This window comes from Squalius cephalus (genome assembly GCF_949319135.1).
Source record: "Squalius cephalus genome assembly, chromosome: 7".
NCBI lineage: Eukaryota > Metazoa > Chordata > Actinopteri > Cypriniformes > Leuciscidae > Squalius > Squalius cephalus.
The window spans coordinates 18,644,786-18,696,956 of NC_137128.1; the positions used below are offsets into that span (position 1 = coordinate 18,644,786).

The 52,171-nt window shown below is 38.0% G+C and overlaps 1 protein-coding gene across 1 annotated transcript; it reads left to right on the top strand.

The window, feature by feature from the left end:
* The first annotated feature begins 1,981 nt into the window (after window positions 1–1,981).
* Window positions 1,982–37,300, top strand: ephb3a (eph receptor B3a). Its single transcript, XM_079876651.1, has 16 exons — window positions 1,982–2,441; window positions 6,049–6,113; window positions 9,520–9,804; window positions 10,974–11,361; window positions 17,265–17,420; window positions 18,791–19,126; window positions 19,511–19,635; window positions 20,031–20,187; window positions 20,999–21,107; window positions 23,062–23,114; window positions 23,747–23,869; window positions 25,260–25,507; window positions 29,606–29,821; window positions 31,602–31,751; window positions 33,218–33,411; window positions 36,040–37,300. The coding sequence occupies exons 1-16, from the start codon at window positions 2,378–2,380 to the stop codon at window positions 36,146–36,148; spliced, it is 2,778 nt and encodes a 925-aa protein (XP_079732777.1). The 5' UTR covers window positions 1,982–2,377; the 3' UTR covers window positions 36,149–37,300.
* The last annotated feature ends 14,871 nt before the right edge of the window (window positions 37,301–52,171 follow it).

Here is a 52,171-nt window from a genome sequence, read left to right on the forward strand (position 1 = left end):
GTGTCGCATGTCAGCAATTGGTTCTTGTCATTGGCTAGTCTCTAAATCATAATTGAGGTTCAGTGAAGCCTTGATGATCTCTACAAAGAAAGGAAAACAAAGTGTGTGATGAGGTGTTTTAAATAGCGAGAGGAAGTGGGTCACAGCTATATGGTCTGTTGCTTCTGTAATGATCAAATGCTTAAACGACTGAAAAAATATCCATTATCTGGTCGTAGTTTGCCAAGTTCAGGGCTAAAGAGAAGAGAGCAGTGACCTTTGCAATAGCATTTACCAGCTCTACTCTTGGTTTCAGAGAAAGCTCAATATTCCTGTGATTCGCAGGCTCAGCAGTGACAAACTGAAAGCTGTTTTCATCGCCACACCTGTCTATTGCACCCGTGTGGCCCGAGCAGCTCTATATTTCAGCAGTGTCTTGAAAGCGAGCCACGAAGGGGGAGTGCTTCATCCACCTCTGTCAGCTTACTGTATTGACTCGGCGCATAGCCCTCCGGTACCCTCCCTCTGTTCCCCTTCATCTTTCTCTCTTCGTCCTGTCTTCTGTTCCCCAGCCAACCTCTGCCAGTGGCTAACTGTCCAAACACTAAAAAACAAGCTCCTGTTGACATCCGCCTCTTGAAACAGATGTGAGGATGCCCAAGAATTTGAAGTATTGCATGCGTTACAAGGGTTGAATTTATGTAGCACATGGTGAGATACTTTGATCAGTGTATTTCAGCATTTGCTGGTGAAAGCAGGACTAAATCAAATGATCAGACGTTATCAAATCCCTGAGATTTAAGCGTTCTCTGAACCAGGTAATATTTGCATCATCAAAGATTGTCTTACCCGAAGATCGAAGCCGTTTCCCTCAAGAGTCTGAATTGTGTTCCGTTTACCGCAAATCTTTGAATGATCTCCCCTGATTTCCCAGTTACCATGATGCAATGATTGGGTTAAAGTGTAGTGCAGTGCGTCTGCTGGGTTTTATTTCAGTGTGTGAATCAGATATTTTCCCAGAGATTATATCATGTTCTTTGCTGTTATGACTTCAAACTGAAGTAATCACAACGATCTTCCAGCAAGTCGAGGTGTTAGAACAAAATCTAAACAAAACATATACTAAATACATCTAAAATGCATCTCTTTGTTGTCCCCAAGTGGCTTTTTGTTGTTGTATGGTTAATTATACATTGTTGCAATCCTTCCTTTCAGAAAATGTATGTCTGAAAGTTATTATCATGACAAAATACTCCTTTTTCTCACTAATCTTACTGTTGTTTAATCAAATGTATTTGTACTTGATGAGTGTTAATTGGTTTTTATAATGCACTTTAAAATTAGTAATTAGACTTTCATGAAAACATAAGTAATGAAATAATTTATGGAAGACACACTTTGGATTGATACGAGTTTAGTTCACGGCATACGTTCCTCTCTCTGTTTCTCCTTTCAAAACTGTAGGTAATTTCATGTGAAACCAAATAAAAAACAGTAAGATCAAAATGAATCCAAAAGATAACCAGATTGGATTAGCTAAAAAATGTTGTTGTGTAATAAGTACAAGATTACATTTCAGAAGTAATATGTCTAGCACTGTCCAGCAGGATATCATTCATTTACAGCTTTGAAGATTGTTTACAGTATCCCATAACCTTCCTGTCAACATGCAGCCCATTATTTAATCAGCAGAAAGCTGGATGGTGATTTTTTTTTTTTTTTTTTTTTTATTGGTGTTGGGTGACTGTTACACAAATAGTCGTGGCCATTTGCCAAGTCTCTCCTTTCTAAAATACAGAACACCAATTCCTGCAGTAAACAAACAGTGAGTGGCGCTGTGCATCAAAGAATACCCATACATTACTGATTTGCCACAAATTGCCACTGGGGATTCTGTTTTCCCTTATAAAGGCATTTTCAATCAAATGGATACATGTCGATTTAACACTCCCTTAAAAAAATGTATGAACTGCATAAATAAAATAACTTGGGGGAGTACTTAGTCTGTAAGTTAACAGCGGAATCCCGCAGGGTTTTGCCTTGGGACCAGTAGAGCTTTCGCCCCCCCATCATTCCTCGCAACTGACACTCCTCCGTGCAGTCGCAGAGAATCAACAGCTTCTTTCACACTGAGGATGAGGATGATGCCACACATGTAGAAGACCATGATAGACTGCGCTCACGAAAGAGGTCGTGGATTCCGTGGTGCGAACAGTTGTGAATGAAAAACCTGAAGACGACCAAACCAAGAGGAGCTGGGCTTTTTTTTTTTTTCTCAGGCTGTAATTTCTCAAGGCGTGAATTCGCCCCTCCAGTCTCTGTATGCTGAGATTTAACGAGACTTTCTGTCCCGGTGACATATAGACAAAACGCTATTCATGTTGCAACCTCAAGCTTCATGACAATGGATTATTCGCTGTTATTATACAGCCTTTGGGTTCCCGTTATTCTCGCTGTTGAGGGTAAGTGTAAACGCTCTTTGTTACGGGGCTAGCCTACTCGGTTTCCGACCTGGTGTTATGGTCATCAGCTGGCTATTCCTTTTATGAAATAAATAAATAAATACATGCAGAATATATAATTTAAAAAAAACTACTGGACTAAAGCTTTACGTACCGCGCGGACGTTCGTGCTCGAAAACTTCGCGTTCGACCAAAACTTACATGTCTTGGTGCGATTTTGCCTTTTATTCTTCGGACAGGAATGCAGTTGAATATACAGTCGGCTGCAAATATACAATATATTTGTGCGTTTAAAGTGAATAGGCTACATGAAAAGAGGGAATTCGATAGCCTTTAGCAATATCAGGGTTTATGTGTCAGTTACTGAGTCATCATTAAATTTGTTTCCCATTATTCTGAAGAATTCTGATATCCAAAGGTATGTTTTATTCCGTGTGGAATTCTATTTCTGAAGCTGTACCAGTGAGATGACCAGTGAGATGTTTGTGTTATGGCATGTCCATGTATTGATACAGACGATGCTGTTTGTCCACATGCTCCTTGCCTTTGTTTTTATAACAACCCGTAAAAAAACACAGACTAAATCAATTTTATTAGTATTCGTTGCGTTAAATGAAGACGTTATTTACACATCCAAGCATCTATTTAATTTGCTTGCAAGTGTTGAGTCTTGTGAGCTTATGATCAGTGTTATGCTTTGATCATTTCTGGGGAAAAAATCGCATGTAGTTGTTATATTTTCAGATGTGCTTTGTGTTGTTTGTGACACATGGTTTAGGACTGCTGAAAGCCCCCTGTTGCTCTGGTGTGACACATTTCACCCCAAAGGCTTTTACCCAGATAGTGATGATAGCAGCATCACGATCAGTGTAATTGCCACACATGTTAATTGGCTTGCATGATCACAGCTGTTCAAAGGACTATAGGCTAGGTGAGAAAAAGGAGTCGCTTCAAAGTAACAATGCATTTTTAAATTAAATCCAAGTTGCTATCTTGAAAACAGTGGTGAGGTGAAATGTGCCAACATTTAGCCAAGGTGTGGTTTCGGAATAGCTATTGATACCTTTGAGGTTTGTTGACTTCACACTACGTTCTTGTCGACGACTCTTATGAATAGGTTAGTCTCCTCATCATACGTTCTCCCAAGCCCAAATATAATTTAAAATGATACAGTATATTTATATATGCATGTGTGTATATACATGTATATAGTCTCGTTTTCTCGTAATTTAATGCTTGAAAATGATTAATTTCACATTCAAAACAAATTGCTGCTTGGCAATGTTACATGTTACAAAATTTCAGTCTCAAGGCAGGATTTTGTTACATATTTGTATATGCGCTGATACATGCATAGCTGGCATCATTATGCACCTTGGTCATGTCCCAGTAATTCTTAACTACAGTGAAGCCCGATACTCCTTCACCTTGGCCTTGACTACCTCGATTCTTCATCAGTTTCAGCGTCAGGATCTCAATCGATAGTGTGTGTGAGTGTGTGTGTGTGTGTGAGAGAGAGAGATAGAGAGTGAGAGAGTAGGTGTTTGACTCATAGGTTAGTTTCTGAGCTGGTTTCTTAACAGACTATATTAGTTACACTTCCAATGGAGGTCAAGTGAGCCAGGCACCTCATGACAAGAGGAAAAGTGTAAAGCTGCATCCAGGGTCCCCTGTGTCAATTCAGTCCATCTGTCAGAAGCCTTCCAGGCACAATGGCATATAAATATAAAACGAATGAGAAGGGTTTTAGCCCAGTTAGTGGTTGTCATTACTGTGGATTAAAATAGGGTGATTGTTTTACTGATTTTGTTATTATATTGTTATTACATGATAATAACACAGTTATAATCAAGCACCGTTTTGTGCATTATGCTAAATGAATGTGTTTGACTATTGCGCTCACATCTTGCGTCTTTTGCAGTGTCTCGTGCATGACAGGGTTATTAAAAGGCTTCAACTTAACTGCGCCCCCCCCCCCCCCCCCCCACCACCACCATTACACTATACCATCTCATATTTTTTAATGCAAAAACTCTGTGTGAATGGCCCTTTAATCTGACTGACAGAGAACATATTGCATATAACGCATATACAAATAATTGATACGGATTTGTAGCATACCTTGCTTATGTTGTGTCCGCTGCACATCACTTTTTTAAACACCTAATGTTAAACACCTAATGTTAAGTCCAATTGTAGTCCGATTGACATGTACACATTCTGGTTGATAACAAGCTACAATCTCATATCGATTTTGCAAAAACTGGATTGGTATGATTTCAGTCGGACTAAAGGCTCGTTCATCCCAAGAACAGTAACTATAATGATAATATTCCATACCATGTCTTGTCATCTGTTTGCATTGCTGTTATGCCATCTGTCGCGGTGTAAGAATTCTGATTTGCTAATTGGCTGATTGGTAATTTTTATCAATAGCATTCCTCTGTGTCGTTACCGTTATAGCTGTGATGTGTATTTCACATATTCTCATAGCATTAAATAATTATTAAATTGTTATGGTTATCGTCCTTGGTGTGAACGGGCCTTAAAGCATTTGCATGAGTATTTTCTGAATGAAAACCAATTTTTAAACTGCATGTGAATATACTTCTTGTAATAAAACAAATAAGCGCCATTATTATTTTCCTCCTGCAAACACTGTAAAACTGCCTTTAAATGTTGTTTGCTTTTCTTTATAGTTTTACATTCTAAAAGTCTAGTGGAGTTACAAACGATTTCAAAGGATAATGAGGTGTTTTGTAAATCTGCTGACTGTACAGTACAAAGTTTCAAAGAACATCCTGTACACTCATTTGTGTGAAACAGACAGCAATAAGCTCCTTTGTGTAAAACTGATGAAAATCTTGACTTTGTTTTCCACGATGCAGACAACTGCACAGATGCAAAGAGCCTTGAGGAAAGACTGAATGCGATCATAAGGAATTGATCAAAGCATCAAAAGATCGCCCCCCAAATTTATGAATATTTCACGCAGCGAGATGCCCTTACAGCTATTTCATCACACAATTAACTCTCTCTGTGATTTACAGCACCATATAAGCGAGGTGTAGCCACAATCCACATAAACACCATGTGTGTGTTTGCCAGTGCGCGACGCATACACGTATTTACCGGGGCCTTAATCAGCTAAGTTGATGTTCTGCTCTAAATATTCCATGGATTTGCTTGCAGATGTGTGCGTGTCACATTAATTTGAAGTAAGCGCTAGGCTTCATCGGACGGCGACTTACAAAGTGAATAAAACATTCGAATGTGCGGTTAATTTGCGGAAGCTGGCTCATGCAGTTTTGCTCCACTGATCGGAGTGTATTTAGAGAAACAGCGAGCATCCCTGCGGCACGCAACAGGATCTGTTCTCAGATCAGCCACAGGCCAGAGCTGGAGTGGGTAGATAAATGCGGATCGCATTATTAGTGTGCGGAGTGAAAACAGTGATTAGGCCCTTCCACATATGCAGAGAATTCAAACGAGTGAAGTGCTTTGATTCGTAGCCGGTTAAATTACAGTTTTCAGCACCATGATGCTCTGTTTGTGTTTGGAATGGAGGCTGCTGTTGTCGGAGCCTCATTGATTGCCTGTTTTGCAGAGACTCTTATGGACAGCAGGTGGGCAACTACAGAGCTGGCGTGGACCACCTATCCAGAAAGCGGGGTGAGTGTTGTAGCGTTTTCCTGTCTGTGATTGACCATAAGGGTGGATATTAATCAGCACATGCACTGACTGGAAAATGACACTTCTAATTACCCTAACCACCGACATAAAGCAAAACTTTTACAGTGAGAATTCGGATAGCACACGTACATCACGGAGACGTCTATTTGATGTGCGTTTACCTCGGGAAGACGTATTTTTTAGAGTGTTTGCTCATCTGCAATACGTCTATAGGACGTTTCCTGTCAGATGTCAAATAGACGTTTAGAAAATGTCTTTAAGATGTTTATGATTTAGAATGTTGGTTAAACTGACATCTTAAAGACGTCTATCAGATGTAAGTTAACAGCAGATGCTTTCCAGATGAAGTGATCTTTAACAGACATCTTGCAGACGTACCTGTGCTATCTAAATTAATTTGTTGGTCCATATTGAACGGCAAAATGTGCCACAATTTCACAGCCAATCCCAAAATATGAGATGTTGAAATATATGGATCCATGACAAAGATTGTGAAGGTTTTCAACCATTTTCAAGAAAAGTTTCAATTTAATGACTTCCTAACATGAAGTACAATTTAATGACTTTCTAATGACTTCGTAATTCCTAACATTTTGAATACATGTGAGTGTACAAATCTTTAAAAAAAAAAAAAAAATTTCAGTTTAAGGCAAGAAAAGTAAACGTTTTTGTTTTTACAAATGAATTGTTCATAGGGTACAACAGAAACATTTGCTTTTCACTACTCCCATAGTGTATAAAAAAATTATATATGTTTGTATTGAACAGTGATGTTATGAACAGTTTATATTATTAAAAAATCTGGGGTAAAAGGCTCACCAGCATGGGAAAAAGGCACAAAGGATTTACACAAATACTTTAGCTAAAATAAATTTGTTTTTAATAATGTCTTAGTTAATACTTGTTAATAGCAAAGTTTGTACTATTTTCTGTTTATTTTGATATGCTGTCATTAAAATATGTTAATAAAAAAAATACATTTTAAAAATACAGAAACAAAATGATTTAAAAAAGTAAAGATTTTGAAATCATTGAAGAAGATCCCAAAATAATTTAATATAGATTTACAAGAGTAACAACAAATGGTATTTTATTATATGATATGATTTATATCTTATATATACTTATATATACTTATATATATATTTGAATGGTTTCAGTATGGTAATTAATATATTATATTAAGGTAGACACCCAACTTGATTTATGATATTCACCATCTGAATCTAACCATGTAATATAAACAAATGGAAAACTCATAATATTCTTCCGTTATTGAAAAGCTTTTGATTTAATTACCTTAAACAAAACTGAAAATCATTAAGAAGACCTTTGTTTCAAAGGTGCCTTTTACCCCGGTGCACTTTTTGCCCAGTTGTGCCCTATACATTTAATGAGAGTTGCACCACGTGATATTTTAAAACCTGAATATTGAAGGTCAAATTACCAAATATTTTTGGCCAATTGATCTTGACACACAGTCAAAAAGGTCCTCTCTATAATGTGTTGTTAACGGCCTCCTTTCATTTGTCTTAACAAGACAAATGAAAGGAGGCCATTAACAAGAATAATCGCTCTCAACCTCTCTGTTTGCAAGAATGCACTTATGTATGCTGGAGACTTACAGCAGCAGTTTATTTTACACATGTGACTGGTGAAGAAATTAACCACAGCGATTCTGACCTTAAGCCTGACACCCCCCACCCAAATCCACTCGCTCCCGTTGCATGATTTGTCTTTGGAATGTGCATGCGAAGTCAGTCAATGGAAATTATGGGTTGCCATGGCAACAATCTTAAGCAGCTCAGCCCTTTCCGCAGGCTTGTGCTCGATGTCTGGCATCTCAAAAGGCATGCATCATCATAAGTAATGTGTTCCTTCACACCTGGAGATAAACACATGCTACCACTCGCTGTGATGCCTCTTAATTGTGTTGTGAGAAGTTCAGGGAACCCAAATGTCACTTTTGAGAAAGCATTTCTATTTACCCTAACCACCGACATGAATTTAATTGAGCATTTGAGTCGTTCATTATTCCTGCTTCCATTTAGTGCTGCTTTGTTTGGGGCACAACTTAGAAGTATCAATCAATAGATCTAGATTTGATGTGTTATTTTTAATGTTTTGTGTGACATTGTGTCCCAATCAGACATGATGCAACACTTTTTCCAGTGAGAATTTGTTTGTCCATGTTGAACGCCACAATGTGATGCGATTTCACGGCCAATCCCAAAATATGAGATGTTTAATATAGTTATCAATGAAAAGTTTGAGTTTAATTACTCTAAAATTGGCATTTTCCATCAAGTAAAAGTTCCTAACATTTTGAATACGTGAGCGTACACATCTTAATCATTATTTTCATTTTCAAACATGTTTAAGGCAAAAAAAAGTTAATGTTTTTGTTTTTACAAATATCATGAATTAATCATTCATATATAGATTTTTGGGGAGTGCATTTATTTTTGAATAAATGAATAGAATATTTAATAGAATCTCAATATTGAAGATTATGTATATATTATTGAATATAATGAATAATGCAATGGGGGAATAATTGTGGGTCCTGAGAGTTCCAAATGTCTCATGTTACCAGTAAAAAGTGGCCTTCATTATTTTAAATATATCTAATCAGTGACAGAGTGCAAGCATATTTGTCTAAAATAATTCTGTATTTTAAGCTTCCGAATAATGCTGGTGTCACCATTGTCCGGTGCCTTGGGTTACCAGCACCAAGTCCAAGCCTATTCATTTACACCCCCAATATAATATCAAATTTTGCATTTTAATCAACAGTAAAAATTTTGTTAACCTTTTACAATATGTCTTGGAGTATCGCAATAATATCGTATCGTGAGTTCAGTATCGTGTTATATATTGAATCGTAACTTGAGGGTATTGTTACACCCCTAGTATCTTTATTACATTGCGCTTGATCAGGACACTCAGGTCGTGTCTCATTTTGAAGGCTGCGTCCTAAAAAGGATTAGAGTCTTAAAGTCTTATTTCAGAACAGTAACCCTTATCAAATTGATCGTTATTCCCAGTGAAGTGTAAATTGTTGTAATTTCTTTATGAGTTTTGAACGTAGTTAACTGAAATGAAGCAGCCTCAATGACGAATGTAGCTAACAAATGCGATGCAGCCTTTGCAATGAGACACAACCTCTGTTACATTCAATAGAAACTATATACAAAGAAGGATTTCACTATAAAGAGTGAGGAAGGTCACAAGTTATAACCTCACTGGGTTCCATGTTTTGCTTGTTTCTTTGGTAGGAAGCAACGCAGTAAGACTTAAATGGTAAATTACACTGCACTGGATGCAGTTACATTTCAAGAAAGTTGATTGTGCAGTCAGTGACAGTGTGTTGTGCCCTTCTCAGTGGGAGGAAGTGAGTGGATATGATGACCACTTGAGCCCCATCAGGACATACCAGGTCTGTAACGTACTGGAGCCCAATCAGAACAACTGGCTCCGCACAGACTTCATCCCCCGTCGAGGAGTCCTTCGGGTCTACGTGGAGCTCAAGTTCTCTGTGCGGGACTGTGGCAGTATTCCCAATATTCCCGGCTCCTGTAAGGAGACCTTTAATTTGTTCTACTATGAATCGGACGGAGACACTGCCACAGCAACCATCCCACATTGGAGGGAGAATCCCTACGTGAAGGTCTGATTTTTAATTTAACACTTTGCATAACGATACATTTTGCAATGTTTTGGTGAATAGTGGCATTTTCACTATTTATTTGGGAATATAACACATATTTAAAGGGATAGTTTGGCAAAAAAACAAACATTCTATTGTTTACTCTCGTGTCATTCCAAACCTGTTATGATTTTCTATCTTTTGTGAAACATAAAATAATATATTATGTTAGTGCCCATTTAATGAATGTCAGAGGGGTCCAATATTATTTTTTGGGCTCAAGAAAGTAAGTCTTACAGGTTTAAGGTGTTGTCACGTTTACCATTGTTTCAGCAAAAGAGAAATCCAGTATTTCAAATTAGAAAATCAATCAATAGGGAATTATGTAGTAAGTCATTTTTTTTTTGTCAATGAAATAATTGTACTATATATTAGTTTGCTAATGTTTTTTTAATAATCCATTTATTCACTTTTTAAAGCATAGACCTGAAAATAAAATTTCCAACTAAAACTGTCGTAAATCTTGAATGCTTTTGAGCACAGACTTAAGTTTGATCTCTTTTCAAAGACGACACTTGGCAGATTATTGCTGAAGTGAAAAAAAAGTTTTAAAAAAAGTTAACTTAAAAAAAGTAGCAGAATTGTACGTATATGGTTATGAAAAATTCACAAAAATACTATTTCATTTATGTTATATGAAATATATATATTTTCAAAATCATGTTTTACTCTAAAACTGCAAGACAATCAAAGCCATAAATCTATTTTTGTGTTCCAAATTTAAGCTTGATATCTCAAAAAATGAGCTTTCAGTAAGATTTTGTTTGGCTGCAGTACTAAAAGTTTTCACTAGATAAAATTTGTCTCCTATTTATTTCCAATGCAGTCATTTTAGACTGTGTGACTATATTTTTTACAGGACCATTTAACCTTTTCGAATCATGTCCATAATTTTTTTTTTTTTTTTTTTTTTTTCACATGGCAAGTGCCAACACCTTTACCAAGTTTCGTATTCCAATGAAGTAAACAAAAAAAAAAAAAAAGAAAAAGAAGAAACGTATGACCAAAGAACACCAGTGGGTTAAAAAGACTAAGTAAATGATGACAGAATGAATAGGTCCCTTCCAGATGTGATTGGACACAAACGTCCAATTGAATGTCTTTACCTAATCCATTGTCTTTTATCCCAGGTGGACACCATTGCCCCCGACGAGAGCTTCTCATTGCTGGAATCGGGAATCGTCAACACCAAAGTACGGAGCTTCGGTCCTCTGTCCAAAGCTGGTTTCTACTTGGCCTTCCAGGACCTGGGCGCCTGCATGTCCCTCATCTCAGCCAGGATCTTCTTTAAAAAGTGCTCCACCACCATTGCCAACTTCGCTGTCTTCCCTGAGACGGCCACTGGTGCGGAGGCCACGTCTCTGGTCATCGCTGCCGGAGCCTGCGTGCCAAACGCCGCAGAGGAATCGGTCCCTCTAAAGCTGTACTGTAACGGAGACGGAGAATGGATGGTTCCCGTGGGAGCGTGCACCTGCATGCCGGGCTTTGAGCCGGCCAAGAAAGACACTCAGTGCCAGGGTAAGTGTTTGGCTTTTTAAATCTGAGTAAAGCGGATTCTGGTTAAAGCTTTTGAGTGTATGCTGGCAGATGCTACAATACGGATTATAAAATCTGCATGGAAGCAACGCAAAGGTTACTTGCAGGTCAGAGAGGTTTTATTATCCTCTTTTAAGCAGTCACTGGCAATGCTAATTTTTTACATAATTAAAACATACCTCACACAGAATAGCATTTTTATTTTTTATTTTTTTTGCTACATTTTTCACATTAAGTGGTCTTTTCTTAACATTTGAAGATGATGTGAACTAGTTTTTTGATGATTTGATCTAATTTCACATTTAGGGCCAGATTTACTAACAGCTTGCGCAAGCGCAAACTCTCTTTTGGCGTTAAAAACTTCTGTCAGGATTTACTTAAGACATGCAGTGAAAAATTTGTGCTGAAAAGGCATTATTTTTGCAGCTGGCCTTATTGCATATGCATCTTAGGAGTTTCCCCTTTAGACGCACAATTTTTGGGAGGAGAGTATTTAAATGAGCCACACAATGCGATTTACTAAGGTTTGCGCTAGTCAATTTAAAGGTATATGCACCATTATTTACTGCCCAAAAAGCATGTCTTAAACCAGATGCTAATTTGCACTGCTCTTTGTAGAGTGTGTTGGTTAGAGTGCGTCTGTTCTTTAATTTGCACGTCGTCAGTAGATCATGCACAGAACTTTCCACTCCCATCGGCGCTTTTTTTCGATTGCGCTCTCACGCTAATTTGCCCTGTTTAGTAAATCTGGCCCATAGTGCTTTGCATTACATATGTGGCTCAATATGCATCATGTGACACTGAAGACTGGTGTAATGTTTGCTTAATATATTCAGCTTTGACATCAAATTAATATATTTTAAAATATATTAAAATAGAAAACAGCTATTTAATACTCTACAATATTACTGCCACAGTATAATTGCAGCCTTGATGAGTATAAGAGACTTCTTTCAAAAACATTTAAAAAATCTTACCGACCCCAAATTTTTTGAACAGTAGTGGATATTTTATAAAAGCTACACCCTAATTATATTACTCAAATACTTTCAATTGAGCACGCCTTTAAAGGAAGGTTTTGTCATATTGCAAATTTGTCTCGTAAGACCACAAAAGTGAACTTATAACACGCACAAATTAAAATTCATTTTCTATTTTCCATTTAATAAAAGTAAATGGGAATTCCTTTGTGAGTAGTCCCATTAACTACTTATATGAAACATTTATGGAGCTTTTTTTTTTGTCGTTAAATGAAAAGGAGTAGTCAGTGCATTCTCCATTTCTATTCAATAGAAGAAAGAAAGTCATATGGGTTTGACACAAGTTATAAGACTATTCGCTAATTGGATTCCTTTTTGCATTCTGGGGTTAAAGTGCCAAAACTGCTAATAGGGTTTTTAGGTGAATATGAAAAGGCCAGAATATAGGAGCTCAACAAGGCTAGTATAGCCTGCCAGTCCAGAATCTGGAGTCTGGAGCCGTACTCATCCACCGTCTCTCCGCAGACCTTATCTGGGCTCAGCACAGAAGAGAGAGAGTCTCAGTAATGGGTGGAGGACTGCAGTGGTGTCAGAGAACAAAGCTGCCAACAGCGCAGCCCACAGCTTCCATTGACACATCTGATAGGGCCCTAACAGAGCGATATACCAGAGACGGATGCTGCTGCAGAAAGCGAGACCAATTCTCAAACGCGAGTCTGGGAGAGTAATGGGGAAAATTAAAAGATAGACTACAGAGAGTGGGGGAGGAGAGAGGGAGCGCGAGCGAATGATGAGGTGGGCTCGGAGTAATAAAATGTGAATTGGACGGGCCTCCTGGACTGTTCTCTGGGAAGGAACTGGTGGACAGAGGGGGAACTTCCTTTGAGATTGCCAGTATGTGGCGGCTCATTTGTTTCCATCTGGTTGTTCAAGGTTAAGAGCTTGCTTTAAAGGACTGATAAACGACTCTCCAGGGCCGCGCTATACAGCCGTGAGATGCGCCGTGGCCAATGGAGAGTGCGTCTAATTTCCTTTATCACCTTCCAGCATTAATCTGCACACACACATAAGGGAAACAGCCAAGCCCAGTTAACGTTTATCTGTCAGGTTGGGTATGTTCTCACTTTTTTCTTTCTCTCAAAGCTCTTCCCGTCTCATTCTCGCACTCGGTCTGAATGCGTAACGCCACGCGTGTTAAGGTTTGAGAGCAGGGGCCACTCTCTCGGATTTTCCACTGTCTTATTACACTAGCCGTGAAGCGATATGTGTCATGGGAAGGAATACTGAAGATGGGTTTTTTTCTGTATGTGCTATAATTCACTGACGGTGTCACAAGCAGGACACGATTCTCAGCATGTTCCTCATTAACTGCAGCGTTTTGTCTGGAGATACGGGCGTGGCGGCTTGTTTACAGGGAAAACAGAGCTTTGTGAAAGCTGCAGATTCCAGCCAGACTGTTACATCAGCCATTTTCTTTCAAAAGAAACGGACTGAGTTTAGCGCATCATTATAAAGCTCAGTTTGGCCTCGGCGGCTCGGTTAGCAGACTAACTTTATCTGAGCTTGGGTGATTCGTTATTATTATGAATGTTTCGAATCGTATTCTGAAGTGTGCCATTTTTGCAATGGAAAAATAATTTATTCCAGTGATCTGCAGCTGGTTCGTGACCCAGATTTTACTTTGGATATCAAGTGGCGACATGGTACACTGTAAAAAGTGGTAATCTTGAAGGAATATTTCAGGTTAAGATCAACTGACAACATTTGTGGTATAATGTTGATTACTAAAAATCAAAGTTTATGTGGCGGCACTTACAATGGAAGTGAATGGGGGAGTGTTAGTTGAGCTTGTAAAGTTGTTCTTGTTATTTTGTATGGTTGTTAGGTTTTAGGCGTTACATCGTCAGGTCAATGAAGTTATGGTCAAGTCAAGTCAAGTCATCCTCATTTATATAGCGCTTTTAACAATGTAGATTGTTTCAAAGCAGCTTTACAGAGATAAACGTATAATTTAAGGTAACAGAGATTGTTTTGGCTTTATAGTGGTTCTTTAATAAAGTTATTTTCCAGCTAAAGTTAGTTTTGATTGACTTGCTTCCGTCGCAACGATCATTTGTTCTTAAATTAGGGGCCGCTAAGACGACACCATTATCTCTACATAGACTTTAAACGCGAACCTGTGAGAAACTCTGATGGCGTTCACATGCGCATTAAGAATTGGTTCTATAGTTATGTGCGTTTGAATGTATGTGCACAGGTTTGGAATTCCCTACAGACCAAGCCTAAACAAAGTACTGGTCTTTCCTTATAAATTTTGATACAGAATTTTATTTTATTTTGTCACTTCGGGGGAGGTACGCGAAACGAATTTTCCCGACAACGCTTTATCTGTAGAGTGGTAAAGGGATCCTCCATAGGGAGAGACTAGTTGGCACTTCAGCACTGCGTTGACATCGGGTCCAGGCGAAGGTCCTTCGTCAGATCTGGATACGGCCTGGATCCGGCAGGCTGCGGGAAAACCTCGGGATAAACAACGACACTAAAATTAGCGTAGATGCCATTCTTCTTATGATGTAACGAGTACATCAGGATTTATGGGAAGTGTTCCCGGTTCCGGCTGACCTGATCTATGCAGCCTTACATTGAATTATAGAAGTCTATAATGTGTTATGTGAATGCTAGGTCAAAGAGATGTGTTTTTAGTCTAGTTTTGAACTGACAGATTGTGTCTGCTTCCCGGACAATGGTAGGAAGACTGTTCCAAAGTTTTAGTGCTAAATAGGAGAAGGATCTACCGCCTGCAGTTGATTTTGATATTCTAGGTATTATTAACTGGCCGGAATTTTGAGATCGCAATAGACGTGAAGAACTATAATGCGTTAAGAGCTCGCTCAAGTACTGCTGAGCTAAACCATTTAGTGCTTTGTAAGTGATCAGCAATATTTTAAAATTTATGTGATGTTTAATAGGGAGCCAGTGCAGTTTTGACAGAACCGGGCTAATATGGTCATACTTCCTGGTTCTGGTAAGAACTCGAGCTGCTGCGTTTTGAACTAGCTGTAGTTTGTTTATTAAGCGTGCAGGGCAACCACCCAGTAGAGCATTACAATAATCTAGCCTTGAGGTCATGAACGCATGAACTAATTGTTCCGCATTTGTCATTGAGAGCATATGGCGTAATTTAGATATATTTTTTAAGATGGAAAAATACGGTTTTACAGATACTAGACACGTGACTTTCAAATGAAAGATTGGTATCAAAGAGCACACCCAGGTTCCTAACCGACGACGAAAACTCGACAGAGCAGCCATCAAGTGTTAGACAGTATTCTAGGTTATTACGTGTGGAAGTTTTTTGTCCAATAATTAGAATATCTGTTTTTTTCAGAATTTAGTAGTAGGAAATTACTAGTCATCCAGTTTTTTATATCAGCTATGCATTCCGTTAATTTTGTGAATTGGTAAGTTTCGTCAGGGCGTGAAGAAATATAGAGCTGAGTATCATCAGTATAAGAAGTGAAAACTAATGCCATGCTTCCTAATGATATCTCCTAATGGTAGCGTGTACAGAGTGAACAGCAGTGGTCCTAGTACTGAGCCTTGTGGTACACCATACTGAACTTGTGATTGATAAGACATCTTTTCATTTACTGCTACAAACTGATAACGGTCAGATAAGTTTGATTTAAACCATGCTAGTGCAATTCCACTAATGCCAACATAATTTTCGAGTCTATTTAAAAGAATGTTATGGTCGATAGTGTCAAATGCAGCACTAAGATCGAGTAACACTAATAGCGAGATACAACCACGATCTGATGATAGGAGCAAATCATTTGTGACTCTGATGAGAGCAGTCTCGGTACTATGGTACGGTCTAAATCCTGACTGGAAATCCTCGCAGATACCATTTCTTTCAAAAAAGGAACATAGTTGTGAGGATACTGCTTTTTCTAGTATCTTTGACAGAAAAGGTAGATTCGAGATCGGCCTGTAATTGACTAATTCTGTAGGATCAAGTTGCGTTTTTTTAACAAGCGGTTTAATCATAGCCAGCTTAAAAGTTTTGGTGAGGCGCTTACAATGGAAGTGAACGAAGGCCATTTTTTTTAAGGTTTCAAAAGCAGATATGATATGAAAGCACTTACATTAATGGTTCTATTAAAACTAGAGTGTTATTTGAGCTGTAAGGTTGTTCTTGTCTTTCTTTAGGGTTGTTTAGGGTTTTAGTCTTTTCGTTGTCGTAACAATGAAGTTACGGTATGGCACTTAAAATGGAAGTGAATGGGGCCAATTTTTGTAGTATTTAACAGGAGAAATGTAGAGCTTATAATATAAAAACATTAACATTTATGGTAAAGATTGAGTATTATTTGAGTTATAAAGTTGTTCTTGTTTTTTTTTTTACTGGCATTTTGGGGTTTTAGGCATCATGGCAATGAAGTAAACTGGATATAACTTTACATAGCTTTCCTATGTTTTCTTTAGTAAGTGATGTTTCAAAATGGTTTAAAATCATGTTAACACACAGATTGTTTTAGTTTTTTTTTTGGCTAGACTTTTGATTGGTTCCATTCTGTTCCATTGCGTCTCATTACAACCAAGATTTTTTTCTCTCTTTTAAAAGAAATGTAGGGACTCGTTGTGGTAATTTATGCCACAAATGCGGTGAATTGAGCCTGTATTGAATCTTGAATGGTCCGTTAATGAGCTTAATGTGTTTAGGTTGATCCAGTGATGTTATTTTTATTTAAAAAAAAAAAAATCAATTTAGAAGCAAATGTTTTAGGTTAACCTTTTTTTCCATTGTACTAAATAAAATTTCACTTGTATTTCACTTTGCATAGTATTTTTGCAGTTAATTTTTGAAAATGGCATGACTTGACACCTTTTTCCTTCCTTTAGCGTGCACACCAGGGACCTTTAAATCTAAACAAGGCGAGGGTTCTTGTATGCCGTGCCCTCCCAACAGCCGGGCCAGCTCTAGGGCGTCCAGCATGTGCCCTTGTCAAAACGGCTACTACCGCGCTGACAGCGACCCCCCTGACACGGCCTGCACTAGTAAGTGATGACCATCAGTGCCACTTGTTAAATTAAAATAGCTCCCACATTGTGTTAATTGTATGTTGAGAAGGTCTGCTCTGTGCATTCACCCCGTTTGATGTGGCGGCTAATGACACAGAAAAGCGTGTTTACAAAAAGGTCATGATCGCTAATGTAAGCCTGTCGGTTCTCAGCATCTAGTGTGCGATTATAACTAGTTAGCTTCAGTGCTGCTGAGTCTTGACACATGGATTTAATTGGAAATATCACATGAGTTCACACATTGATGCAATATGTTGCAAAAAACCCCGGTTGGAGAGCATTTTTGCAGTGGAGGTCTTTTGAAACATTTTCAGGAAGCCTGAATGTTGTTTATAATTTATGTATTTAAAAAAAAAAACTGAATTGTGTTGGAGGTATGCAAAATAAGAGGGATTTTTGTTTTGTTTTTCCTTTTCAATAATTGTAACCAAAGCTTCCAGTTCCTTAGGCAGTTGTGCAATGAAAATCCAGCTTCTGGATTTAATTAGTTTAGATTATGATTCACTGAGCAAGATTCATTGGTTATAGATTTAACCCTGACAAGCTAACTATGGAGTGCATTGTAAATCCCAGTGAGACATTTTTGGATAATTTATAGATAATTTAACCGATTTTTTTAATTAGTGTTGAATTACTGTGTAATGATCTACAAAACTAAGGTGTTTTTTATTCCTGACCAAACATGTACTGTAGGATATGTGCAGAAATTGTTTCGCTCCAGGACATCGTATTAACTCCTTTACCCGCCAGCGTTTTTGAAAAAAGTTGCCAGCAAAGTAGCATTTTTGATCATTTTCATAAAATTTTCATGGCCCCCAGAATATTTTGTTGGATGAATATATGAAAAGTAAGAACAGAGCCTCTGCTTTTAACAAATAACCTGTTTTATTATTTTATTTAACACTTGAATGTGGGTAAGTGTCATTAAAAAAGCAACATTTTGAGCAAAAAGTTGAGAAAAATGTGTCAGGATCAGATGATGATCAATGATGATCAAAACATACAGTAGATGGAGTAGATCAAGTAATTTTATCCAAAGCTTCATAGTCCTATACCTTGTCCTAGATTGACTATGATGGATCGAATGTTGAAGATCGCGTTATTTTACGTATGCATCTGCTTACATATGCTTTTGCTTGTTTCTGCTTCTTCTTTACATGTCTTTTGAACAGGATATTCAGTACTCTTTCAGAAGATGCGTAATAGCGCCCCCTACAGCATAACAGTGAAAACACAGAAAGCCGGAAAATTCCGTCTCATAAATGACAGAAATTTCGGTCAATGGTGGGGAAAGAGTTAAATTATACATATTCCACAAGCATAACACTTTACCGTTGTCTTCCTAGCTGTTCCCTCGTCTCCTTTAAACGTGATCTCCAGTGTGAACGAGACTTCAGTGTTACTGGAGTGGTCCGAGCCACGGGATTTAGGCGGGCGACGGGACGTGGTGTATAACGTGGTGTGTAAAAAGTGCCTGCACGATGGCGGGTCCTGTGCAAGGTGTGACGATAACGTGGAGGTGTCTCCTCGCCGACTGGGTCTGGCCGAGAGGCAGGCGGCGCTGAGGAATCTACAGGCACACACCCATTACAGCTTTGAGATCCAGGCTGTCAACGGGGTGTCCCCCAAGAGTCCAGCCTCCCCGCAATATGCCACTGTCAATATCACCACCAATCAAGCAGGTGAGAGATTCATTTTCAATTGTCTAATAAACCAGTAAACCACAAGAGACTGTGCTCATATTATACCCCCCGAACAGGTAAACTCACAGTAAAGCACAGCCTCAAGTGGCTTATTGTGTTTATTAAATGGTGGCACAAGTATCAAAAGACACTATTATAAAATTGCAGAATTGTATTTATTTAATTAGGCTAAAATACAGTAGAGATCGGGTGTTTTCGCAAACAAAGTGTTTTGTCTTCAATTTTTTTGTTCAATTTTAGCATTTTATTTCCCTGCTGTCCGTGCAATCAGAACAGACAATATACCTTTCATATTTACAATCTAATCTGTTATTCTAATAAAGTTATTCAACTTTTTCTCTCTCCATCTCTTAAAACCTCCAGCTCCGTCCGCGGTCCCCACCGTCCACTTAATGCGGGCCACAGCTGGCACTCTCAGCCTCTCCTGGCTGCCCCCAGAGCGGCCCAATGGCGTGATCCTGGATTATGAGATCAAGTACCAGGAGAGGGTGAGGAACTGCTGCGCATCTAAATCACCCCGTACTGAAGAACTCTTGAACCTGAGCCAGATGACATTACACCAGGCACCCAGCATGGGTTTAACTGGCGTGAGCTCAAAGTAACCCTGGCTCGACTTAAAGTGGAGTACAATGGAACAACAGATGGCCACTGGTCAAAACCCAATGGCTAATGCTAAAAAGAGTGGAGCTTAATTCCGTCTATAGGATTTACTTGCTGCCGCGTGTTTGGATCACAGTTTTAGCCGTGGAATGTCTTTTCAAATACTTTTGATCCGCTAATTGCAGTGAAAACTGTTAACTAAACATTCACTTTAAACATTGAATGACTCGAGTCTATTGGTCTAGTTTTGGCCGTTCAGTGTGTGTGTTTTTCTTTTTCTCAGGGAGAGTTGTTCTCGCACACGGTCACCGCCCAGCACACCTCGGCCAAAGTGGAGGGTTTAAAGGCTGGCACGGTGTACGCCGTGCAGATACGGGCTCGTACGGTAGCCGGGTACGGACGTTATAGCAGCCCGGTGGACTTCAGTACGAGTCTGTATGGTAAGGACACGTACTTTTATTTCTTTTGCATCTGTTGCAAAGATACTGAGTGGCCAAGTGCAAACCATGTAAACCTACGCATAGGAAAGGATTATAACAAATGAGATCTCTGTAATATCCAAATTGTTTCTCCAAGACCCTGTTTACATCTGGTATTAAGATGCATTTTGGTCGATTGGATCACAAGTGGACGATGCTAAATACAGATGTAAATAGGGCCTAAAACGTTTTGAGCTTGTCCACTTTCGACCACTTCCAGAGGTAGTTGAAAACGCATTTGACCGGATTGCTTTCGTAGTGTGAACGCTCATGTGATTGAATGAGTTCAACCAGCCACTACAGACCACCTTCTCCGCCTACTGAGTAAACTAGCGCGCTAGCCAGACGGGATTTAAAATTGCTAGGTAAGACGACCCAAGTTTGGTTTGAAGACGAAAAACATACTAACCACAATGTTCTCTCACTATTCCTGATTTCTAACACACACTCACCGTGTTCAGCGTGATCTTGCGGCTGTCAGAGTAGAAACGAAAGCTGATGCTCTTCATATGTTTTTTCGTCGTCTCCGGGAGCGTTCATATGTAAATTGTGTGAGCTTATTTTGTCCATTAGATCGAAAGATCTAATAAAACACATACATTTACCCGCCCATAGACCCACCCCTCGAAGAAATCAGGACAGAAGTGGTTGGAAGTGGTTCAGTACTCTTACAGCTATGTCTGTTTTTATTGTTTCTGGTGGATTTTAGAAGAAATATCATGAAGCTTTGCCTATATTTCTCCATTATTGGTATTGTAAATTCATCTGACAGATGACCCAGAGCGGTCAGTACAGGACCTGCTGCCGCTCATTGTGGGCTCCGCCGCGGCTGGATTTGTGGTCATCCTTGCCATGGTGGTCATTGCTGTTGTTTGCCTTAGGTAAGTTTTATCATTATCATTTATATATATATATATATATATATATATATATATATATATATATATATATATATATTTGGAATTGCGTGAACTGATTGATTTATGCACAATTAAAGTGCGGTCACATTTACTGTTGTTTGGCTAATTTTTGCGGGCGAAATCCAGCCTTGGACCCTTTTCACAAACTGTGATGACGCATTTCCACAGTCATTAACATCATAAATCGAGCAGTTTTTTATATCATTGTAATGCACATTTAAAACACTATACTTTGTGTTATATTATGTTCGCATTAAATTACAGAGAACTAGTTAACGCTACTGCATTTCTAATTCAACTGCAGAGGGATCGATGGCAAATTTCACATCTTTCTCTCATATGACCAACGTAATCAATCTCTCGCTATTTTTTCCTCTTTTGGTGCAATGGTGGGTTTTTTCCTGAAAAAATGCAAATGCAAAAATTATATTTGCTGTCTTCTCCCATTCACCGCTATAGAAGTTTACTCAAATCTGACGACTTCTGCCTCTGAGAACCCCTGAAATGTAAAAAGAGTCCATTCAAGTAGGAATTTCACGTGAGCGCGAAAGATTTCCAAACACAGATTTCACAACATATTCAAGTTGATTCGCCACATTGACCAACAGAAAGCTGTTTGGTTTGAACGTGACTTCTGAGCTATGCTTAATACATCGCTACACTATTGACAATAGACAATAGACCTTTTTTGCTTGTGTAATCATCCCGCAATTTTGCTAATGCGACCGCGCCTTTAGACCAGGAACTCGCGGTGAGACAGTACGAAAGTAAACGGGGTCCATTTAAATTTCATGTTGACTTAGCAAAGGGCTATTTGTATTGTTTATCATTTCAATGCCTTAGTACTTGGTGTCAAACAAACTCAATAGCACAAGATGGGCACTGCAAAACAGACTTCAAAGTGCGTCTGACTTCGGATATTTATGAGACTCTCACAAGATGCTCATTTGAGGCCACTTCGCCCAGATCCGAACGAAGACTGGGACGTTGCCAATCACTCCAGAGACGGCAGACTGCCACTGTGTCTATTTGACACATTCTTCTTGACTGTGACCGCCTTGTTGTGCCAAAGCGTCTCCTCCTCTCCGCTTCAAGCTCTTTCTTCTCTCTCATTCATGCCCTCTGCGCTAGTATCCCAATGTTTTCTTTGTGTGTGTGCGCGCTGAAGCGTCACTCTTTTCCTCCTGACATTTAAATTGGAGATGAGATGCTAATTAGCAGCAGGCGTCATTGTTAGCACAGGTCAAGAGACAAAAGGAATCCCACAGATGGCGAATTCCAATAGGCCCCTTTGCTCCCGTTCCCTTTCAAACGCGCTACTTATGCAGAGTTAGTGAAACAAAGAGATCTTAATGAGAATCCTGAGATTTAAATACACTGTTCACTGTCTTCAGACACTTGATACAGGCATGAACCGAGCACAGATTAGCATGTATGTTCCGGGCCTGGTTATTTGTTCCACGCTTAAGGATCCAACCTATGATTTGGTGTTAATTGACTTACTGTTTTTAGAGTATAACCTACATTTCGGCTCATCTGAACCGTGTAATGGAGGAGTTCTGGTTAGAGGCGACGACAAGACAGTCTTGACGGTTGATCTTTCGCGCTGCTTGTTGTGGTGACCCGGCCTTTGAATCGTGCATGTACTGTATCGCAATTAGGCACAAATGACTAGAAATGGCTGAAAAGGCCTAGATCTGGCTTTTAGGGGGTTGAATCATCCTCATAAGTTTAGATTGATTAAAACTAGCAATTTGAGGGACATAATTGATGATTGAAGCATATGAAATACCTAAAGCACTCAAATGTTCTCTTTCACAAGATGCCCCAGTTAAAAAAAAACTTGTGTATTTGCCTGTACCGTGTAAATCCAGTCTTAAGCCTGACTCTCAGTGTGTGTATAATCTGGTTACAGACGGCAGCGTACTGGATCTGAGCTGGAGTATACGGAAAAACTGCAGCAGTACGGTGAGTATAACTGCACCCTGTTCACAAAAAAGATATAGTTCTTGCTATACATATTTACTGATGTGGTAAGAGAAAGCTTGTGAATATGGTGCAATGATGTAACATATTTAAAAATATATTACATTTAATTAAATTATTAAGTCACCATGACCTAGTGGAAACCTATTGTATCAAGTATACTATTGTAAAAAAAATCATAATTTTTTACAGTGTATCATCATTTTAATTGTTGAAGAATACAAAAATACTACAGTAAAAAACTGTTAATTGGTTTAATTAATTTTACTGTAAAAATGTATGTTTTTGGAAGTAAAAAAGTATGGATTACCATATAATTTAGAGTGAGATGTATATCTGTTTTCATCATGGCATTAAATGTTTATACAGTGAAGCACGTGTCAAAAAGTTGTTGTTTTTTGGTAGGAAAAAATAGTTCCATTATTTATGATAAAAAAAAAACAACCGTAAAAGGACATTGAATTTGATTATATTTTATTTAAGTCTTTTTTGTTATTGGTACAGTGGAAAGTTTTTTTTTTGTTTTTTTTTTAAACAGAATGTTTAACGTGTACATATCTAAAAATATATATATATATATATATAACATTCCTCTTTACTTCTTTTCGTTTTAGTATCACCGGGTGTAAAAGTTTACATTGACCCTTTTACATATGAGGACCCGAACGAGGCAGTTCATGAGTTTGCCCGAGAGATTGACATCTCATGTGTGAAGATAGAGGAAGTCATTGGAGCAGGTAAACCATTCCCAACATGCCTTGGATCAGTGGTTTTAAACTGGTTTTGCTTCAGGACCCAGATTTTACATGACCAAAATTGTTGTGTAATCATATAAAAGTAACAAAAAAGTCTTCTAAAATCAAATGTTGATATTTATGATTATTACCATGAATTGCATAGGTCCAACAGCATCGATTAAAAATCATATTGTTTTTGAAATAAGACTGCTATACTCATCAAGGCGGCATTTATTTGATCCAAAAATAAGGTAAAAATAGTAATATGGTGAAATTTAAAAGAATTGTTTTCTATTCTAATAGGCTATACTTTACAATGTAATTTATGAATTTGCTTGAAAAAAACTGATTTGACAGGACAGCCTCCCTTTTAATGAGATTGTTTGTTTTCATAAATATTGAGGACTGTATGATCAGTTGCATTTAATAATTTACATGCAGTGTTTTTCCCTGCTATCCATAGCCAGTGTTTTGAAAAGATCTGCAACACACCAGTTGAGAACCACTGCCTTGGAAAGTTTTAAAATATTCATTTATAACAATAGCTATTATTTAAATAGCTTAAATGGATAGTTCACCCAAAAAATTAATACATTTACTCATCCTCAAGTTGTTCCAAACTTGTACGAATTTCTTTCTTCTGCTGAACACAAAAGAATGTGGGTAACCAAACAGTTGATGGACCCCATTGTATTCCCCCCCAACCTCATACTATGGAAGTCAATGGCTACTGTAAACTACTCTGTGTTTAGCAGAAGAAAGAAACTCATACAGGTTTGGAACAACTTGAGGGTCAGTAAATGATGACAGAATTACATTTTTTGGGTGAACTATCTCTTTTAACCATTTTTACAATAAACCAAATTCATGGAAGATAACAGAGAGTTTATTCTATAACTAACCATATGCATGCTGCTTGCTGCCTTTACCTATGTTCTTCTTTGTCTTTCTTTTTTTTTCCATCCCTGTGCTTGTTTTATGTTTTATGATCTGAATCACTTCCCTCCACCTCGTCTCAAACGTTCACATCCAGAGTCCAGGCCCAAAACTCCCACAACCCTTAAACTCCTCTCTCCTCCCTCTCCACAGCCCGTCCCTAAACTCCTCTCTCACCCTCTCTCTCCATCCGTCCCCTGTCTATTCAAACTCTAAACTGTTGCCATCTGCTCTTCTCTCTCTCTCTCTCTCTTTCTCTCTCTCTCTCTCTCTCTCTCTCTCTCTCTTGCACTTTCCTTGGTCTTTCAGCAGTACATCATTTCTTCCCTCGAATGATTTTTTTATCCTGAGCTCAAACCAATAATCCTCCCTCTCCCTCACGCCCCTCACCCCACTCCCTCTCTCTCTCTCTCTCTCTCTCTCTCTCCTCTTCCTCTCTGCTCCATTCATTCAGGAGAGTTCGGGGAGGTGTGTCGAGGCCGACTCAAACAGCCTGGCAGAAAGGAAGCCACCGTGGCCATCAAGACGCTGAAGGCAGGATACACGGAGCGCCAAAGACGGGACTTTCTTAGCGAGGCCAGTATCATGGGCCAGTTTGATCATCCCAACGTCATCCACTTGGAAGGAGTTCTGACTAGGAGTTGTCCCGTGCTTATTGTCACAGAGTTCATGGAGAACGGAGCGCTCGACTCCTTCCTTAGAGTAAGACTGAGATCATATTTGATGCAAAACCATTTTTACTGCATTAGCCTTACTTATGTAACTTTACTTTAAAAGACATTCCTGGTCTTATTGTGCGCGATTCCTCAGCATCGGGAACTGAGCCCATGGGCATTTTAGACATCATTAGCGTGGCCCGGCTAAGTTATCAAGGTTAACGTTTTTCTAACCCTGTTAAATTTGCCCACTGGTACATTTCACAAAAATATATTAAATATATTTTTAAAACTACTACCATTATTTATCGTAATGCATAACACACTCTCTTCTGGAGCTGATAAAGTCCACAATCAAATGTATACTGCTTTAATAAGTAAAAGTGTGTTAAAACAAATGCAAACATATAGAATATGATTTCATTACATGACATATTCATTTTTAACTGGTAATAGTAATAACAATAGTAAGTAAAATAAAAAAACTGAAATACAAAAGTTAATAAAAGAAGCCATCTAAACATAATGTTGATTATAAAATAAATAAATAAACCTTTCCAGCTCATTTTAACCCTTGTATTGTTGTCATTGGTTCATTGTCTTGATTGTTCACAGGTGTTCCTTGTTAGTCATTAGTCTCTGTGTATATACAGTGCTATGCATAAGTTTAGACACCCATGCTAAAGTTGACTAAAAAGAGGAATAAAAAATCATCTTTTGGAAATTGAACTAAATGCCTTAATTTAAAAAATTAGGAAAAATCCAACCTTTAAGGACACCAATTTTCTTTGTGAATGAATAATGTATCGTAAATAAATAAATGTTCTTCCTTAAAATACAGGGTGCATAAGTTTGGACACCCCTATGTTAAATTCCCATAGAGGCAGGCAGATTTTTATTTTTAAAGGCCAGTTACTTCATGGATCCAGGATACTATGCATCCTGATAAAGTTCCCTTGGCCTTTGGAATTAAAATAGCCCCACATCATCACATAGCCTTCACCATACCTAGAGATTGGCATGGTTTTATTTCAGTTAGCCTAATAGCTAGTTTGATTTGCATTGAGAGATGATCTTATGGAAAGTACCCCATGCCAATCTCTAGGTATGGTGAAGGCTATGTGATAATGTGGGGCTATTTTAATTCCAAAGGCCAAGGGAACTTTATCAGGATGCATAGTATCCTAAAAAAATAATAATAAAAAATACTTAAAAATAAAAATCTGCCTGCCTCTATGGGAATTTAACATAGGGGTGTCCAAACTTATGCACCCTGTATTTTAAGGAAGAACATTTATTTATTTACGATACATTATTCATTCACAAAGAAAATTGGTGTCCTTAAAGGTTGGATTTTTCCTAATTTTTTTAAATTAAGGCATTAAGTTAAGTTTCCAAAAGATGATTTTTTATTCCTCTTTTTAGTCAACTTTAGTATGGGTGTCTAAACTTATGCATAGCACTGTATATATATATATATATATATGTACACACACACAGAGACTAATGACTAACAAGGAACACCTGTGAACAATCAAGACAATGAACCAATGACAGCATGGCAAACAGGAAATAAAAGACATGAAACATGAACAATACCCAAAACAAACCGTGACACCTTGTACCTGTACTCAAAATGGGAAAATGCATTTTGAATGACTATGTCAGTTTTGGCTTAAAAGCAAGTGGCCAGTGCTGTGCAATAAAACATACAACCTTAGCTAAGACTTTCTTACTGTAACTAAATTATATATAAATCGATATAATGTAATGAATGTTGATGTTTTTCCCCACGGTCCATGTCTTTGAGGCCCTGTACACATATTTGAAGAGTATAGTAAAGCACCCTGTTTAAACGGCTAGCGACGCAACGTGACGAACTGAAGCACTGCCATTAAATTGAAAGAATCTGTTGAGTCGTGTTGCATTGCTAGCTTGCGATCTAGATGGGGTGTTAAAATACATCAATCGCATATTAAATCAAGTTCCATTGCAATAAAAAAAACTTGCTGCAGTGCATACATTAAAAAGAGTGAAAGAAAAAGACTCAGCGTTTAAAAAAAAAAAAAAAAAACAAGCTGGAAAGAACAGACGCAGCTTTTGGAAAACCTCCGGGGCTTCGCCTAGTCACACCCCTGGTGGTAAGAAAAAAGTTTGGCTTCATAATCTTTCATCAAAATTTAATAACTTGTTCAATCAATTCCCAATGGATAAAATCAAGTCCAATTGAATATTCTGCTTCAGTCTGAAATACATCTCTGTACTTTACGAAACTTCCCTTGCATGAATCTGTGGCCAGACTGTCAGTAATAACTTTTTTCGTGCTGACAGGGGAATTTGATAACTCCTTAGCATTAAACACTTATTCATGGTTCTTTAGACAGAACCTTGCTTCACTTGTGTCAACATCTGGCTTTTAAAAAAGTCTTTAAAAATACCAAAGTAATCTAACGTCTTTATGTAATCCCTCAGCTGAGTTTCTACAGAAACACTTGATAAACTGTTTGAACTCCAGAACCTTAACCAACCCATGCAGTCAATGCAGAACACTGAGAGTTTCAACATCCAGAAGTGGGATAGTCTCGCTCTGTCTGAGCACCAGCCGATGAACTTAAAGCACATGCACCCAACCAGCCCGGCATCTTCCTACGGCACAGCCTGTACTCACACAAAGTCCAGCCAGGGACACAAGCACACTCATTTCCACGCATACACACAAACACGCTTCTAAAAATATCCGTAGGAACAAGCTTTGGCATGATTCATCTTCAACTTTAGAAGAAGATAAAAAAGCATCAACATCAGAATCTTGTAGCAGAATGTTTATCGTCACTGGAGCCAAACCAAGCGAGACTGGCTACAGACGTGATGATGTCCTTTTGCTTTGAGGCTTAACATGAACCATGTGCTATTTGTGAACAGTAGACTTGAGAATTTCCCATCAGAGGTTTCTTCAGCAGAAGAACTGTAGAATTAAAGTACATTTTTATATTGACATAAATCCGATGATTTTTTGTGCAAAAGTATGTATGTATATACTGTATATATATACAGTGTATGCTTGCAAACTAGGAAATGGCCAAGATCTTGACCAAAAATTGATGCGCATCTTGATGGAAATAACATCACAACCTTTTATTTCCATCAAGAGGTGCATGAATTTTTGGTCAAGATCTTGAATTGACAATGCAAAAGTCCAGCACTCTGTAAAGTCTCCTCCAGCACATCCCAAAGACTTTCAATGAGTTTAAGGTCTGGACTCAATGATACCAATTCCTGTGTGAAGTTATTCCTCATGCTCCACCTAACCATTCTTTTCCAATTTGATCCTGATGAATCTTGACATTGTCATACTGGAATATGGCCAGGATGTGTCTTCCTACATGGTTGTTTAAGAAATGAAAAGCTACACACTTCAATTAGACTTATAAGATATGTTGCCAAACATATAACATGCTAGAAACATAATAACTGCAATAATTACCCAATCATAGACTCTTAAGGGAATTTTTTTTTTTTTTGGCCAGGCAGTGTGTTCTCACTATTAATTATCTATTAACTATGATTTTTGCCTCAACAAACTCCTAATTACTTCTTATTAATAGTTAGTAATAGTTAGTTAATCCTGTTATTGGGTAGGATTAAGGGATGTAGAATATGATCATGTAGAATAAGGCATTAATATGTGCTTTATAAGTACTAATAAACAGCCAATACCCTAGTAATATGCAAGCTAATAAGCAACTAGTTAATTGTGAGAATTGGACTGTAAATGAAAGTGTTACTCACTGTTTTATCTCTGCTGTCTGTGATCCTATCAGAACAGACTGCGACCCACCAGAGCATTTCAGTTTTTCTCTATTCACAATATGAAAATGAAAACATGTGGTTTTGATATTCTATGTGAAGTCTGTAATTGAGTTATGCTTTTAAGTATTCAGCGCTTTTGCAAAGGAAATTGTTCCATTAGGATTAGCTATTGTGGAGTTCTGTCTTCATAGCATTGGCATCCCGATGCCGCAAGTGTATTAGTCCGACGGCACTGTCAAAGTCAGGCTGATTAGAACGAGTAGAACCGGGGTGGTTTCATGTTTACATCTGTTAATGTCACTCTCCCTCTTTTATTGCTCTGTTTCCCGCTCAGCTGAACGACGGCAGGTTTACCGTAACGCAGCTGGTTGGCATGTTGAGGGGGATCGCGGCTGGCATGAAGTATCTGTCCGACATGAACTACGTCCATCGTGACCTGGCTGCTCGCAATGTGCTCGTCAACAGCAACCTGGTGTGCAAAGTGTCCGATTTTGGCCTCTCTCGCTTTTTAGATGATAACTCATCGGACCCCACCTACACCAGCTCATTGGTGAGTTCAGATAAGGTCTGCTCTTTTTATGTACTAATATAAGGGCAATAATGAAATATTCTTGTTCCAACAAATCCTCCAATCCCCCACTAAGCCGTTATTGTAGCTTATCTTAAAGTGTATTGTCTGTACAAATTAGTAGTCAGTACATGGCTAAAGGAAAGAGCTCTTGCCTTTATTGAAAATAAATGAAGTAATTATATAATTGTATTTAATTTCATTTAAACAAAAAGCACATAACTGGTACTTATAATTTACATAAGTAAAAAAGGAGGACATTAAAAATTCTTCATAACAGAGAGATATCAATAGGGTCCATTTCCTTCATATGTCAGTACAAACTGCTAGATGATAGTATCAAATCTTTTTGTTTCAACGACATTAGCTGTGAACGTGATTTCACCAAGTAAAACATGTTCCTCACTGTGAAAGAAGTTCAACTTAATTTCAACTTAAATTACATTAAATTGACTTACAGTAAATTTGTTGAATCTTGTATAACTTATAAAATAAAGTAGAAAATTGCGTAACTTATTTTGATGAGTTAAAGCAATGTAAAAACATATGTTGTCATGACTTATTGATCATATGATTTTTTACAACATTCTGGAACAACATTCCAATCAACCAATCAGATTTTAGGGACAAGTTTACAGTCAAGTTCAGACTTACAACCAGGGTTAGGTGCTTATACATAAGTGTTATTCACATATTTTTCCCTCTGATTTGGTTAGGGTTAGGACTACATTTTCAGACAGGAATGTTGTTTCAGGATCAACAAAATATGTTGATCCACGAACATGTTTTACTTGCAAAATCACGATGACCTTATGTTAGCATAGATGACGATGCTATGCATTTGGGTTACATTCATGGTATAAATTTTCAATACCATGGTACACCATGATACTGAACGATTACCGTATTTAATAACCTGGTTACTTTTGGGTTTCTGTCGGATTCTGTGATAGCTTACACATGCTGTGGTGTTTATGCACTTTATGAACGTCCAAAAACCATGTTAGTATGGTATACTGTTTGGTATTTTTTGTTAGCATATTAACCTAAAGGACCCTATAAAATAATTGTTGTGGATTTTAGTCCATGTCTGTTAGCTTTGAGGGATCCAGGTGCCAGACAGAAATGTAAGCGATATCTGCGCTTCACAGATACAGTGTGCATTAACAATTGATAAGAACAGCCTTGACCATCAGAATCGGGAGTACAGATGGCATACTTGATATGTGGAAGAAGCCTGTCTCTATCTCTGTCTGTTGGAAACATATGGAAGTAGTCAGTACAGTACGGCTTGTTCAATGTGTCCGACATGATAGGCGACAGATAAGGGAATTGAATGTCTAGAATCCCTTAAAATTCCTTTCAGTTTATTTTTAGAATCTTTTGGCTACAAATGTTGAGTAAACATTTGTGTCATTTCTGGGCATGCTTGTATTAGTAGAAGTGAAGATTTAGTGCTAGCATGCTAGTTTAGCTCGTAATTGGCTTGGATTAGTGTATTGATTAGCTTCCCTGTTCACGTTGTCTGTTTCATGGACAGATCAAACCGTTATGTTTAAATTTAGAACGCTGCCATCTTATTTTTACTGGTTTTCATCTTAGATTAATGAACCCAGCGATGGTGCCCTGTGGGGAGAAAGCTGTGAGTTTGGGCCGAGTCTTCGCTCTAATTAGGCAGCTGAAGACTCCAGCCATGTCATTGCTTTTAAAGTCTGTGTTTGGATTTAATGGCTTCTCTGTGTGCATGTGTGTTATCATGTAGGGGGGGAAAATCCCAATCCGCTGGACCGCTCCCGAGGCGATCGCCTTTAGGAAGTTCACCTCTGCCAGTGATGTGTGGAGCTACGGCATTGTGATGTGGGAGGTCATGTCCTTCGGGGAGCGGCCGTACTGGGACATGAGCAATCAAGATGTATGTCAACTTTTTAATGTCATTTATCTCATGTTTAAAGTCAAATTATATATGTATATATATATATATATATATATATATATATATATATATATATATATGTATTAGTGCTGGGCAACAATTAACCGTGATTAATCACATCCAAAATAAAAGTTTGTTTATTTGTTTGTTTACATAATAATATGTGTGTTTACTGTGTATAATTTTGTATATATAAACACACACATATGCATGTATATATTTAAGAAAAGTGTGTTATTTATATATAAAATATTTGTATTTATAATATATAATATAAATTATGTATAAATAAATATATATATACATGCAGATATTTCTTAAATATATACATGCATATGTGTGTATTTATATATACAAAATAATTATACACAGTACACACACAAATATTATGTAAACACAAACTTTTATTTTGGATGGGATTAATCGCGATAAATCATTGCCCAGCACTAATATATATGTATATGTTATTGTTATTATTATTATTATTATTATTATTAATTATTTTTTATTTATTTATTGAAAAGCACATACCTTTGGCCGAGGTAAATAATTAAGGAGGGAAATAAGTATTTATGCATTTAAGTTTTTTGGGGGATTCTCCATTATTCTCAACGACGATTCTCATATTCAAGCTGAACTAAATGTAAAAATCAAGTTGTGTTACAATATTTATTACTGTAATACAGTAAAATAAATACTGTAACATTAATGTTTTATGTAAATCAGCACAAATAAAAGGTAGGACAAAATATACTATAACTATACTAAATACAATTCACATTTTGAATAAGATAAGAATAGAAAATAGAAAAAGCCACCGCTCATCCGTCAATAAAGTCTTGTAGTGAGGTGCTGCTAAACTAAATCATCATTGAAATTGTACAAATACAGCAGCCGCACACTCAAACACTGTGCAAAGATCAATTTATTGTCAAGCTTTCGGTCTTGCGACCTTCTTCAGGCAATAATAATAAGATAATTATAAGATAAGATAGGAATAAGATAAGAATGACATTTTTTTGCATTACGTTAATGGGAATGGTTTGTATAAATATAATAAAAGTTAATTGTATTTCATTTTTTAATGAGCATTTTGTTTTTGTGGTGAAATATGACCCAGACATTTTCCTGACCGGTTTCATGAGGTCCATCCTTTCACACTAATTATATTGTTAAAATACATGTTTTTTATCCTCGTTTATTATACTGTTTACTGTCGCTATTCTGTGCAATAGCTTTTGTTGTTTTGTCTATCCCTCAAGCACAATTCTGAGAAGATCTTATGAAGGTTTTTTTTAAACCCTATTAGTCTTTATTATGGTTTAACTGTTGTAACGTTCCAGTCGCGTGCTGTACTGTATGCCTAATAAAACTCTGCATATATACTGCGGAGTTTGTCCTCATGCAGAAGGACAGTGTAACTGCTTTGTCTGTTGATGCTGTAGGTAATGAACGCAGTGGAGCAGGACTACAGGCTGCCTCCTCCCATGGACTGCCCTGCAGTGCTGCACCAGCTCATGCTGGAGTGCTGGGTGAAGGAGCGGAACATGAGGCCACGCTTCGGACAGATCGTCAGCACACTTGACAAGCTCCTCCGCAACGCCGCAAGCCTCAAAGTGCTTACCAGTACACACTCAGGGTGAGCAGGAAACAGCCAGATTGGACACGGGTCAATTCTGGCTTTGACTTACAGGAAAAAGATGGATCTTTCTGCTGAAACGTAGTTTGTGAAATCACAATTGGCAGAGCGTATGGGAAAGAGTGCGTCGTTACTGCTAATTCGTCATTTTTGCTCAGAATATTATTGATAGCACGGCATTTTACCCCACATTGTGATTCTGTTATTTAAAAAAATTATTAGAGAAGAATGCATTGCTAATTTTTCATGTCTCAAGATACATAGTGAAGTTTTGTGCGGTAGCTTGTTTCTGAGTGGTATAAAACATTTTTAAAAAATAAGTAACTAAAAAATGTAACTATAAAAAATGAAGGTTAAAATATTTTTTTTTTAAATTATGAGGTGTATTCACTAAAGGAAAATTTTTTTTTGCAATTGTAATATATATAGTCACATTGTGAGACGTAAAGTCGCAATTAAGCCAATTGCAAGACAATCACATTGTGAGTTTTAAAATGCCATGCACAAGTTGCAGTTGTGAGAGAGTTACTTTGCATAATATATAGTTGAAATTACAAGAAATAAAAGACAATCTGCTAGACAAAGTCACATTGTGAAATGTAAAATGCCAATTCCAAGTCGGAATTGTTTGACAGTCACTTTGCACAATATAAAATTGAAATTTCAAGAACTAGTCACATTTTGAGCTTTAAAAATTAAACTCTAATTGATGGGAACACAGCCTTGTGAATTTTACGTCATTAGCTACATGGCACAAGCTGATTGGTTCCTGTTGCATCTGCAGCCAATGAGCTTGCTGCTCAACGTTTAAATAGTTGATGCGTGTTTGCTATAGAAGTTTAAAGCGCGCTTTCAAAGTTCCTCTGAAACCCTCCACCTCCCCCAGCTCCACCTGTATAGATCTGCTACTGGTAATTTCATAAATGCTATTTGTGCCACAGCAGCATGTTTGTGTGTGTACTGGCAGTAGCAAGTCCCTGTACTTGCTCTGCAGCAGCATCAACGTAGCAGATCTATTCCACCCAGACCAAATACATTAACATTGTCATATCCATAACCATGATAAACTCTTTAGAGAGTTGTCATGATGATAGAATGACAGTTACTCTAAATAAAGTTGCAATTGTGAGATATAGTCACAATTATCTTTTTATTTTTTTACTTGCAGAAACAGACAGAATAGAAACGGTAACATACAGTGAGGATAATGGGAAATGTTCGTTCATATTGCGATCTCTGGCGTTTGATTGATCATAGTAAATCTAAGCACAATTTGTGCCATTACTGAGATCTCTACGTGAGAAGATGTGAGATTACTAGCGAGATACATCTGAGAAGCAGGAGACTTTGCTTTCCATTCCAGCTCATTGCAGTCTAGGAGAAATAATTGAGATATTAAAAAGAGATCTCTCTTCCCTGCGGGTAAAGCACAAGCTGAATTTTTAAACTGAATATGTGCAGCAATAGCTATCCCCATAAGCTAACCCCTCCCCGCGCCTCACAATGCAAATCATTATTTACCGTATAGACCCCCCCCCCCCCCCCAACTCTTCACGATAAGCAGTTTCAACCACATAAATTATCCAGCAAATAAATGCAATCTATAACACTGCTGAGTCTTAGTCAAAATAAGCACGCTCATTTGACTTGCGTTTGTGAATGCGCTGCTTTAGCCTAAATCGCTGTGAACCGCACTGTTTTGGGAACGGAGTAACGGCTGACTTACACACAGTGCAGTGCCCTTTCCTCTTCGCTGGCTGCTGTGTCTGCTCACTGGGGAAGCTGGTTCAGTTCAGACTAGGCTAGCGGAGGTGGCGAACAGAGCTTAATAAGGGAGATGGAGGAGATGCTAAAAGAGAGCAATGACTTTAATTAGTCGGCTAATGAGCTTTTTAATGTGCCGGCAGTGGAGCCTCATGTCCAGCGGTCGAGTGTGTGTGCGTGTGCCTCCGCGTGACGCCGCATGCTGATGGCCTGTGTATGATTCATTTATGTTTGCATCTGTATGCACGAGCAGCGCTGGCCGGGCTGTTGACATGTCATGATCCAATCTCCAGAGACAGCTGTGTGTCTCTGTGCGTGATTACTATCCTCGTTTGAATGAGAGCATACACATTTTGGTCTTCTTTTATTGGAAATTTAAGGAATACTTTACCCCAAAATGAAAAGACTGTCATCCAAACCTACATAGTGTCATGATAACGCTTTATTTTATAGTACTTGGTACGTTACATATACTTACTATTCTAATAACATTAAATTAGGCATACATACAAGCAACTGAAATGACCATAAACCATATAGTAATTACAATAATATAACCCAGTACTTATTTGTGTAATTACACTTTGACAAGGACACCTTCAAATCAAGCAAACACAGCAATTTTTTTTCGCTGGAACTGGACATTTTGAAGAATCTTGATGTAGCTCTTTCCACTCCATCTGGAATTAAGTTGAGAATGGAAATTCCAATTCAATTCCTAAATTGACAGAATTGAAATTTGAATTTGATTGTAAAGTATTTAAAATGAAATATATATCGTTTTTTTTAACAAAGATAGATCCTTCAATGCTGTCAATGTTTCCTGCGTTAGCTGATTTTTGCTTTGTTTTTCCCTCTCTATAGTGATCTCTGTCGAATTGGCGGGACCCTGCCGGGCCACCAAAGGAAGAGTATAGAAGATGCACAAGACATGAAACAACAAATGAGCCAAACTCTTCCCATAAGGGTTTGACTGATTAAAAAAAAAAACACCTGCTGAGCCTCCAGGCTAGCATCAAAATCCCATTTGAAGAGCAAACCTGACTGGGACAATCCATAAAGCCCATGGAAAATTACTGGAACCGACTATTGCTTGAAGAGCCAATGGAAAACCTGTATACAATTTGGGACAGTGTCGCACCTCTCCCAAGGAGCCTGTGGAAAACTACAGCGTGTCCAATGGAAAAGTGTATCAGCCTGTGTATGGAGCACCTGGAGAGTGCTGGGAAAACACAGCACATGTTAATTGGAATTCTGTATGATGGCGCCTCAGGCAATCGTCTTTGTTCTTTCCCCCCCTTTTGTCATGACTTTCTCGTGTTTACATGGATTAAATTGGCGACATTTCTACTTCTCAGGTTCAGTTTGCATGTGTGCATGTGTTTCTCTAATGGCAAAAAAAACAAAAAAAAACGATCACTCTCTTCCTTAACTCAAATCCCTTCCATTCTTTCTCTCATTTGCCGAGGCCACAAACGATGAGACGGACTTGAGAATTATAAGCTAACTGTAATAATGTTTAAAATATGTATTAAATGTAAGCCGGGACTGTATTTTGCCGCTCTATTTCCCTCAAAGACTTGTTTCTTCTGATCTTTTCTTCATATTGAAGAAAGGAAAAGAGAGTGGAACACACGAAAGTTTCAAACTGGGCAGGATGGACTCAAACTGTAACTTTCAGAAAGAGACGAGGAAATGTTCAAAGAATGGAAAGTCCTTAAGTCCTGACTTTAAAGAAGTGGATTGTCAAGACAGGTGTTTTATTTACCTCCGTTGTATTTTGTCTTCCATGACACGCTCTTGAGAAATTGCTCTACGTGGAGGACTCCGGACTGTGAATTCCCGTTTCCTCTGCTGGTGAGAGAAGGGGAATTGTGATCCGTATGTATGTGTGTTTGTGTGTGTGTGTGTGGGTGTACAGTATGCTCATGTGTGCTTGAGTGAGCCGGTCGAGCTCTACAGCTTTACATGCATGCCATATTCAAAACTCAAACCTATCTGAGAGGGGAGATGACAACAGGTCAACTTGAGAGCTGTTGTTTGATGAATATTCCACTTATTTTAATTCAGTCTGTTCAAATATGCATAACTGTGTAAATAAATGCCTCATAAGAACTGAAGAGTCATCAACATGATTATAACGGCTAATTTATGAGACCCGTGACACCTACATGAAATGTTCCAATTTACTAAATTCATTGTTTAGTGCAACAAAATGCTACATTGCTGGGTTTTGTTTCACACTCTATTGCACATACATTAATTGACAATAATCAAATGACAATTTCCCTTAAAATATCACCTCTCTCATACGAAGCATCAGGAGGTCAAGTTCACTTTAGTGAATCAGTTTGTTCAGGCGGTTCATTTAAATTTATCCAGGCGAATGACTCCCTGCACAGAGGATTTTAGCTATATAATGAATTATTTTACTATCCATCAATTTTATTATTATTAATTAAAGGTAGGGTTGGCAATTTTGGACAGGCTAGCAATAGCGAGCTAGCTTTGAAAGCATAAGATCCCACCCTCCCTTCAGAGCCTCTCTAAAGCCACTCCTCCAAAACACATGAACGCACACAGCAGATTCTGCAAAGCATTACGAGGCGAAAGAAGGAGTTAAATTAACTCATGTATCAAGGCACATACCATTACAATAATAATGAACGTAAACAACTTGCAGAGCTCTAGTTGTACCACCTGACTTCTGCAGATTCATTTCGGCATTGATAGTCTTGACACAGAACAGCTCCAGGAAGAACATTGTGGGTTGCCATCTCGTAATTACGGTAACTGAATTCGGATTGGACGAACATTTTTTGGTCCTGAGACTTCCACAGAAGATCTATGTACATGTTTTAAAATTTAGACCAGTTCTATTATTGATTGCTATCAGGGTGTGAAGAGAGTTTCAACCAGTATAATAAAGCGTGTTTATTAAACAGCTTGTCTACCCTACCTTTAATTTATGTATTTTATTTATTTGTGTATTATTAATATTGTTAATAACTGTTAATATAATATATTATTAGTAGGGTTTCATTAATATTGCAATTGGTATTCAACATTTGAACAGGATTTCTTATATGTAATTTATATTAGTTTATATGTAGTTTATTATTATGTTTAAATTGATATGTTATCTACTTTATCTACTCTAATAGTCTACTTTTTGCTGTAGTTTAGCTACTTTTAATTATGAGTCAGTTTTATTTTGACAGTCTAATTTCATTGAAGATTCCTTAACACTGCCAACATAATGCCATTCCATGTGTGAATTGATGTCCAACATCCAATTATCCACAAGTTCGCCTGATAAAAGTATAATCCCCCCGAATCGCCAGCACTTATTTCTTTACGAGCAGACTTGGAAGGCAGTTTGTCAGCATGATCAGAGCTTCTCTATCTCTTGTGTATCTCCCTGATTTCCCAAGTCAGATCTCCCTCCGCGGCAAAGCTCCGCATTCCCCACGATGCACAAAAGCACGTTTGATCTTTCCAATTACGCCGGCCGCTCTGTGCAAGCCTGCAGATCGGAGAGAACAGCTTGGCAGCAGAATTGGTTGCACATCAGGCTCTTTTACTGGCGGAGTTATTCGCCCAAAGGTTGAGATCCGCGTATCTGCCTTTGCTGCTGCCTCATCAAGAGAGAGGAATTGTTTGGGCCAAAAGTGCAGTAATAATCACAATGCGTGAACTCTCATTAAGATGGTGGAGGGTTTTGTGTGTGGGAGGTTGTGTGTTTGTGTTTATTTGTGTGTATCTGTGAAAGAGGAAGGGAGAGTGTTAGTGTGGGCGGTGGAAATATAGTAGCTTTGTTCCAAAAACTAGTGAGCCGCCTCAATGTCTACTGCCTACATAAGCAGCCACCTTAATCGTCTTCCTGACGGTCATGGAAGCTCATTAGTGATCATTGCAGAAAACAATGAACAAAATTTAAACAAACAGTATTCCACACAGTAGTAGAGCTCGATTTGCCCCTGATTTCAATGGTTACATGTTAGCATGTTGTTAAACTAAACACTCTGAACGTCATAACCTCACATGTAACCTTTACAAAATGCTTGTAGGTAGCAACTCTACATGTATGCTCTACAAACAGCATTTTGAATGGGATACACGCCATTTATTTCATTGGCTCATGTTAGCATGTTGCTAAGCTAAGCATCCTCACGGACATGGAACCCCATAAGTGACTGTTACAAAGCACTCCACATAGGCAGTCGACTTGCCATTGGTTTTAATGGTTTCATGTTAGCATGTTGCTAAGCTAATAAGCATTATAATACAGAAATTCATTACCACAACTTATTCATTTGTTCCCTCGTTTTAGGAAAATTGTAGCCAGTTGTACTAATTCGCTTTCTTGTTTTCGTTAAATGGTTGTAACCTACTAATTTGATTCCTCGCTTAAATTTTGTTAATTTCATTTAGGTTACGTTTGCATTAATCTGTTAATCCTCACAACTATGTTCCTTTTTTAGAAAGAAATGGTCTCTGTGGGGATTTCCAGTCAGGATTTAGACCGTATCATAGTACTGAGACTGCTCTCATTGGAGTTACTAATGATTTGCTCTTACTATCCGATCATCTCTATTAGTGTTACTCGATCTTAGTGCTGCTTTTGACACTATCAACCACAACATTTTTTTTTTAATAGACTCGAAAATTATGTTGGCATTAGTGGAATTGCATTAGCATTGTTCAAATCATTCTTATCTGACCGTTATCAGTTTGTAGCAGTAAATGAAGAGATGTCATATCGATCACAAGTTCAGTATGGAGTACCGCAAGGCTCAGTACTAGGACCGTTGCAGTAAGATGATTTAAATGCTTTCTGACGTTATTGTGGATGGAGAGTGCTTTGAAACAAAAACGTTATTTTCAAATGTATCCTGATTACTTTAGATGTAGCCTCAGTTAACTTAAACGAGAGAACGAATTAGTAAACTGTGGCCATTATTTAATTAAAACCTGTGCAAAAAAATGATAAAACATGGCCACGAATTAACAAATTGTGGGAACTAATTCTCTTCTCTTTTTTTTCTGCGGGGCTCCTTATAACCTTAAATTACTCTAAAGTATTTTAATAAATACTTTTCGTTTTTGCTGAAACAAGTTTATTTATAATCTGCATTTTCTTATTTCATATTGGATTTATTAATCACTACCCTTGCTGAAGTGCATTCTGGGAATACTTTCTCTGTTAAGATTGTGATGCTGCTTTAAAATTTGGCCAAAATTAGAAATCTAATGATGCAGCATAATTAAGACTGGAATTAAGGTTTGGAACAGTCTTCACATCAGGAGCATATCCATGATGCCTTAGAATGCTGCCACCATAGTTTTAGAACAGAGCAAGCGTGCAAGTTTGTGCGGGGGAAAGGAAGATTCAGACAGACGGGCTGAGAGTGTGTTAGCATCTGTGTTGTTTGAGAGAAAGATAGCAAAAGAGAGCGAATGGTGGAGTGTAACCGCGCTGAAGACTCGGGGGGTTGTCAGAGACACATCACTGCATGCTGCAGAAGTTGCATTGAACGTATAACTAACGTTCTCTTGGCGCGTGTGTAAGTGGAAGCTGTCAAGACGTGCTTCTTGACTGTCGGCTCAGGCTCGAAATTCCAATTAGATGGACATGGCAGATTCGGCGTATACCGGATGGAAAACAGCTCGCAGTACGGTCTCACTACAGATGTAGGAGGATGTGCTGACCTCTTTCAATTTACGTGGGTTTTACACTGGTGACAACTTGATTTTTCAATTTTCTGAAGAAAATGGGAGTGGTACTTTCTGTGCAAAACAAGCTGCCATGATGCTAAAGCACTGCTATGCAGTTGCTAAGGTGTTGTGAGTCGTTGATATACTATTGAGAATTGGTTGCTAGGCTTGTCTGGATGGTTGCTAGGTGGTCTCTATGATATTCTAGTCTCCGAATATGGCTTGGGTCTCTCCTTCAATTTAGGTCTAAAAGATTTTTTCAGACATTATATCATCTGCCAGGCAAAAATTATTTAGAATCGCTTAGAAAAATAAACAGCACACCTCTTCTAAATAATCTACATGATTTGAGGTATCACTCATGTCTTTTCCACTTATAGTGTGGAATGGAGTACACAACAAAGTTTAATACTTAGGATTAGAGGTTTAGAATATGCCTATAAATGTATGTGCAATAATAACAGTGATGTTTTTTACCCTAGCAAATACTGCAAATTACAATTCTGTGCACTGCTTCATTGGCGCTGTGTAATTTTCTGTAGCATCGCATCTCTCTTCATGGATTAGATGATCTTGCTTAGAGACCGTTTTGCCCCATTGATTTCCTCCCACATACACGCGGGAGCAACACTGTGACACCATCACACCATCTACTGACATTCATGCTCCTTCACAAGTGTTTATCCAGCGTCTACATGACAAGAGGTGTCGGAACAGGCGGAGGTGTAGATATGAACGCGCTGTTGGTTTGTACTTGTTTATTTAATAACCACACACAAGAATTACATGCTTGTTATCTGCCACCCATGTAAAGGTGAATACAGTGTCCCTTGTTAAAACTAAGAATGAACACGGAAGTATTGCATCAATGTATGTGGGTAACAAAAATGACAACCTAGTGATGGCAATGAAACTGAATTTGAATGGCATGTTTATAGCTGCCCAACAAGCCTCTAGACAGAGCTGAAAATATTTAAGACAACATGAAATAGCATTTGCAATGTAGGGAGGGACTAGATTATATATCCATGCTGACATTTATTGGATTGTAAAAATGGAAATTTATATACAATCAGACCTGAATGTGAGATTATAGTCAATTTTAGGTGGCACTGAGTCTCTGATTAGAATCCCGGTTGAGCCAGTAGGCCTTTCTGTGTGGGGTATCTCCTACAATTCAAAGACATGCAGAACAGGTGAATTGGAGACACTAAATGGGAGTGTTTGAAGAAGCATTTTCTTTGGGATGTGGAACCTGAAAGTCAAGTCAAGTGGTCGACCGATATATCAGCCAACATTTGGCAATTTTAAATGATTGGCATTAGCCAAAAAGGTTTGGAATTTTGACATTGTCAGGACGTTTATTTTGAAAGCACTGGAAATGCCGGCAGCTAAGACTCTAGTTCCCATTCCCATTCCCGTTCCTAGTCTTCATTCGTTTTCTGTCTTTGTTTAACAGTTCTATCTAAGGTAACATAACACTAGGCAAAAATAGCTGGTAACACTTCAGAATACTGTTCCTTCATTAATGAATAACAACACAGGAACAAATGAGTACGCACTATTAACATTCTAGTAACTACTATTAACTAACAAGAAACTCTGATTAACGAATTAGTAAGTAATAGTGCTCAGTTGAATGTGGTAGTTCACTGTTAGCTAATCAGTAACTACTATTTTTCATACCTCACTGAGAACTACTATATTTAACATGAATAATGCATAATTTATAATAAAAGGTAATGGTAACCTACTAGTAATGACTCAAATGTTACTACATCCTTCTAAAGGAACTACTAATTATTTGGATCAGTATTATAAAGTGAAAAACATTATAACTACCTAATATTGACTGAAGTCATTGTAAGTTCTTGAGATTTTTGTAAGATTTTGAATAGCAATTCCTTCCGATGGATTTGGAAACACTTTAGTCATTACTAGTGTGTTTCCATGATCTTCACTTTATAATACTGATCCAAGTTATTAGTAGTTCATTTAGAAAGATGTAGTAACACTTGATTTATTACTAATGGGTTACCATTACCTTATATCATACATTATTAATATTAATTATGAACCTGTATATAGTAGTTTTTAGTAGTCTTCAGTGAGGAATGAAAAGTAGTAGTTACTGATTAGCTAACAGTGAACCACCTCATTCAACTGAGCACTATTACTTACTAATTCGTTATTCAGAGTTTTAACTTGTTAGTTAATAGTAGTTACTAGAATGTTAATAGTGCATTACTCATTTGTTCCTGTGTAGTTATTCATTAATGAAGGAACAGTATTCTGAAGTGTTACCAAAATAGCTATTTGGCTATTGGTTATCATTAATTACCCTGCCCACACAGCCTTGATGACATCAGCTGTTGTTTGATGAAAGATTACAAAGACAAAGATTTTTTTTATTAGAATTGCGTGCACTGAAGAATCACACAATAAGATCATGAATGTGTGTGAAGAATGTAAATAGGGTCCATTTTGATTCATGTTGACTTGAAGCGTTCCATTACACCTTCACAGCAGCATTACAGTAACCTTCTTTTTGAAGCACAGCCTGTGCATGCCTCAACCTTTCGTCAAACACTTCTCAGACTATTACTGTGAACGTCAAGCGCACCTAAACCTGCATTGTTTGAGTCTTCGGGGCACAGGGGGTGCTGACCTGAGACCAGGCTTTAAAGGCACATTTAATGCCTGTCATTTATATTTATAGGGCACTTTGACTTAAACACCTAGTGAAGCGCTGCAGCCTTTCACTGTCCGGCTGAATGACTGAGTGACTTTCACCTTAGAAGGGTGACATCCTTCAGTGTGGACTTTAAAGTGCTAGCAGAGGGGCTTTCAGGGGCTAGATAAAGACTTTCTTACCGCACTAAAGCTGAGTTGAATTTTTGGAAAGCACAAAGCACAGATTAGAGTCCCTCTGTTTGCCGATAGGATTGGGGAGGTTCGGGACCCCCCAATGGTGTTCCTGCCAGCAAAAGCCAGATTGTAAATCAGAGGAGAGAAGCAAAGAGAAGCAGGAATAAAGAACCAGCTGGAAGCTCATACATTATCCCTGACGTCAACATACAGTAAGGATATAGGCCTGTGGAAAGCACAGTGGGTTCTTTTCGGTGGCCTAATAGGCACACCAGGTCTCAGAGACCAGCCGAATAGACCACCCTGCTCAATTTGTATCGACTTTAAGAAAGTAAAGTGGCCCTCGTGGAAAATCCTGAGAAAATCCATGCCACATTCCTTTGAGTTTTCCTCCTCCGCCGGCTGCATTTTTCCTCCTCATTTCGCTTGTGCCTTATTCTCTCCATCCGAGCTGCGAAGTGACATTTGCCACCTGAGTCATCCAGACAGAGATGGACCAGATACTCCCTTTCGATGAAGTCATGCCAATGACCCTTGTCCCTCCCCCACCTTCCATTTGTGCTCCTATCCTCGCCTTCAGCGAAGATATAAATAGCATCCGCTCCTGCCTTAGTTTGTTTTCCGGCAGTTGCAAGAATGGTCTATAATACAGTATACCTTGATATATGGATGCTGCCATATAGGCTCTGTTCCAAAACATTGTGAGCTACCCTTATAGACAGTATCCTAAATGCCACTGAACCTCGTAAGTGACTCATTTAGAACACCTTACATAGACAGCCACACAAACAGCGCTCGCTTAGTGATTTTAATAGATTTTGACATTAGCATGTTGCTAAGCTAATGTTGTGATTCCCTCATAAGCAGAAAATACATACAATATTGTAAAACGTTGAATAACATTACTTTTAAATGATACTTTTCAGTATTTACTGAAATACAAAGATTTATTTATACTTTTCGCTGAGTTTGTTGCAATGCATTCTGGGATTGTCTACTTTTGATTCCACTGAAGACATGGCTCTAATGATATAAGCATGTGAATAAATATTTGGTCAAATAACTATTTTTAATCAGTACTTTTTACTACTGAATGATATTTATAATCTGTTGTCTTGCTTGCAATCTTGTTGTTGTTATTGTTTTACTAAGCTTATTGCATTGCATTCTCTGTAAAGGAAACATGGCATTCTGCATAGAATCCACCTAAAATATGTTAAGAATGGAGCAGGGATTTTTGGTAAATCGTGGCCATGTTGTATGAATTTCTTCCCCCCTTGTAACTACACTGTAGCTATATTCTAACTACATTAAATAAGGAAACAATTCATTATAGTGTCGATTTACCTCTTAATTAGTGACCATAATGTCAAATTTTTTTTGACGTCTTGTTCTCCATTGGACTCCATGAGACTTCCTGTCGTGAGTGCTCTCTGTGGCCTTATACAAAAACTATAATTCAGTTTTTCGAACAGTTGAAAAAGACTATGTGTTCGAAAAACCGAACTCTAAATATCTAGTGTCAACACATGCAAACTAGACAGTTTTATCCTTGTCCAGTGTCTGTGTTATTTCTCTCCAGAAGTTATTAGAAAAAAATATCTTATACATTTCTTAATCCTCTCACACAGGAACATGTCACTGCAGAGGTTTATTGAATGCTTGTCAATGTGAATTTCTCCAGGATTTTGTTGTTCTGTTGTTCCATTTCTTTTTCGACTGTGAAACAACGGCCCAGGCTAGTGTTGACACTTTGTGGACAAACAACTTGTGAGTATACACATAGTATGCATGGTTCGAAATATCGGGCTGTGCTGTATTTGCAACAACAGCAATACTTCAAGGAATTCCTGGAAATTACTTGTTTTGAAGCACCAGCACACCCAAAAAAAAAAGGAGGCGTGATATGCATTGCATTTTGTGGCAAAGACTGATGAGAGAAAACATGCATGACTTGCATCGCTAAAGTTAAGATACTCCTCAAAGAAGGAATATGAGGGCTCTTATCATTTTGCGGACAAAAAGCCCTCAAAACTTCATAGTAATCCAGAGCTGAATGTAGGATATAAACTCCCACCTGTTATCTAAGTAGTTAACCTCGGGCCGCTTCATGTCATCTACCCACTCATTAAACTTTGACAGGTGAGCCACAGCCAAAGGATAGTCATTGCAACACTAAAGTGTTATCACTGTGGAGCCATTAGCTTTTTTAGCCATTTTCATAGGTTTAAAGTTTATACAATCAGCTAGGAAAATTTCACTACAAACACCAGAGACTCGGATGAGGCTCAAACCCCTTCCAGCATTATGCCATGGTGCTCTCTAGATTCATAGACTTAATGTAGATCGGGTCATTATAAAATTGCTGTGAAATTCCACTAAAAATATAATCAGGAAGGTTGGACATTTTAGAGGGCTCTGCTATACAGGAAATACGGCGTTAAAATGAATCAGTGGTGCAAATTAGTAGAGTAGACCCTAACCCAGGGTTAAATGTTTTTGAGGATGATCCAAAAAGCAATTAAGAAGCATGCAAGAGGAATGCGATGATTGATTGTTCTCCAAGGGCCGTGTTTTACAATGCCCCTGTCCTTGCCGAATGGTTGCTATGGCAACAGGAATAAGGAGGTGGACTTCAGGAGCGGGAGAGGATGACAGATCAGTTTTGGAGCGTATTGACCCTCTGTTCCTTTCAACTTGTCTTCCATTTGAGGCCGTTGTGCGCAATACTGCATTTTTAATAGCCCGATTTAAAATGGGATTCATGGAATGGTCCCAGCAACTGCTGAGTCATGCTTTTCATAAGACAAATGAACTTTTGTATAACATCAGTTTTGAGTGTGGACACACCGTCTGATCTCTCTGAGATGGATTTACATGCTCTTAGTGAGTCTGTATAATGCCGTTCGACCTCTCAGGGATGTGACGTGCGTTCATGCGGGAAAGTCACAAATTAAAATATTTGAGTTGATGCAATGATGACGGCTCTGACATGCTTCTTAGTACATTAAAGTCAATTAAAGTGTCTACCGCTGTGACATGGAAGCAAGCGCCATTATGTAGATTAAACACAATTATAGACGCAGTTAACCTTTAAAAATGACAGAAAACCAGGGAACTTGAATCTCCAGATATGTCAGTGCACATATTACCTAATCTTTTTCTTAAACTAATCACAACCAACTATGTGAATTGTAGCCTTTAAGGAACATCATGGCAACTATACAGTTTAGCACTTGGTCTTAATTGGACAAGCTAATCTAGATTACCTCTCTGTCTATCTGTCTATCTGTCTGTTTGTTTGTTTGCTTTTAAGGCGTGAGGAGGAAGTGTACTTCAATCCCATCAGGGATGACCACCCAAACAGCAGCTGTGCTTTCTACAACCCTAAAACTGCCAACGCCTTCTTCAAAGCGATGGGACAGATGTGCCCCGAGATTAGTTTTTGGCAGACGAAGAGCGTCTGTTCGGGCGGCTGATCACACAAGGTTGAGTACACGTATTCAGATATGAACTCTTGCTTTCGAGGACCAGGTGCGTGATTGCGACAAATAAACTGACTGCAAATGAATTCCTATTGTCCACAAGCTGCGTCTGGCTATAACACCCAATTACTTCAACTGTGTGTGTGTCGCAGAGAACAAAGGAGAGAGAGCGAAGGAAAAGGGGGATATGATCGGAATCGAATATCAGCACAGGATATACTCTTTAGTAGCTGCTGTTTTCAGAAACCATAATAGTATGTGAAACATTACTATTATGGATTATGGATCAGTAGATATGACTGATTCTATAATTGGAGATACATTTTGCATTTCAAAACGTTTAAAAAAAACTGTTCTCTAACAGAAATTCTTTCTATCTTATTGAAAACATATTAATTCAGTGATTGCCAAACACAAGTCACTTCCTTTTTTTTATGAAAAAAAAATATATTTTGATTATAGTTTGTCAACTCTGTTACTGTCATTTCTGTTACATACTTTCAACATTGTTACTCTACCTTGATAACAGAGTTTGACGGTAACAGAGTTGACAATTTTTACACTTTTTAGCCAAAAACTCCACTTGCTAGCATAAATGCTAAGAGCACATGATACTAATGAAATCATGATTAAAAGACTTTTGAACAACTCACTGTGTGATCAGTGATAAATTCTGTCTTCCTTTTGATATTGTGGTAACAATTTTGGCGTTTTACAAAATAACTCTTGGTGTAAGAACTTTTTAGATTAAAATAAATTCTCAGAGAGAGAGCACACATACCTTTCTGTGCTGTGCTTCAGATCTTATCAGTAAGGGAAAGTCGCATCATTTCCTGTATCTTGCATAATTGTGGGAAATAATTCCACCAATTTAAAGGCAAAGTATGGTACGGTAACAGAATTGACGCAAGATTTAAAAAAAAAAAAATGACTGTCATCAAGATTATGTTGTAATTATGTCAAAAATTATGTTGTAGAATTAGGAAAATTACTATTTAGGGCTTTTATAAATCAAATAAATGAAATATTACCAAAACAGAAGTAAAATAAAATATTTTGATTACACAATGATACATGATGGAAAAAATACACTAATTCAGACAACAAGAAATCATGATTTTCAGCTATATAAGACAGTTTTTAGAGAAAATTGTGTATTGTTATGGCCTGTAATATATCTTGTGAACCAAATTATTAAAATAATAAAAAAATATAACCATTAGAAAATCATCATTATAGAATCACCCATATATGTTTTCACATGACCTCACGGAGCGTAATAGTAAAAATCCCATTCATTTTCTCCATAGAGCTACTTTTGAATGGCCGTGAATAAAGAAACAGGCTTTTTGCTTGCATAATCGTGTAGTTACACCATCTAATGCTGAAAGGCATTGAATTGTGGGATACAGAATGCAATGTGCTCCTTTGCATACTGCACATTTTGACAAAGGCAATTGGGTTACTCACAGAAAAATTGCACACCGTGTACAGTATACATGTACTGTACGTACTGCATACTGCAGAAATAGAAGCTATTCTGACCACAGCCAAGGAGAAATATCTAAATAGAAGAATCAGTGGGTGTATAAGATGGGGAAGACACATGATGCTTGAAATGCTGGGTTTAGTGGCAACTATTGTAGCGGTTTTGTGGTAAGCCTCAGACGCCACCAGAGGAAAAATTTATGACACTGGAAGATATAAATGTTTGTGCGTCTGTCTCCTAGAGCTCACTTAAAGGAATATTTCAGGTTAATGTCACAGGTGATCATTTCAAAAGAAAAAATAAATGTTTGAAAAGCAAACATAAATCATGTTTCCTGAAATGCATTTGCATTGAAATATCACTGCACAGTCAGCAAGTGTTTCGAAACTACAGATTTCAAGATTGATGTTGTATAAAATGCACATTCTCATTTCCCCTATTGCCATCAGTTAACACTCACTTAAAGTTAATCAATAAAAACAATTTAATACCAAAACTGATAAATATTTAGTAATGTGCCTGTTGTTGTGCTAAATTCATGCATTCCTTGGTAATCATAATCTGATGTTTATCCACCATGAAAATTACTCTGTGCATAAAAACGAGTTATAGATCAAATACTAAGCAATTTTACTGGTTTATTTGTGTTAAGTGCTTTAAGTAAAAATACTAGCTTCACAATTCTGCTTTTAAACCCTCCAGACATAGATATGCACTGTAAGTGCATTACTTTAAACAAGATTTTTATTTGTTTTTTAAAGAGACGAGTCAAAGTTATGTTCTACGGTAATTGGCAGCATATCACGGATGCTGCTTCTGGAGGATGAATTGTATTTAACCCAGAATATTCCTTTAAACAAATCACACGGGACAGCGTGAAGTCGGCAGGCCCTCGGGGGTGACTTTGACGCCCTTCAAAACGTCAGTACTATCGTTTAACAGCATTATATTACACACCATTTAGAGCAACCTACTGTGGACCAACTGTGGAGTTGTAGCCCCTTGAATTCATAGAAACGTGCCCTTGAAGAGTTTTTTCCCAAGATAGGAGGCCCTCTTACTTACAGTTAGCAAAAACAGACTGTGAAAGTGACACTGCAGCAGGGCTAAATTGGATTGATTATATGATTAATGGTGACACGGAGGTTAGCTGGAATTTTCTTTTGCTCCTGCAGTGACACTGTCATCAAAGCGCTGGCATGTAGACAAGACTGAGGTCCTTTTAATCAGATTTGCTAAAGTGAAAACTCTCCTGCGCACAAAGGCGCCATTGATACGCGGTGGGTGTCAACAAAGGGAGAGCTTCGACAAGGGGAATGGGGGGGGGGGGTGGAGAAAAGAGTGGACTTGGATGGGGGAGGGAAAGAATGAATGGGTGCATCTCATTGTAAAGTTAACATTTGTATGGGCCAGATGAATCTGCTGGAGGACTGCTGAGGAGCACAACTGTCACTCATGCGCCCGCTGAACATGTCAGCAGTATCTAGAACTGCTTAAAAACATAATGCAGAAGCTATATGGCTTTAAGAATTTAACTAGAGACCTCTGGAAGGCAGTTGTTTTTGAAAATGCTTATTCGTAGCTTGTTGATTACTTGAGGTACAGCAACATTTTACAGGCAAAAAGGCCATTGTCTATCGTCTAGTGTAGCGATGTATAAAGCACAGCTCAAACAGAAGTCGCTTTCAAACCAAGCAGCTTTCTGTTGGTCAATGCTGCAAATTCGCAAAATCAACTTGAAATCTGCATGGGGAAATCTTTTGCCCTTACGCAGAATTAACGATTGCTCAGATTCCTAGTGAAACGACTTGATTTGCCTGTGAAAATGTGCCACACTATGGTAAATGCGACCAGACTTACAAACTTGTGGAGTTCATGCAGATCGAGTGCTGCTGAAACCAAAAATGAAGACCTTATTCTGACATTAATTTAAACGTATACAATTTTAAAACGTTTGAGCTTTCTGCGAGCAAACGCGAAACGTTTTACGAGTGAACGCAAAAGTATTGAAAATTTTTATTTTAACCAATCTCATATTTCCATCACCATGTTCGCAACTATTCACTTTCCTTCCTACAAAGAATATTGGCTAAATTCATTTGTTTATTTAAATGCATGATTACCACTTGAATTTTTCTATGGTTTAAGGGGTAGTTCACCCAAAAATTTTAATTTGTGTTGTTCCAAACCTGTATGAGTTTCTTTCTTCTGTTGAACGCAAAAGAAGATCTTTTAAAGAATGCTGGTAACCAAACAGTTGACGGCACCCATTTACTTCCATCGTATTTTTTCCCGACAATGGCTACCGTCAACTGTAGCATTCTTCAAAATATCTTCTTTTGTGTTCAACAGAAGAAAGAAACTCATACAGGTTTGGAACAACTTAAGGGTGAGCAAGTGATGACTAATTTTTCATTTGCAGGTGAACTGTCCATTTAAGCAATTCAGTATTAGTCAAATACTGATATATTTCAAATAGTTTCAAGCTCCTTCATAAAAAGGTTGTTTATGGAGAGGCTCATTAACGGCAAGTTCACCTACGTGCTCAAGTGTGGAAAACATTGCATTTGCCGGTTTCCAAAGAAAACAGCGCGTCTCACATTATATTCCAGATCAGCTGAGGACTAGTATTCAGCACCATGGGGACTTTAATCCAATTCAGAGAGTCTGAATTCATTGCTTATTTTTCGTCCGCTGTCTCTGTCACGGTATTATGCGTGGTGGCAGGGCGCACAAAAGCTGGCCTTTCACATGAAAAAAAAAATCATACAAGTCTTTGGAAATGAAGTTACCATTACAGGGACAGCAGATTCAATTAGGGACAAAGCCCTGAACAACAGTGACCTTCCACCGGCCGGTTTCTCCAACACTGTATTCCAGTTGGGCTGAATTCAATGGGAAATATCCTTAACATACTGTAAGTGATATCAGATGATCTGCAGCCCAGCAAAGAACATTCTACAGTTCTTGCGCCAAAAAAACCCTTGCTGGATGCATGCATGAGATTTGGATTATTGCGAGCTCATTTTGGAATAAGTTGAGAAATTTTCCAGATATTAATATCAGAATGCAATGAGTCTTAAATGATGTGGCCTGGACCCTTCAAATGTACACAGATTTTCCCAGCTAAGGCAATGAGTGCAAAATCCCGGCAATGCATAAATTCTCAACAATACCTGGAACATCTACTACAAAAAATACAGGCCCACTTTGAACAAAATAAAAGGCTTTCAAAAAACGGATATGAAAGATTTTCATCAAATTTGATTTTCAAGGTGTGTGAGCGTCTCAGAGACGCCAACCCCAAAGAAATGCAATTTCCACACTTGCATATTTAAAAAGACACACTCGATTGAAGAAAGAAAAGGATGGTGAGGCTTAAAATCTTTGTGGATCCGAAACAAATAGATGTCTTTATTGGTGATGCGCAGTGTGG

Excerpts from the sequence above, each read along its gene's own strand:
- ephb3a (XM_079876651.1), top strand. The coding sequence starts at position 2,378 with ATGACAATGGATTATTCGCTGTTATTATACAGCCTTTGGGTTCCCGTT. Across the intron at positions 23,115-23,746 it reads GGAAAAACTGCAGCAGTACG|TATCACCGGGTGTAAAAGTT; the intron begins GTGAGTATAACT and ends TTTTCGTTTTAG. Across the intron at positions 23,870-25,259 it reads AGAGGAAGTCATTGGAGCAG|GAGAGTTCGGGGAGGTGTGT; the intron begins GTAAACCATTCC and ends CCATTCATTCAG.